Below are 72,089 nucleotides of genomic sequence, written 5' to 3' on the forward strand. Positions count from 1 at the left end.
TTTTGAGGTTGGTCTTTTTACTATGTAATGATAGAGGTATTTGGTTTATTTTAGGAGCAGAACTCAAGGATTTCAGAGAAGATGTTTCTGAAATTACAAATTTTAAGTTGAATTGTAAATCTTGAAGTTGTATTTTCTATCTGGTTATAACCCAGAAGGCCTTACAGTTGGGCATGTATGTTGATAGCTTGAGGAATCAATAAAAGTCTCTTGCTCTCTCTCTCCTTGGTGTTTCTCTCAGTGTTTTTGTTTTCATTGTGGGGTAAAAGCACAAACCTGTGTTACACTTTTGTAAAGGAAATGGCTAACAAAAGTATAATTGTTCACCTTCAATGACATAAAACTAGTATTCTCATTTATAATTTGAAATTGAAGTAAACTAACAAAACATGTATAAATGGATGAAGTTTAAAGGATTATAATTTTTAATAATTATTTGAAATAATAATTGATATATTCTCCTAATGTTTATATATAATTTTTTAGTTGTTGAAAAATGCTAAAAATTTGGAGTTTAATTCCCACCACAAAACTGAATTAAAATAAACTTATTTCTATTTGAACTTAGACTATGTTATAGATAACATATATAGCTAGAAAAAATGAAAAAAAAAAAAATTAGCCCTATATTTTTTCTTTAATAATGATTCAAATTTGAACACACCTGAAATAGACAATTTTTATCTCCACCACATTTTTCAAAACAAATCTATTTTAGCCAAAAGAAAAATTATGCATACTAGAAGAGGACTTTCTCCTCTAGAACATCATATAATTTTAAATTTTTTTATATGATTTAAAATTTTTCCGCTCAAAATTGACATCTTTTCAAGTGTTAAAATACATGCTTGTAGAATTTTTTAATTACAATATACTATATCTAATTTAAACACTTTAAACTTTATATGAGAATATTCTTGACTTTGAGCTCTATAAAATGGTGTTTGTATGTTAGTAAAATAATATCATAAAAAATAGTAAGAGTTATTGAAATGTCATTTTTTTGAAATAATTTTATTTCTCTAGCAATTGGATATAAACTAGTATAAAACATGCATTTAATAGACATTTTTAATTGGAAAAATATGAGACCATACATAAATTAGCTATAATAAATTTATCTAGATCATATGTTTGAAGAAAACTGACTTTTAGATAGGAATACTCAAATTCAGTCATTCTAATAATTTAGCTTGAAAGGTAACACAACTTTGTACTTTTACACTATGTTTACTCAATAAGGTGATTTGTTAGTTATATTTTCCTTTGGCCCTAGCTGTTCATAACCCTCCTTGTATCAAGTAGTATAAGAGCTTGAGGTTTATTCTTGTAGAGATTGGATCATGTAGAACCCTAAGTTGAATTTGGTTGTAGGGAAGTAGATTTGTAGATTTGACCTATAACTTGCAAAGGGTTACAATCTTGTAGGAACCTGTTAGTAAAGATGGTTCACGACAGAGGAATTGCTAACACTTCTATTATGGACATATTGAGATAAATTGCAACAAGATTATATACTGTAGAGATAGCCCAGAGGAGAGGAGCACATCATGATGACATGAGTGATCATGAGGTAATAACACCATACCATAATCTAGAACTTGAGGAAGATCAACATGAAAAAGATTATCGTATTCTCTAGGGCACATTCAAAGCACGGTGTAGAAGTTATAACTTATGATGGAAAATTAGACACCAATGTTGTGTTAGATTTGATCTCTGTTATGGAGATTTTTTTTAAGTATGTAAAAACTCTTGAGAATAGGAAGGTGAAAATTGTAGTCACTAGGTTGAAAGGTGAAGCCTCACTATGGTGGGAGCATTTGCAGACTGATAGACAAAGGAGAGGAAAGGAGAAGATTAGGACTTAGCTGAAAATGGTAAATAGGATGAAGAAGAAGTTCCTTCCTACTAATTACCAAGGTAGCTTATTAAGAAAGATGCAAAATTTGAGAATAAAAAACATGAATGTAAATGAGTATACTAATGAATTCTATAGATTAGACATTAGATCTAGACATGTGGATGATGAGGTTGACAAAGTTGTAAGGTACCTCAATGGATTGAGATTTGGAATTCAAAATGAAATAAGCTTTGTAAAATTAGAAAGTGTGGAAGAAGCATACCAATATGGCTTGAAAGCTAAGGGGATTTTGACAAAGAGGCATGAACAAAGACAAAGAGGTGGAGGTGGTAGATCCTGGAGAGGAAGACATAGATCTTATGAAAAAGGTGGCAAATTTGAAAATTCTATGTAAGATAAGAGAAAATCTAAGTGGAAAGGTGGTAATTCTTATAAGGAGGTAATAGCTCTTGCCAAGGAAGAGGTGATTCTTACTCTAGAGGTGGTTTTTGTGGTAATTATTTTAGATGTGGTGAAGAAGGGCATAGATCCTTTGACTATAGATACTCTAGTGAGAATGGAAAAGGTAACATATTGATGCAAGATGTAATGCCCTACCTAGAGATCCTTAGAACAAGGATTCAATACAAGTCAAGATTTTTTTTTTACAAGTATGAATGCACATGACAACATCATATAGGGATCACAAAGATTGCAATGAAAGACATCATCACAACCCCGACAACCAACGAATCTTTGAACATCACTACCAAACTAACACACAAGAAAAAGCCAACAACAACCACACACAAGATGAGGGCTCAAAAAAATGACCACACATCAACAAAACACTGAGCTGGGGTAGAGTGTAGAGTCTTGAAATTTGGCTAAGTCTAAAATCCTGAAGCCTTGAAAAGTGGCTAAGTCTATATTTTTGAAGCCTTGAAATTTATTAGAATCTTTATCTTATCTCCAAGAGGTCTAAAACCTATCTCAAAAGATTTGTTGCATATATTAAAATATATCTGAAGTATAAGGAACTTATACTTAAATGATATATTTTAAACCCCAAGAGACTGACTATAGAAACACAAACAACTAAAATAAAAGTGTGACACCATAGGGTTGAAGAACACGGAAGAGGGTATCCGAATCAACTCTCAAATAGTTTGGACCAAATCGAAAAGTGCTCGCTGCCTGCCTACACAGGTTTTTACAAAAACCAAGTGATACTTTAGTATAGCATAGAAAAGTATCACATGACATTTCTAAAGAAGGAGGGTGACACTTTCAGGGACTAGATGATATATCTTCCAAAGGCGTGCGACATTTTAAGGGTGTCGTATGACATTTCTTACAAGGAGGTGCGATACTTTCTAGTATCGTGCAATATTTCTCCAAGAGGTGTGTGATAGAATCAGGGGATGTACGATAGAGTTTCAATGGGCATGCGATACATTTTTGTGTCACACCATGCTGATAAAATGTCACCTATAGAAACACAAAAACACTTAAGGAAAACACAAAAGGGGAAAAACAAAGAAAAATTGAGTTTAGAACCTCCACATCAGGGAGTATTGGATCCACATAGATCAAGGAGCGAACACTTGAGTGCATAATCAACAATATGCCAAGGAACAAGAAAGAGGAACATCTATCCATCTAAAACATAGAAATAATAGGACATATCGTAGTGAACATAAACAACATCACAATAAAAAAATGACTAACTAAGTACGTAGTTCCTCTCAACTATCAATAGCATCATAAGACCATCATGGACCCTAGCCATCCCCTACACGTAACATCCCAAGCCACTGATTAGATCATCGGTACTATTGTAATAGGGATGCCATTACTAAAATATACTACAATATAAGTATAATGAAATCTAATATGCTAGTAGTAAAGCATAAGATAATCTTACAAGGTAGATAACATCACCTATCACATGTTAATCAGCATAATAAGGAAATCTAACATGCTAACCAATAAGCAATAGATAATCCAATACAACAATTCACATCATCTAGTCATATGCTAAACATCATAATATGGGAATGCATCAAATAAACTAGCATTAGCTAAACATGATATCCAAGCATTCCAGTGAAAGCATAAATCATAAGAAAGCATACTCTAGAACCTGAAGCATCAAGTGAAAACATCCAGCAATGGTCGCACTAGGATAAGAGACTGTCTTTGTACACCAGTTCCTAGCAGTGGTAAAGGTAGCTATGCCTCCCAACCACATGGAACCCATAGGTACACACCCACCATGCTGATGGAGATAATGATCCAACCACAAACACACATAAATCACAACATCCAAGGCTAACACTCACACCAGACAATATGATGGCTGTAACCCATAATGTAAGACAATGTAAGGAGTACAAGTCCTAGTTAGACACTCAATAGGCTACTAAGTAGGGGTTGACATCATGGAGAGTCACTTGGCATCAAAAAGCCCAAGCTTAGATCATGCAGATTCAACATCCCTCAATGGAATGGCTTAGCATAGCATTTTATTATCTTAAGTTTTATTACCACTCACACTTTTTATTTAGTTATCAATTATTTAAAAAAAAACTTCTTCAATCAAATAGAAAATGGACACTAGCATGCACGACATAAGCCCCCTCCATATGCTACCCTACCCTACTCATGCTCATCCTATGACAAGTGCCTGTGGGCATGCATACTCCTATCCCAACCTCAATGATCATAACTTCTAGAAGTACCATAGAAGATCGGGACACGCAAGTCACCCAATAAATGTATGCGCATGTACTCGTGTGTGGTGCACCACCATCATAAATATCATAACACAAGGACAAAAGGAAAGGTCCAAAAGAAACCATAACACCAAGTATAAAAATTACTCAACCAAACACAACATTAGGAGTACGAATGTGACATGCATCCCAATGCAACATAAAAGTGTAACAAAGGTCTGACTGATATCCAAATAGATAATCCAAGTCCACAACCTGACTTGTACCAAGGAAACCTGAGAAAATAGGGTAGCACATAAAACAAGGTAAAAACTCCAAATTTTTGAAAAACTTCAAAATTAAAATCCATTTGGCCTTTGGGCACAAAAACCCCAAAAATCCAAAAAAGTTGAATTTGGACATCGTATGCAAAAATGGCTAGCATAACAGCATAAAACCCCAAACCCTCATCCCAAAAATTAAGGAAATGTTCATACTCGCCCAACTAGGTAGAACTAGCATATAGAAATAGAGGGGAACACTAGTTCTCAGCCTCCAAACAAATGGCTACCAAAAATAGAAGAAGAAACAGAGTAGAAACAATAAAACAAGAAAGGCTTACCTCACAGCCAAAAGGGCAAAACAAGAATCTAAACCATAAAATAAATAGCCTGTGGAAGTAGCTAAAAATCACAGCAATCCAAGGTTTCCCTAAGCTGGATCCAATGAGTCCAACCTCATGAAGATCTCATGCTCGTAGCTCCCACAACGAACAAAATAGTAAATCCTCATGAAGAGAATTTTAGGTTTTACTCTCAAACTTTCTAATTCAAAAGTGAGAAGTGAGGAATTAAATTTCTTTTTGATTATTTATTCACTTTTTAAGTGAATAATCAACTAGGGCAATTAACTAGCCAACTTAGTGAAATCCCAAATCGATCCAAACAAAAACAAGCTATTCCTAGAAATAGGAATTCATATATGGCAAAGCTGCCAAAAATTAAAATAAATCAAATGAAAAGCCTGATAATCCAAAAACACATAAATTTCCTTAACAACTTTTGTGACAATGTAAACTTCTAAATGCACAAACACGCTTACTAGTCTAATCACATAATATAAATGAGTTCAGATTTAATAATCACTGAAAAGATTAATTAAACAATTAAAATAAGGATACATCAACCATACATGGATGACATTGGTAAAATATGAATGGCTGAATCACTAACTCCATGTGCCATTGCTAGGGATATAAATCATGCACACTAAACAACACGATCAAGTGCAATTGCATATAATAACATAGCAAAAATAAATGCATTAAATTACATAATTTAACCATTTATTTAATTATATTAAAATAATCTATTTACATCACTCACATTCGCATAAAGCATGGCAACAAAGGAATGAAGAAAATAACCATAGCATTAAATCCATTACATAACATAATCAGAGGCATGTCCAAATACCAGATAACTAGATGTCATCATAAAACACATTGTCACCTCAAAAAGGCATCATCATGAAAAATGATGAACTGAACAACATAGTAGTCTAACATCTATGATACTAAAATCAAAGTATAACATTTGACCCTCAGGTCCTATCAAATATAAAACATCACATAAGTAACAGATATCTCTCAGATCAAAATATAACAAGGTAAATGTGTGCAACACATAACCAAATAATCCAAATGGGCAATCCATTTCTAATTATTTAAGCATTTAATATTGGTTGATTAAATAACAACAAAAGGAACTTAAAACACATAAGTAAACATAGTCATAAACATGACCAACCACTGCTACAGGAACCTAGTCCAATGTAGCATGGTAAAAAGTACACAATGCAATCTCTGCACATATCTTAAGGTAATCATGAAACAACCTCATGGTATCACATTGATCCTAGTAACCATTGGCACAAACCTTAGTGAACCATAAATCACATCATAATCTCATAACTGAGCCAAGTATAATCAAAGCAACTAATAAAGAAACATACATCAAATCACCTCAATGGTGTAGACCACTCATTGTCACAATCATGATCCATCACAACAAAATATCAGCATGGTTGCATCCATCAGAATGAATTACAAAAGTCAAATGAGAGAGGCACTACATCATCCCCTCCAAAGACTAGGCTTACTCCTGGAAGTTTGCACTCCAAGAATAGAAACCAAAACACATCAAAACATAATCAAGATCAAACAAAAGCAATGACTCACTGACTTCTTCACAAGTCCAACCAAAACACTCCAATGTTCTCAAACCATCTTGTTTACCCCCAAATAGGTTAACTACAAGAGAATAGGTGTCACACAGACACAAGGTCTTCCAACAAGGAACCTTCTATGTGCTAGGAAAGTCCCATTTAGCCATAAAGTCAAAAATACAAGGTAAGGAAAAACCCTCTCTACCTCATCAACAGTTGCCCAAACTAAACATGCACCTACCACATGACAGCAAAAACTAGGTCAACACACTACACACTCCCAAAAGAGTTGGAATCATGGGGAATAACCATCCCAAATTCCCAAGAATACTATCATGTCACACATGATCATTTTGGAATCCATATAAACTCACCCTTAGAACAAAGTGGATGACAATTTACCAACAAAATTACACACTCCAAAAGACTACTCACCAACAAGCATAGGAGCACAATGCCTCTCCAAGGTACAAAAGCTCAACTACCTCTGGGAACTAGGGTCACACAACCCAAGTAGACAAGATATCACCTTTCCACAAGGTTCGAAGTCTCTTGTCAATGGACACAATTATGTAATATCTGCATACCAGCTCATAAGATGGTAACATGTGTCCAACAATACCATGTCCCTCCAACACCATGTTGGGAATACTACACCCCACTAACCACTAAACTCAATCTCCAGCCTCAAGTCAATGTTTAATGAGAAAACTTGACCAAGACAATCCACATGAATATATAAGCTTAGAGAGAAGGATATTATAGAGTATTAGGACTAAGAGGGAGTAACTCTCAACCTCTGCATAAAATCAGCCCAAGAGGCATTAGGGAACTCACAATTCAGCCAACCATCAACATACTCATCAGAAAACATTAACTGAGCTAGTGGCATAACTATGCTAGCCTACTCTCGCAAGAGAGAAAATGATACAGAGATGCACCAAAGTCAACATCCAAAAAGGAGAATCTAGTCTCATCAAGAGCTAAGTCACTCCCAAATGACAAGGTAACATCAACCTCGAGCAAGGAACGCTTACAAACCACACTTCATGCCACAAGGGTGGTTCTGAGAAAAACATGAAACACACAAATCCAAGCATGAACTCCAACAAATACCTAGTAGATTATGAAGACTAGATAACTCTTCCATTACAAATAACATGAAGAGTAAAACTTATCCAATGGCCATAAATATGAGATGTCATGATTGAATCAGCCTCTACTCGATAAAAGGGTAGTTAAAACATTGACCAACAACTCCAAAAGTGTGAATGATATGCTTGTTGTTCCTCAGAAGAAATTTCACATTAGTACATTCTAGTACAAAGTTTCTTAATAGACTAGGCAAGAAAGTGCATGACCACTAGGTTCTCATATGGAATTTCAAATCAGCACGAAAATTACCTTCACTCTAGGGACCAAAACTTCCATGTCTAGACTCAGATTGACTCCATTCAAAAAGTGTCACAAAGATATCGATGAGGACTATGACATGATGAAGTTGAAAGAGTCTAGAGACCTATGATCAAGTCACCACTTAGGAAAAAACCACAAAGGCAAAATCAACAGTCTCGGTCACCAAGACAAGCGACAAACAAAATGTCCAAAACCACTCAAGAACACACATGCCCAAAACAATCATAAGACATGGAATGAAAGGTAGTTCACACACTAAAAACCATCATTACTTATCTTTCATAATTTCCTTACTTGAACATAACATGAGCACAAATGCACAATGAAACTGAAGGGTTTTCAAAGCAAGGGTTCAAGAGTCACCATAAAACAAGTACATACCTTTAAATTTCTTTTAAGAATAACATTCCATTTACTCTTCTTTTAAACCATTCAATTACAATAACAACTTTAAATCTAACAAAGACACACTAGCATGTTCTCCATCATTTTATCTCTTGAACATACTACCAGAGGTTCGAGATGAACATGATAGAGTCACAAAACACAATTGGGCAGTAGTAAAACACATCCAGAATAGTCATCATGAAACATAATCAAAGAACCCAAATGGGGGAATTGTCAATTCCAAGAGTAAATATCAAAAAGAGCTCAATTCAAGAATAATCCAAGTGTGACAACAACCACAAAGAGAGCGATGGATAAAATTTGATGACTACTCTAAGAGAGGAAAATACTAGAAACCAATGCTATCCCAACAACATGAGGAAAGTACCTCTAGCCAAATAAAATAAGGCATCAAACAATTCACATTATAGGTGATGACTGAGTACAGTCACACAAGAGGGATAAATCACCGCACAATGGGAATACATCATCCTAGCAATGTTCAAGAACACACTCACACACATCAAGTAGTATACCATCAGTAACCTCATGCATATGTAGACAACAATAATTTCCTTAATTATTTTTCCATGCAATTCAACAATTAGATATCCATCAATTTAATACAATTTACATATGCTTAAGAAGCAATCAGATTGGGGACTTAAGTCATTAACCCAAGGATATAATGCAAACCTACTTCTTTGCAATGATTCACAATAACACTCATTTCTCAATGAAAAGAACCATATAATTAGTATAATGACATAATATAGAATCACAAATAAGATTCATCTATTCACTTACAATTAGGAGAAAAATAGGGAATCAATGCACCTTACACCACAAGGAGAAATAAGAAGAGTCACACAAGCCAACACATGGAAACCAATTAGTGGCTCCATCCAAAAAGGGTCACACACACACACAACCAACCAAGAAGACACATTGATTCCACTAAAAAAACTAAGAAAGGCTCACTACCTTCTCCTCACAATAATTTAGTTGCATCTATTGGATAAGAAGGTCCATCCCAAGTAGACACTGAAGCAACACAAGATCACGAGCTCTTCTCCAAGATACTCAAACTCAACCAATGTAGCAACAACAATATGGGAAACATATGCACAGAGATCCTAATGTTTGAACATGGGCTCTGATACTAGATGTAATGCGCTGCCCAGAGATCCTTGGAACAAGGATTCAATACAAGCCAAGATTTATTTTTTTTACAAGTATGAATGCACATGACAACATCATACACGGATCACAAACATTGCAATGGAAGACTTCACCATAATCCTAGTAACCAAAAAATCTTCGAATGCCACTACCAAAATAACACATGCAAACAAAAGCCAACAACAACCACGCACAAGATGAGGGCTCAAAGAAATGACCACATATCAAAAAAACACCAAGTTAGGGTAAAATGTAGAATCCAAAAATTTGGCTCAGTCTAAAATCCTAAAGCCCTAAAAATTGGCTAAGTCTAGATTTTTGAAGCCCTAAAATTTCCTAGAATCTTTATCTTATCTCTGAGAGGTCTAAAACCTATTTGAAAAGATTCATCGCATATATTAAAATATATCTTAAGTATAAGGAACTTATACTTAAACAATATATTTTAAACCCCAAGAGACTAACTATAGAAACACACACAACTAAAATCAAAATGTGACACCATAGGATTGAAGAACACTGAAGAGGGTATCCAAATCAACTCTCAAATAGGTCAAATTGGACCAAAAAGTGCCCACTGCTTGCCCGCACAAGTTTTTACAAAACCAGGCGATACTTTAATATAGCATAGAAAAGTATCATGTGACATTTCTAAAGAAGGAGGGTGACTTTTTCATGGATTGGGCGATACTTCTCCCAAAGGTGTGTGATATTTTAAGGGTGCCGTATGACATTTCTTACAAGGAGGTATGATACTTTCCAGTATCGTGTGATATTTCTCCAAGAGGCGTGCAATAGAATTAGGGGACACATGATAGAGTTTCAATGGGCTTGTGATACATTTTTGTGTCACACCAAGATGATAAAATGTCGCCCATAAAAACACAAAAAAACTTAAGAAAAACAAAAAAGGGGAAAAAAAAAGGAAAAACAGAGTTCAAAACCTCCACACCAGGGAGTACTAGATCCACATAGATTAAAGAGAAAATACTTGAGTGCATAATCAAAAATATACCAAGGAACAAGAAAGAGGAAAATCTATCCATCTAAAACATAGAAATAATAGAACATACTGAAAACAACATCATAGTGAACATAAACAATATTACAATGAAAATACAACTAACTAAGTATGTAGTTCCTCCCAACCATCAATGACATCATAAGACCATCATGGGCCCTAGCCATCCCCCGCGCTTAACATCCCAAGCCACTAATCAAATCGTTGGTACTATTGTAATAGGGATGTCATTACTAAAACATACTAAAATATAAGCATAAGAAAATATAACATGCTAGTAGTAAACCATAAGATAATCCTACAAGGTAGATAACATCATCTATCACATGTTAATCAACATAATAAAGAAATCTAACATGCAAACCAATAAGCAATAGATAATCCAATACAACAATTCACATCATCTAGTCATATGCTAAACATCATAATATAGGAATGCATCAAATAAACTAACATCAGCTAAACATGATATCCAAGCATTCTAATGAAAGCATAAATCATAAGAAAGCATACTCCAGAACCCAAAGCATCAAGTGAAAACATCTAACAATGGTAACACTAGGATAAGAGACTATCTCTGCACACCAATCCCTAGCAGTGGTGAAGGTAGCTACACCTCCCAACCACATGGAACCCATAGGTCCACACCTGCCATGATGATGGAGATAATGATCCAACCACAAACACACATAAAGCACAACATCCAAGGCTAACACTCACCCTAGATAGTATGATGGTTGTAACCTAGATCCTAAGACAATGTAATGAGTATAGTTCCTAATCAAACACTTAATAGGCTACTAAGTAGGGGTTGAAATCATGGAGAGTTGCTTGGCATCAAAAAGCCCAAGCTTAGATCATGTAGATTCAGCATCCCTCAATGGAATGGCTTGGCACAACATTTAATTATCTTAAATTTTATTACCACTTACACATTTTATTTAGTTATCACTTATTTTTTAAAAATTGCTTTAGTCAAATGGGAAATGGACATCAAAATGCACGACAAAAGCCCCCTCTAGGTTCTACCCTACCCTACCGATGCTCATCCTATGATAGGTGCTCGTGGGCATGCAGACTCCCATCCCAACCCCAATGATCATAACTTTTAGAAGTACCATGAAAGATCGAGACTTGCAAGTCACTGAACAAATGTATGTGCATATACTCGTGTGTGGCACACCACCATCATGAAGATCATAACACAAGGATAGGATGAGAACACAATGCAAAACAAAACACCCAATGGAAAGAAACTCAGGAGAATAGATTCTACATGAGTCCCAAAGCCAATAAAACCATACAACATGAAATCACTCTACTGGCCTCAATCTAGGAGTATGGATTCTACACAAATCCCAATGATACAACAAGACCAAACATCATGAACTAACTCAACTAGCCTCAATCCAAGAGCATGGATTCTACACAAATCCTAGTGTCCATGAAACAAAAGCAAAGGTCCAAAAGAAATCATAATACCAGGCATAAAAATTACTCAACCAAACACAACGTCAGGAGTATGAATGTGACATGCATCCCAATGCAACACAAAAGTGCAATAAAGGTCTGACTGATATCCAAACAGATAATCCAAGTCCACAACCCAACTCGTGCCAAGGAAATCTGAGAAAATAGGGCAGCACGTAAAATGAGGTAAAAACCCTAAATTTTTGGAAAACTTCAAAAATAAAACCCATTTGGCCTTTGGGCACAAACACCCTAAAAATCCAAAAATAATTGAGTTCAGACACCGTATGCAAAAATGGCTAGCATAATGGTATAAAAATCCAAACCCTCATCCCAAAAAATACGAAAATGTTCATACCAGCCCAACCGAGTAGAACTAGCATACAAAAATAGAGGGTAACACTAGTTCTCAGACTCTAAACAAATGGCTACCAAAAATAGAAGAAATAGAGAAAAAATAATAAAATAGGAAAGCCCTACCTCACAGTCAAAAAGGCAAAATGGGAATCTAAACTATAAAATAAATAGCTCGCAGAAGTAGTTGAATATCACGACAATCTAAGGTTTTTTCAAGCTGGATCCAACGAGCCCAACCTCTCAACAATCCCACACCCATAACTCCCACAATGAACAAAAAAATAAATCCTCATAAAGAGGATTTTGGGTTTTACTCTCAAACTTTCTAATTCAAAAGTGAGAAGTGAGGAATTAAATTTATTTTTGGATATTTATTCACTTTTCAAGTGAATAATCGATTAGGGCAATTAACTAGCCAACCTAGTTAAACCTTGAATCAACCCAAATGAAAATACGCTATTCCTAGAAATAAGAATTCATCTATGACAAAGTTGTTAGAAATAAAAATAAATCAATTAAAAAGACCAAAAACCCAAAAAACACATAAATTTCCTTAACAACTTTCACAACAATGCGAACTTCTAAATGCACAGCCATGCTTACAAGTCTAATCACATAATGCAAATGAGTTCAAATTTAATAATCACCAAAAGGATTATTTAAATAATTAAAATAAGATACATCAACCATACATGGATGACATTGGTAAAATATAAATGGTTGAATCACTAATTCCATGTGCCACTACCAGGGATATAAATCTTGCACACTAAACAACACGATCAAGTGCAATGGCATATAATAACATAGCCGAAGCAATAAATGCATTAAATTACCTAATTTAACCATTTATTTAATTATATTAAAATAATCTATTTACATCACTCACATTCACATAAAGCATAACAATGAAGGATGAAGAAAATAACCATATCTTTAAATCCATTACATAACATAATTAGAGGTATGTCCAAATGCCAGATAACTAGATATCATCATAAAACACACTGTCAATTCAAAAAGGCATCATCATGCAAAGTGATCAACTAAAAAACATAGTAGTCTAACATCTATGATACTAAAATCAAAGTATAAGATCTGATCCTCAAGTCCTCTCAAATATAAAACATCACATAAGTAATAGATATCTCTAAGATCAAAATATAACAAGGTAAATGTCTGCAACACATAACCAAATAATCCAAATGGGAAATCCATTTCTAATTATTTAAGAATTTAATAATGGTTGATTAAAGAACAACAAAAAGGTACTTAAAACACATAAGTAAACACAGTCATAAACATGACTAACCACTGCTACAAGAACCTAGTCTAGTGTAGCATGGTAAAAAGTACACAGTGCGATCTCTGTACACATCTAAGAACAAACTCATGATACCACATTGATCTTGGTAATCACCAGCACAAACCTCAGTGAACCATAAATCACATTATAATCTCATAACTTAGCCAAGCATAATCAAAAAAACTAAGAAAGAGACATACATCAAATCACCTCACTGTTGTAGACCACTCATAGTCACAATCATGATCCATCACAACAAAAGATCAACAAGGTTGCATCCATCAGGATGACTTACAAAAGTCAAATGAGAGAGGCACTACTCAAGAGCATCTTAGGTTGTCTTGCTATCTACGTGACTCCTTCCTTTCTTAGTTTTTTCGAGTTGCAATGCCGTGCATTGCCAGGTTTCTTAGTAGTTTTTGAGTTCACAGTAGTTGCCAAGTTCCTTGGCTCATGTTAAGTCATCTAGTGGTTGATATGTTATCTTTGGTTGTTGATTCATCTTGATGTTATCAAGATTTCTTTGGTTACCAAGCTTCATTTGGATGCCAAGTTCCTTTGGTTATTGAGCTTTATTTGGATGCCAAGTTGTCTGTGTGTAGTTTCTTATTGAGGCCAACTTTAGCATTTAATTTAGTGATAGATATCCGCTATGAGCCAACATGTGGCTTATCCTAACATTTAATATGAGAGTTTATTTTTTGGTAATTGTAACAAGCCAACTTGTGGTCATGCATGTATTTAAGGAGGTATTTGGTAGAGTCTTAGGAGATCAATTTGAGGGAAAAAAAGAAGCATAGAAGCATTCTAAGATGAAAAGTTTGAATCATTGCAACTTGAATTTGATTATATATGTCCTTAAGCTAAAAGGCTTTACAACTGGGCATGCATTTGATAATTTGATAAAAATATGAAGGTGGTATTTTCCTCTATCTCATGAGTTTATTGTAATTAGTGATTGTTTCCATTGAGTTTACTCTTGCAGGTGGTTTGAATAGTTGGGTGTGCCTTTGGTCCTAGTTATTCTCATTTCTCCCTATGTTAGGTGGTATTGGAGCTTACAGTTCATCCTCATGGATATTGGATCATGTAGAACCCTGAGTGAATTTGGGTTGTGGGGTTGTAGATTTGTGGATTCTACCTACGCCTTGCAGATGGTTACGATCTTGTAGGAACCTAATTTGTAAAGATGGTTTGAGGTAGAGAAAATGATAATAATGTAATACTAGATACTTTGAGACAAATTGAAACCTAATTAGATGCTATTGATATAGCCTAGAGGAGAGGAGTGCATCTTGATGATTTAAGTGATGATGAAGCAGCAACACCAAACCCCAATTGAGAAATTGAAGAAGATCAAGATGAGGCAAGATTGTTGAGTGTATTATCTAGGGAAAAATCAAATCCTCCTATTGAAGTTGTTCCTTATGATGGAAAATTGGATACTAATGCCATGTTGGATTGGATCTTAGAAATTGAGAAGTTATTTTATTATGAAAACACTCCTAATAATAGGATGGTGAAGATTGAAGTTATAAAGTTGAAAGGACATGCCTCACTATGGTGGGAGCATTTGTAAATTGATAGACAAAGGAGAGGAAAGGATAAAATCAAGACTTGGGCCAAGATGGAAAACAAGGTGAAGAATAAGTTTCTGTAGGTACTCATTATCAAGTTAGTTTGTTGAGAAAGATGCAAAATTTGAGACAAATAGACATGACTATGAATGAGTATACTAATAATTCTATAGATTGGACATCAGATATGGACATGTGGATGATGATGTTGAGAAAATTGCAAGGTACATAAATGGCCTAAGATCTAGAATTCAAGATGAGATAAGTTTTGTGAAATTGGAAAGTGTGGAGGAAGCATAACAATATTCCTTGAAAGCTAAGGTGATCTTGAAAAAGAAGCATGAACAAAGACAAAGAGGTAGAGGTGGTAGATTCTAGAGAGGCAAAGGTAGATATTATGGAGAAGATGGTAGGTCTAACAATTTTGAGCAAGATAAGGACAAATTTGAATGGAAGAATGACGATAAAGGCAATACCAAGTGGAAAGGTGGTGATTGCTACTGAGGAGGTACTAGTTCTTATCAAGGGAGAGGTAATTCTTATTCTAGAGGTGGTTTTCATGGTAATTGTTTTAGATGTGGTAAAGAATGACTTTTGAGTGTTGATCCTCTGAACGTGGGCAAGGTATTATAAATATTTTAGTTTAAGGAGAGACTTAGGGTTCACCCAGTGGGTCTAAGGTTGGTGAGAATCTGATGGTGAGAAGGACCTGATTTAATAAGGGAAGTGATGAAGAACCTGTCCTAAGGAGAAGTCTTTTCAATACCATATGTAAGATGGCTAGAAAATTCTGCAAGGTGATCATTGATAGTGGAAGTTTTACAAATTTGGCATCATAAGAATTGGTTACAAAGTTCTAGTTACATAGTTTGGAGCATCATAAACCTTATCATGTTTCATAGATCAAAGATGAGCATAAGATATTGGTAAGTGAACAATGCATTGTGAAATTGAAGATTGGAGATTATGTTGAAGAAGTTCTGTGCGATATTATGCCTTTGGATTATTGACATATTCTATTGGGTAGACCTTGGAATTATGAAGATATGTTGTGCATGATGGAATATTGAATCAATATACTCTTTGGGTGAATAGGAAGAAGAAAATATTATTGTCTTTCATTGAAAGTCCAAATGAGGATAAGTGTACTATTGTGAAAATTTGCATGGTTAATGGAAACCAATTTGAAAAGGAAATTAAGAAGAATCAAGTTTGTTTTTATATAATCTTTAGGAGATTAAGTTGTTCTAGTAGCAATCGAGCATTAGGAAATAGTGTTAATCAAGTGCCAGTCAGTAATAATCGAGTGAGAGAAAAACTTGGTAGTATTGACTGAGTGCTAGTAGAAATTATCAAATTGTTGAATGAATATAAGGAGATAGTTGTAGAGGATATACCTAATGGTTTACGTCTGATGAGAAGTATAAGTCACTGTATGGATCTAATTCCTAGCACCATTTTTCTGAATAATGAACCATATAGATTGTCACCAAGTGAGAATGAAGAACTTAATAAAAAAGTACATGAGTTGCTAGAGAAAGGTTTGATCAGAGAAAATTTGAGTCCATGTGCTACACCTATCATATTAGCAACTAAGAAGAATGGGGAATGGAGAATTTGTATTGATTCTAGAGCTATTAATAAGACCATAAGGAAATATAGGTTTCCTATGCTGAGGATGGATGACATAATGGATGGTCTGAGTGGAGCAAAGTATTTTATCAAGATTGATTTTAAGAGTGGCTATCATCAAATTAGAGTCAGAGAAGGTGATGAGTGGAAGACTACTTTCGAGACAAAGGATGGTTTGTATGAATGGTTGGTAATGCCTTTTGGTTAGACTAATGCACCTAGTACTTTCATGAGGTTGAGGAATGAAGTTCTGAAAAGATTCTTGGGTAAGTTTGTGATTATTTACTTGGATTATATTATGATATTCAGGAAGACTAAGGAAGAACATCTTGAACGTGTTGGACAAGTATTGAAGAGATTGAAAGAAAAAAAAATTATGATTGATCTAAAAAAGTGTTCTTTTCTACAAGAGGTGTGTATTTGGGATTTGTTATTTTAACTGATGATTTGGAGATGGATCCTAAGAAGGTAAAAGCAATTTTGGAGTGGCCTACACCTAAGAATGTGGACGAGGTGAGATCATTTCATGGTTTGGATAGTTTTTATAGAAAGTTTATAGGGAATTTTAGTTCTTTTTGTAATGCTATGACTAATACAATTTGAGGAGATAAAAATGAGTTCAAGTGGATGCATGGAGCATATAACAGTTTTAAGACTTTGAAATAAAAGGTTGTTGAGTTACCTATATTAGCTTTTCTTGATTTCAATAAGGTATTTTAAGTTGAATGTGATGCAAGTGGTAGTGCAATAGGCATTGTGTTGAGTCAAGAAGGAAAAACTATTGCTTTATTTAGTGAGAAGTTGAATGATGCTAAAAGGAATTATTTTGTATATGATCAAGAGTTTTATGCTATTGTTCAAGCTTTGAAGAAGTGGAGACATTATGTGATTCCTAAGGAGTTTGTGTTGTATACTAGTCATAAAGATTTACAATACTTGGGAAGTCAATAGAAATTGAATCAAAGACATATGAAGTGGGTTGGGTATTTGCAGAGTTACAAATTTTTGATTAAGCATAAAAGTGGAGTTACTAACCAAGTTGTTGATGCATTGAGCAGAAGACATTCCTTGTTGACAAAGATGAAGGTTGAAGTTCTTAGTTTTGATGAGATGAAGGAGTTGTATGATACTAATCTTGATTTGTTTGAGATGTGGATAGAGTGCAAAGCACTTAGTTTGATAGAACAACCAAGTAAGTTTGGTGAGTATTTTATTCAAGAAGGTATGTTGTTTAAAGGGATTTAGTTTTGTATTCCCAAGTCTTCTATGAGATTGGATTTGATTAAGGAAAAACATAATCATGGATTGGCTGGACATTTTGGAATTTATAAGACACTAAGTTTGTTGAAAGAGAAGTATTATTGGCCTCAGATGTATAAGGATTTTCAAAAGTTAGTAAAGAGTTGTAGATTTTGTCAAGTCGCAAAAGGAGTAAGTCAGAATACCAGTTTGTATACACCTATTTATGTTCTTGAGAAACCTTGGACTGACATCAGTATGGATTTTTTTTGTTGGATTTCCTAAGATGACAAAGGGGTATGATTCTATATTTGTTGTTGTGGATAGATTTTTTAAAATGACTCACTTTATACCCTATAAGAAGACATCAAATGCTGAAAACGTTGCTCAACTTTTATTTAAGGAGATTGTTAGATTGCATGGATTACCTAAAAGTATTATTTCTGATAGAGATAGTAAATTTGTTGGTTATTTTTGGAAGACTTTGTGGAAAAAGATGGGTATTGAGTTGAAGTATAGCTCTACTTTCTATCCATAGACAAATGGATAGATAGAGGTTAATTTGTTAAGATGCTTAGTTGGAAAGCAGTCACATAATTGGGAAATGATATTAGCACAAGCTGAGTTTTCATATAATAACCTTGTGAATAGATGTACATGGAAGACACCTTTTGTGATTTTCACTGGAATGAAGCCTAGAGGAGTATCTAATTTAAGGGATTTTACTAGTGAAGAGAAGAGAACTGATGTAGGAGAAAAGGTTTTTGATTTTATGCATAAGGATGTGAAGCTCAAGTTAGAACAAAGTAATTAGAAGTACAAGGATAACATTGATAAGTCTAGAAAATATTGTGTTTTTGAAGTTGGTGATGGGGTAATGGTTCATTTGAAGAAAGATGAATTTCTTGTTAGAACATACAAAAAGTTGAAGATGAAGAAATTTGGACCTTGTAAGATCTTAAAGAAGTTTCATAGTGAAAATACCTATAAAATTGAGTTACTTGATGACATGGAAATATCTCCTGTATTTAACATTGTTGATTTATACAAATATAATAAGTTAGATGAAGAATTGGATGTATCAGATGATTATCCAAAGAAGTAGATTGAATAGATTGAATAGATAATGGGTCAAAGGGTTTGTAAATGCACAAGAGGAAAAGATTACTATGAGTATTTGGTAAAGTGAAAGAATAGACCTAGTGAAGATGCTACATGGATTTCTCAATCTGAGTTGAATCTAGCTTGAGTTGTGACACATCAATGATTCATGATAATCATTCTCTCCACCCTTAGTTGTTTGATGTAAGAACATCCTAGGTTATCTTGCTATCCTACATGGTTCCTTCATTTCTTAGTTTTGTCAAGTTGCAATACCTTACATTGCCAAGTTTCTTAGTGGTTTCTAAGTTCACAATGGTTGCCGAGTGTTCTTTAGTTGTTGAGTGCTTTTTTGTTTCTAATTCATTATGTGGTTGTTGAGATTCATTTGGATGTTGAGTTCCTTTGGTTTCTAAGATTTTTTTGGATGTTGAGTGTTATTATTTTAGGGAGGTCAATTTGTTGAGTTGTCTATTTGTGATTTCTTCACGAGGTTGACCTTTGCATTTAATTTAGTGATAGATATTTGTTGTGAGATGACTTGTGGCTTATCCTAGTATTTAATATGAGAGTTTATTTTTTTGTAATTGCAATAGTCTATCTTGTGGCCATGCATATATTTTAGGAAGTCTTTGGTAGAGTCTTATGAGATAGATTTGGGGAAAAAAAAGTGTAGAAGCATTTTGAGATACAAAGTTTGATCATTGCAATTTGAATTCAATTGTATATGGATACATAACCTAGAAGGCCTTACATCTAGGCATGTAATTGATCATTTGATGAATATATGAAGGCATTTTTTCCCTCTATCTTATGTGTTAATTGTAATTGGTGATTACTTTTGTTGTGGTTACTCTTGTAGGTAGTTTGAATAGTTGGGTGCACCTTTGGCCCTGGTTATTCTCATCCCTCCCTATGTCACATAAATATTGTGATTCAAGGACACTTTGAGGGTTCACACGGTGGAGCTAAGGATGTAAAAAATTTGAAGGTGAGAAGAACTTTGTGTAATAAGGGTATTGATGAAGAACTTGTCCTAAGGGCAAAAGCACAAACCTGTGTCACCTTTTATAAAGGAGAAGTGATATCAGAATTTAAAGTCTTCAACTTTAGCGAAATAAAAGTGGCATTTGTGCTTAGAATTTGAAGATGATGTAAACTAATGAAATGTGTAAAATTGGATGAAGTTTATGTCTATAATTTGTTTTTAAAAAATTGAGTGAAAATTTAATTTATTTTTGAATTTTTAAAGTGTATTTTTTAATTTTTTAAAAATACTAAAAATATAGAGTTTTTTTCCCATCAAACAAATATATGCAAATATTCATATTTTGGTTTGATTTTGGAATATGTTAGAGTTAACATGTATACCTAGTGCACTGAAAAAGAAAAATTAAAATTCGGCTAATATTTTTGAAGTTATAACTGGTCAAAGTCAAAGTTATCAGAAATAGATAGTTTTTTTCTCCCATCAAACTTTTTCCATCAAATTTACATATTTTTTAAAACAAATTATATATTCTTGAATAAGACTCTCTCCTCTAGTGCACCATAAAAAAAATTTAATTTTTTAACATGATTTACTATTTTTTTCTTATTTTTTAATAGACATCTTCCTGAATCTTAAGATACCTACTTGTAATATTTTCAAATTATAACATATATTTCATAATCAAAACATTAAAAAAATTATACAATCATAATCGTGACTCTGAGAACTACAAAAGTATATTTTTAGTTTTAAAAAATACTTCAATTTAGTAGGTCAAATTGGCCTTCAAAGTGAGATGTTTACAAAAATTCTGATTTTTGCTTGTTTGGCTGCCACATATGCTACCACATAGACTATTCGGCCGAAACTGTTTCAGCCGTAATAGTTTCAGCCGAAACTGTTTCGGCTGAAATGCCTGTCGGCAAGAGAAACCACTAGCAGTTAATGTGACAATTTGATATTAAAAAATATTGTTTTCCCTTTTTAAAAAAATTAAATATACAGGGACAGAGAAAAATTGAAGAAGATTTGCAAAAAACAATTAACTTTGAAGCAATTTTCAACAACTGTTTTGCGAATTTAATCAATATTGCAAAGGATCGAATATTTTGAAGGTGCATTTTTTCTCTTCTAATTATTTTTATTTTTATGTATTATATATTGAACCATTAGCTGATATTTAGTGAAATCTAAATTTTTATTTTTATTTCTATAGATTGAAATATTCAGTGGGTAGTAAAAGGAAAAGATCAAGGAAATATGATAGAAAAAGAGATGACAAAATGAAAGGCCATACAAAACATGCTCAAAACCAACCTACTGAAATTCCTAAACATGATCAGATTCATGAAGAAAATGAAAGTAATGAAGAGGAAGAAATTGACAGTTCTATTGATAGAGACAAATTAGAAAGAATAAAAAATTTGATGGATTTGGATGAAGAACTACTTTTTAACCAAATTCCATCTAAAGATATGATAAATGATATGATAAATGATAACACTATCAGAAAGCATTATCAGAACATGTGGGATGAATATTTCAAGATAAAAGTATATTTGGACAAGCACAATTATTTGTCAAGTTATTTAGGAGAAAAGATATGAGACCTATTTTAGAGTTGTTGGGTGTTGATAACAGGAAAAGCCATGCCCATAATATTAATAAAACAATAGTTGAAAATTTGCAAAATGCTTATAAAAAAATTGACAACACAACTCAAGGAGGTGATTTGAGTAATGCATGTAGAGCATTGATGACTACTATATCTAGTAGAAAATTGACACATAGAAAATAGGTACGTGCAATTTCTGATGTACTACATATATCTAGAAGAATTGTCTAGAGATACATCAAGAGGAGAAATATGCTAGATGATAACATTGAGAATAACTGGGTGAATATTTGTAGAGTTCCACGAAAAGACAAGATTTCTAAAGAAGTAAAAAGACAAGTTATTGAATTTTGGACCACACATTCTCGTGTTTCTTCCAACAGGCATGATACTATACAAATTAAAGATCAAGAAACAGGGGCCAAAATTGAACATCCAAAACATTTCATAGATATAACTCAAAGTGAACTTTTTGAAGCATTCAAACAAGAATTTTCAAATGTCAAAATATGTCAGAGAATGTTTGAGAGTTTACGTCCTTCCTTTGTACACATAAATAAGATGCAAGAAACTTGTTGTTGTAGAAATCATGTTGAATTTGGTCTACACTTGCAATCTTTTTAAAAGTTATGACAATACTTGATCCTAATTTGGTCATCCCTAGCAGTACAACACAATTTGTGAGGTCCATATTATGTGATAAATTAGAAGATTCAGATGAATTCAAAGTGCAATGCATCAAAAATCAGTGTGAAGATTGTGCAGATTTACACAAATTTTCTGAAATTATGCAAGTTGAGAATATTAATGAATCCGCACCAGTTTCATGGATGAGATATGAATATGAGACATACCAAAATAATAGAGGGGATGAATCCAGAAAAAATGTATTGAAGGAGAGTGAATTGCATTGTGATGAGTTCATGGCCAAGTTCCGTCCATTGATATATCCACATATCCAACATTGTCATGGTGCACGATGGAAAGCTAGACAGTTTTGTGATTCCAAAAATTGTTTTCCACCTAGTTGTATACTTTCAGTTGTAGATTTTTCTGAGAATTATACATTTGCACCTCATACAAAGCTCCAAAGCCAATATTATCATTCTGAACACGTTGCAATACTTGTGCAAGTGACCTATAGATATGCACAATTTGAGGTGGATGAGATAGAAAGATTGGATGAAAATGAACGCATCATCATCAAAGAGGTTCATTTCTTTATTAGTGATGATAAAGTTCATGACAGGAGTTATGTGGCTCATTGTTTTGCAATGTTCTCTGAAGATCTCATAAATCATGGAATAAATGTTTCAGAGCACTAGATTTGGTCTGATGGATGTGCAGGTTAGTATACACGAAATAGTTACACATTTTTTTAACTTTATTTTAACTTATATTTATTTGGACATGTCTATTTCTATTTGATATATGTACTTGGATAATTGTAGATACTGATCATGTTTCACGTTCACAGGACAATTTAAATCTGCAAAAGTATTTAATTGGTTAGCAATGCAACATGCTAGAACCAAAGTTAAGTTTTTATGGAATTTCTTTGAAAGTGGACACGAAAAAGGGGAGCATGATGGAGCAGGAGCATGTATAAAATGTGCACTTCGACAACATGAACTTGCAGGTAAATATATGCATTTTTTAAATGTACATGTTTAATACTCTAATAGCATATATTTTAAATTTTATATATACATGCATATTGTATGTATATACAGGGAATAGGATAGAGAGTGCAAATCAAATTGTTGAATGGTGCAAAGTTCATTTTGCTACTCGAGATACTAAATACAATAAGCGTTACTTTTGGGAGGTGAAAGGTGAACTAAGTTATATTTATTTTTAATGTCTTTTTCAAATCAAGTTGAGTTTTTAATTAAATATTTATTTTGAAATATGACAATTAGTTTTTGTATTTGTAACAGATATAGATCGATCTAATCCTTACAATTGTCAAACGATTCCTGGAATTAGAAGTTTACATCAAGTGATGACTGCAGGAAACCATAAACCTCCAGTACTTAAAGTAAGAGAGAAAACATGTTTTTGTGATGACTGCATTAAGGACAATGTAGTGAGTGCATGTGAAAATATTGGGAATGGATATGTTTCACATTGGGATTTGAAGGAGATAGTTAGAGAGCCTCCTTTTGAAGATGTTGACATTGACATTGACATTCATGATCCTGTATATTCAGCTGATTATGAGCGCATTTTTGATTTAGTTGTGGCAGGTTTGTGTGCATATATACATATATATAAATTAATATACATGTATATTTGTTTTAAAATTAATTTATATTTATCTTTTTATATACATGCAGGAGATATTTTTGCAGTTCAAGCCTTACCAGATAATGCGGAAAATGTGGACTATTATCTTTTAAGATGCACAACAGCAAAACACAAGTTGCTAGAAGGAAATATAGATGCTGATGAACAGTCATATCCAATTGGATCATTTGTTATTGAAGGAACATATTATCAGAAAACAAGGGTAATTGGTAGTGGTATTGAATTTATTGAATACAAGCTTGGAGAAAAGGTTTTACACTACAGTAACCATGTTATAGCAACCAAATTACAATTTGAAGCAGTACAAAGAAAAGGACGTCGTGGAAATCAAAAGTGAAAATTGCCTATTGAAGAACATGAAAAACTTTTAGAGATAATAAAAAGTAGAGAGGATCCTAACAATACATTGTTTGTGGAGCTCTAGTTTACCTATGTACTTATTGTGGAGCTCTAGTTGAGTTATGCTTGTATAGCTCTTATACTTTCATATTTAATATTGATAGGATATTTGTTTTATAAATTTTTGTACATTGGATCATTTATCTTGCATATGCAAAATTAGACATGTATTGTTATTTTTATTTAAATTTGACATGGATATCTCATTTAAGACTAGGTCTCTTAGGACCTCCCCTTAAGACAACCCTTTTAGTATTTGTATGTACATATAATCTTTATATGTTCTTATATGATACATTCTTTATGTTTGTATATAATTGTTATGTTCTTACATGTATATGTTATATGAACTATGTTACATATTACATGTACATTATATTTTATTAATTAAATGCTATTAATTATAGTTAATTAAGAATGTATGTCATTAAATACAGTTAATTAAGTCATTAAATAGAGTTAATTATTAAGACATTAAATATAATTAGATTAAATATAGTTAATTTAAAGGTTAAATATAGTTAATTATAGTTAATTAAGGCATGTCATTAAATAGAGTTAATTAAGTCATTAAATAGAGTTAATTATTAAGACATTAAATATAATTCAATTAAATATAGTTAATTAGATTAAATATAGCTAGTTATAGTTAATTAGGTTAAATATAGTTAATTATAGTTAGTTAAGGCATGTCATTAAATAGAGTTAATTAAGTCATTAAATAGAGTTAATTAGTAAGACATTAAATATAATTAGATTAAAGATAGTTAATAGGATTAAATATAGTTAGTTATAGTTAATTAGGTTAAATATAGTTAATTATAGTTAATTAAGGCATGTCATTAAATATAGTTAATACATGATCTACATTAAATATAATTAGACTAAATATAGTTAATTATACAGTTAATTAAGACATGCCATTAAATATATGTTATATTGTTATGTACATCGACCATTAAAATTATATAGTTAATTACACTTAGATTAAGGCATTAAGATGAATAACTATACATATACATGTAAACTTGAATATTGAAAATATGAATAACATATAGAAACGTGTGCATAACACATACATAAGTTACATAAAAGATGAATACATCAAAAGATCAATAAAATAGGCGTCTACATTAAAAGATCAATAACATACATGTGCATATATCTGGAGAATATAATGTACCCATATCAAATGTATACAAATAGATCATGTAGATCAAATGTCTAGAAATAACATATATAAAACATCAAAGTCTCGATATAAACATGTATCTAAAAATAACATATAAAACATCATTTATTGTCCATGATATAAACACGTATCTAGAAATAACATATAAAACATCAAAGTGTCCATATAAACCATGTATCTGAAAATAACATATAAGACATCAAAGTGTCTGGATATAAAATGTATGCATATGGAAATAACATATAAAACATCAAACTATCCATATAAATATGTATCTAGACATAACATGTGTGTAATAAAATAAAAGGCCACATATGATCTAATCAGCTACATCCCCCCTCCTGATCTTGGGCCTTGTCCCCAAAAGGGTCTATCAGTTGCATCTGAACCCTGTGTCAAATGATAACAAGTGAACCATTTAATTATGTGTACAGAAAAATTATATCAAGATCTAAATGTATATAAATCAAATATATATATATATATATATATATATATATATATATAAACTGTAACATACCTGGGACTCACGATGTGTAGGATCTGTTGGTGTCTGCAGATCAGCAAAACGTAACATACTATCATTCAAACCCTATAACACATACACAAACACACACATATACATTAATTTAAACATATAGACATATTATTTACTATAATAAAAATAAATCTAAACATATAGAGATATTTACCGTAGCATTATGTAATGCTCTACCGATCTGACTGATATCTTAATCATGTAATGAAAAAATAGTATTAGCATCCAAGTCAATAGTGCGGCCCTGGTCTAAAAGCATGGAAGTAAATAGACTAGGCTATATGGTGCCACTGAGATCCTAAGTAGGGGGGGGGGGAGGGGGTGCTGTAGGGTCCTGAGTAGCTGGGGCTGGTGCTGTAGCCTAGGCCTGTGTAGTAGTAGGAGTAGTAGAAGGTGCAGGAATGTCCTCCTGCCTCTATGAATCCTCTGGGACTTCTGTACATGACAAAATATGTCTACTCTGAGAGCTCATGTCACGAAGTGGAATCCCTGAGAGTGTAGATAATGGTCGATACGCATCTAAAAGATCATATACTAAATATGATGCCAAACGATGCAATGCATCCACCTCTAAGACTGCAGAAATGTCTACAGGAGAAGGTATGTCTACAACTCCATAATCATCATCAACAGGTGTGCTAGATAATGCAGCTATGGGAACGATACCTCGAGACCATAGCATATATCGACTACATCGATTAGAAGAAATCTCATGTAACTTTGTTAATGGGCGCAGGAGTGTCCGCGGGTCTAAATCTGTCAGAAAGTCTCCCCTAACCCTGCCCAACATGCCTTGGATAATTTGTATAGTCAACATCATAGTGTAAATGAAATTCTACAAACAATCATTTGCAAAAATATAGGGGGAACTCATCCTTCTGTGGCCATCTATGATGAGTAGCCAACCAACGAGGATACATCAATGGTGCGACGAGTGGATCAGTACACTTCGTCGCATAGTAGCCTCTGACTCTGCGACAATCTGCATAAGATGGAAACATGGTTTTCACCATGCCGGTGGAAACCTCAGTGTCAATCTGTGTGTACTTCACAGTGCCAGTGACACTATGAGATAAAGAAGAATAAAATGTCTGAATGCTCATATCATCAAAAGGGTTGTATGATTCAACTGTCTGAATCATACGAAATAACTCCTCTCACATCGCTATGACCTTCTCCCTATTGGGGAGGGTGGTAGAAGAGGAAAGTGAGGTATCCAAAACCTGCATAGCACGAGATAATCTTGCAACTGTATCTCTAAATAACTATTGTCTATCATGGGTGGAGGAGGTTGATTTACGTGCTGTACCAGACTCAACACTCTAACCCCCACCATGAACATTGGCATCCCCTGAGGATGCAGGAGCACGATCCCCAAAACCAGATGCCATAATGTATATATGAAAATAAATATGAGGATATGAATGTGAAGCTACAATCTGAGTGATAAATATCTAGAGATCTGCACATGCATATATATACAAATATAAACATACAAGTCTATTTAAATTAAAAGAATTAAAAGTTAAATTTAATTTGAAACACATGTACATATAAATACACAATGTTAAATGTATGGTGCTAAATTCAATCATGTAACATACATATGTATTTTAAAACAAATTATCTTGGAGACCATATCTAATGTACATTGTAACGTGCTCATGCAAATGTGAAAAATAAATATTCGTACATGTACATGTATATGCAATAAAAATAAAATAAAATTTCTTGATTAAATTGTAACTAAGTGTACACATGTACATACATGCAATAAAAAAATATAATTCTTGACTAAAATCTAAATTTTGATGTAAATGCTTTGATGATTATGGGGAGTGTAGATGAGAGTTAGGACCTAGGGATAGAAAAATTTGTTACTAGATAAGTAAATGAGTTTAGTTAGCAAATGTTAGTTTACAATTTAGAACTCATGACTTAATTTAGTAGTTTGAATTAGAGTTAAGAATGTTAATAAAGTAAATGGGATATAGTTTTATTAAGGTTGATAGTAAGGTTAGTCTATTATGTGCTAGTAAACATATGAATACCTATTACAACCTATAACAGATGTAATGACCTAGTAGGAGTCCCTAGGTCCACTTAACATATATATGGATAAAAATACCTAGAAATGTATCATGAGGTCATTATGTGTCACTTGGTAAAGTAAGAATCATCATCACCTAATAAGACCTATTATATCCTAATAATACATATTAAGACTTATTAGAACCTATAAAAAATAGTATGACCTATTATGACTCCTATGTCCCCTTAAGACACACATGTATGGATAACATATTGAAAAACGCAGTTGACATAAGTGATCTTAATGTGTTGTTTGGTAATGTAAGACTCACTATTACCTGACAATACCTATTATGTGCTAGTAAACATATGAATACCTATTACAACCTATAATAGACGTAATGACCTAGTAGGAGTCCCTAGGTCCCAATAACATATATATGGATAAAAATACCTAGAAATGTATCATGAGGTCGTTATGTGTCATTTGGTAATGTAAGAATCATCATTACCTAATAAGACCTATTATATCCTAATAATACATATTAAGACTTATTAGAACCTATAAAAAATAGTATGACCTATTACGACTCCTATGTCCCCTTAAGACACACATGTATGGATAACGTATTGAAAAATGCAGTTGACATAAGTGATCTTAATGTGTTGTTTGGTAATGTAAGAATCATTATTACCTAACAATACCTATTATGTGCTAATAATATATGAATACCTATTACAACTTATAACAGACGTAATGACCTAGTAGGAGTCCCTAGGTCCCCTTAACATATATATGGATAACAATACCTAGAAATGTATCATGAGGTCGTTATGTGTCATTTGGTAATGTAAGAATCATCATTACCTAATAAGACCTATTATATCCTAATAATACATATTAAGACTTATTAGAACCTATAAAAAATCGTATGACCTATTACGACTCCTATGTCCCCTTAAGACACACATGTATGGATAACGTATTGAAAAATGCAGTTGACATAAGTGATCTTAATGTGTTGTTTGGTAATGTAAGACTCATTATTACCTAACAATACCTATTATGTGCTAATAATATATGAATACCTATTACAACCTATAACAGATGTAATGACCTAGTAGGAGTCCCTAGGTCCCCTTAACATATATATGGATAAAAATACCTAGAAATGTATCATGAGGTCGTTATGTGTCATTTGGTAATGTAAGAATCATCATTACCTAATAAGACCTATTATATCCTAATAATACATATTAAGACTTATTAGAACCTATAAAAAATAGTATGACCTATTACGACTCCTATGTCCCCTTAAGACACACATGTATGGATAACGTATTGAAAAATGTAGTTGACACAAGTGATCTTAATGTGTTGTTTGGTAATGTAAGACTCATTATTACCTAACAATAACTAGTTGTTAAAATGAACATCATCAATAACTAAGTGTGGTTCATTCGGTTAGTAGAGGGCCTATGTTATGGTTAGAATGTGGTATGGGTTATGATTGTAGTTAATATAGGGTTATGTTAGAAGGTGTATGTAATGTCAAAATTAATTTCACCATAAGATATTATTGTTTCACTTCTAGATCCATTAGGTTATGTTAGAAACTGAATAATGTCCCCTAAAGGTTTGCTACATTTTTTACTAATATTTTTCTACATGTTTACCTCATAACCTAATATTTTTCTATATTTTAACCTAATGCTTTTTCTAATGTTTTTCTAAATTTTAACCTAATGTTTTTCTATATTTTAACCTAATATTTTTCCTAATGTTTTCCTATATTTTAACCTAATATTTTTCTAGACTTTTAACTAATGTTTTTCTATATTTTAACCTAATGTTTTTCCTAATATTTTTCTATATTTTAACTTAATATTTTTTTACACTTTTAATTAATGTTTTTCTACGTTTTTATCTCATGTTTAACTATATTTTTGCTAACAAATTAATTTAAATACCATTATAAAATAATCAAAAATAATTTAAATAATTTAAACATATTAAAAAATAAACAATTTTAAGCATTTCACTCACAAAATAGGTCAAAAACAACTATTTTAAGTACGATTAACGTCTATTAATCAAAAAATACGTTTAAAAACTGTTAAAAAGTGGGGAGGAAAAAACCATTAACCAGTTATGGCCGAAACCCTTAACCTACTCTCCAAACATCCAGGAACCGCAACAGTAACAATGATAGCCGCTAGAGGATTGCGGCGGTTTTTATACCAGGTCGGGGTTTCGGCTGGAACCCTTTCGGCCGAACAGGTTTTGGCTGAAATGGTACGTGCCACGTAGGCGCGCGAAACTGCCACGTGTGTACGGCCGGAGCCGTTACGACCGAAACTGTTACCATTGTGGAAACACTTGGTATTCTTGTCCCTTGATTTTAACCAAGTTTCCTTGGATTTTTGCTTCCAAAAGCTCTTTAGCTAGCAAATCAACATGTTTATTCATTAACAATTTTTTTTGTAGAAATAGTCATCATTTTCCATTCCATAAACTTAAATATTCCCATTGAGGTCTTTAATGTCTAACTCCACCTTAGCCAGTTCTTAAAAGGTATTGTGGAAATAAGATTTGTCCAAGCCTCTGATTCTAATTTTCGGATGTTTAATCTTGGAAACGAAGATATACATATTAGATCCCTGAAAGTACTCTTCTTTCCACCATGATTCTAATAGCGAGAGAAACTCTTGATATAATGATATTGATAACTATTTGAATGATTACAAATAATTATAATAATTAAATATTCTTTTTCTAATATAATAACTAAATTTGAACTATACTAAGACAGTTGTCACCCATGTTTGTATTATTGCGACATCTATGAAGACCTCCAAAAAATGATTGCACATATACTAATAGCCAATCACACACGTAGTAATACTTGATTGGTTCATTTGTATAAAGGGTTCTTAGTGGCAGATTTGGGACGAAGGTTTTAAATGACACCTTTAGACAACCTCACACTCGATAAATTCTATAGAGAGCTCGTAAATGAGGGAAAGCAAAAAGGTTAACTTTAAGCTCTTCACTCACCTATAAGGGCTCGCCAAAAAAAATGGCAAATCTTGACATACAGATTAGAAACTATAGATACATGAAGCTAACATAAGCAACTAGTAGATCATTTCTCTTATAGATATATCCATAACTTTTAAATATTTCAATTTTCCGTCATGTTTCTGTGACAAACTTGTTTCTCATTGCTCTTTTCTGATAATATAGGCTGTAAGCTCTCATTTTCGACAGGAATGACTTTAACCCTAGTGAAAAATCATACTATGGAAGTCGAAATCTGTGTAATTATCTTAACTTTTTGTCTGCCAAAAAAAAGTATACGTGGAAAATTATTTGAGAAATCGTCGGAGAATAATGTTTGGGGAGGCTTTGAAAGAAGATCAATACGTGGACATCTAGAAGATCGAATATCTTTAAGATCCATTCTATATATTCTTCATGTTTATAATTTATAATTCACTCGGAAACTAAATTAATATTAATGACATGATCGGAATATTGATTGTCCTCAAGGTTTATACACGTGGCTTCAGGAAGTCGCTATGGTCGGAAGCAAGTCTTGTGTTACCTCAAGTCAAGTCTTCTTAATGAATATAACTTTGAATTCTGGTAACCTCTATCTCGTGCGATACACGGCATACGTCGTGAATGGCGGGGTGATCTTTGCTATATAAATGACGGATCCCTCCTCATCTACACAATCCATCCTTTATACAAACCACAAGGTATAAAAAATGGCAACAGTTTCAGTGTTTGCGCTTCTTCTCGTCGCTGGACTGGCCACCTCTCTTTATATGCAAGGTAAGCTTTAGTGCTCACATAACATCTATTGCCGGTGGTTAAATAATATAACATCACCAAGGCTAACGATAATATGTATATGTGTTTGTGTTATATTACAGAGGCGGCAGCGGTTAATTTTAATATAAAGAACCAGTGCGGATACACAGTCTGGCCGGCGGGATTACCCGGAGGAGGGAAGCAGCTGGACCAGGGGCAGACGTGGAGCGTGGATGTGGCGGCGGGGACAAAGGGGGCGAGATTCTGGGGCCGAACCGGCTGCTCCTTCGATGGGAGCGGGAAAGGAAGCTGTCAAACCGGTGACTGCGCCGGCCAACTGAGCTGCACCGTCTCCGGAGCTGTTCCTGCCACGCTGGCGGAGTATTCGCTGAATGGAGACGGTAACAAGGATTTCTACGACGTGTCTCTCGTGGACGGCTTCAACATTCCTCTTTCTATCAACCCCACAAACGCACAGTGCACAACCACTGCTTGCAAAGCCGACGTCAATACTGCGTGCCCTTCTGAGTTGAAGGTCAATGGCGGCTGCAACAGTGCCTGCAACGTCTTTCAAACTGATCAGTATTGTTGCAGAAATGCGTACAAGGACAACTGCCCTGCCACGAACTACTCCATGATATTCAAGCAGCAGTGCCCTCAGGCTTACAGCTATGCCAAGGATGATACTACGAGCACTTTCACATGCCCTTCTGGCACCACCGACTACAGTATTATATTCTGTCCCTAGATGTGTATACATATATAGGATTATATTAATGCTCCTTAGAACCTACGAATAATCAGCTCATGTGAGCTTCTGATCACCCCCGTATTTAGTTTCAGATATATGGTAGCACAAACTATCGTTTGGTAGTGATATATCATATAAACAAGCCATCGTTTGGTGTAAGGCATGCTTGTTTCAAGTATGACTGCTTGTTTTGAAGTATCTGATACATGGTACCATAAACTATCATTTTGTAAGCGTCATATAGCCTTCATTTGGTAAGGCACTACATCTGACTTTCAAGTATCAGTCTGTTATAGATAATAAATAAACAGATATCATAAGATTTTTAATACCGTGGGATAGGTAATTCAGTTACAATATCCGAGTCTTACTAAATGTTCCAGTTCGAATATCTTAAATGGAGTTATACAAAGGAAATGGATATTTAAGTCTATAGAATATAATGAATATATCTTAAATGGAGTTATACAAAGGAAAGGGATATTTAAGTCTATAGAATATAATGAATATATCTTTTCCAGTTAATATACATTGTAGAATCTTTAGTTTATTATTTTTCTTTCATACAAACAATTCTTTATGTTTTTTATAATGAAGAAATTTCTCTTCAATAGATAAATTAATTGACTTTTTTTTTCAGTCGTTGTGGTTTCACTAGATGATACATAGACACACAATTTAATTAAGAAGAAAACTAAAACATTTCTTTTGTTACTTAATTTTTTTTAATCACTTTTAAGTTTCAAAAATAAATTTTATTTTATTGTTTCACTTTCGAATATTTAGTTGGATGTTTTAAAAAATCTTTTGAAGGTAACCTATTTGAATATGTCAAGAAATTGAAAAAATGAGGATTCTCAATTTATGTTAAATTTATAATTATTTTCTCATTTTCTATTAATCAACTTAATAAATACATAATAGAGTGCTAGCTCATTTCAATATATTCTAATATTGCTTATTCGTGAAACTCAAAACAAATATTCCTACAATTAGAAAATAAAAATAAATTCTATTAATATTTTTATAATTCATTCTTAACAATTTGTTTTCCTCCTAAATTATAAAACAAACCAATATGGCTAACCAAAAATAATACTAAATTAATCTATCATTTTAATAAAAAGGTCCTTTAAAATGACCTTTATATTGTTCACCAATTTTGTCAACCTTCCACATGTTGATGAAATAACATCTCAAAATGACCATATGAAATTTATAATAGATTATCTCACCACACTATTGTATATGTGTATATACATGTAGATGTACATTTACATACATCCATTGAAGTTTCTAAAAATCTTAGGGAAATAACATAATCATATTTATAAAAAAATTCATTGATGTATTATAAATCATATCCTTCAAGCATTTCATTGGAATCATCTTAATTTTGACTAATGGTGGAAGCACTTAGGGTTATAAAATAAAGTTAATAAAAATTATAGTTGTATAAGATCAAGATTAACACCTTAAATCCCCGTCTCAATCTTAAAAGTACAATATGAATGTTCATTTTATTTTTTCTCAAAAAAAAAGACATATTCTTGACAACATTTTATTTTTCTTGTGTGCACCGTAAATTATCAAATTTAAATGAAGAGGTAATATTTTAAGTTAAGTTGAATATATATATATATATATATATATATATATATATATATATATATATATATATATATATATATATATATATATATATATTAGGAATAAAAAATATAAAAAATAGTTAGATTCTTTGAATATATTTTACTAAATCTTCATATCAAGTTCTTTAGATTCTTTGAATATATTATACCAACTCTACATATCAATTTAATTTTAAAATTGACTCAAACCCTTAGATCTCATGAAGTCTGCATGAAAAAAACTTCCGTGGGACCATATTACACACTAGTGTCAATGTATGGTTCCTGTTCCTACCTCTAATGTTTATAATTTTGTTTATAATTTTGTAAAATTCATCATATTCTATATAAATGAATTTATGATTATAGTACATATGATATTTAAATTTTACAATAGAATCAGAATAAATAACAAAAGTATGCAAAAAATTAAATTGTGTAGAGTAAGGACAATGAAAAGACTATTGAGGAGCAACAACTACACTAGTAATTCATATCTTTTTTTTTGGATGGGTAATGGGAAGAGGGTAAGATTTAAATTAATATTTTTTTAACATTAGTTAATAATTTTTATACTCAGATAGACTCAAACCCAAAACTACCTAGATGAGAGGTTGATAACTTACCATTGTGTTGTAGGTTATTGTCTAGTGATGGGAGGCCAATTATAGAGCTATGATAGAAAAATAAATAAAAAATTATAAAACCTTTCTCATTAGAGATATAATAATTTAAAAATACTTATCTATAAAAGAAATGAGAATCCATGAGGGATGGTTTGGGTTGAAACAAACAAACTAAAATTGAACATAGTATTTTTTATCAGATGTAGATACCACTTACATTTCTCCATTACTTTTATTTTCCCATTTTCATTAGATTGTAATTTGTGCCTATAATTGTGAATTTGGGAAGTTCTCCTTTCTTAGAATAAAGATGTTCTAAAGAGGCCTTAAAACCCTTTTATAAAAAGATATTTTCACTAAATTAAAAGAAAAATAGATATCAACAACTAAAGAAGAAAAAATAAATACAATACATGGCCCATAAGAAAAAAAAAAGGAGAAACAAGGAAAAATACCCTCAAGATTACTTGATATTTTTTTGAACTTCAATAATCTCCATTTTTTAACAAATGAATCCTCATTAATGTTGAAAAAATCATGATTAATGTCAGGCTACTCCTCCTTTCTTTGACATGGCTATGTGTTCTCATAGAGGATCATTATATTGGAACCGAGCCTTTACTTTACTCCTACTTTTTTATTTTTTAAGTAGAGAGCACCAATATGTTCATCTTCATTGCATTGGAATTTAGAGCATGAGGTCCCCAAATCAATTTCCTACATGGACCATCGAAAAAAATTCTACTTTTGTTCTTATAATCACCACTATAATCACCACTTTTGTTCTTATACTTTCATGTTGATTAATGTTTGTTACAGACATAGTTTGCATACATGGACTAAAATTTTAATGTTTCCATTGATTTTGATAGAGATTTTCTATTAGAATCTAATGGTATTCTTTCATTCCCAAATTTTAAATGTGAGTGTGGTATGTGTCAAAATCATATTTTCTATTAAAGATTGCTTTTATATTTTATTCCTTGACAAAATTCCTTTTAGCACACATTAATTTATACTTTCATGTTGATTAAGTTTTGATGTAGACATGGTTTGTATACATGACAATTTTTTTGGTGAACATAAGTTTTATCTAGATTTAGTTATAAAACAAATCAAATGAATATTTCAAATGTTGGAAACTATATTCTGTTAAATATGAATACACAAAGTATGAAATTGCATCATAAATTGTATATGATAGCTAATTGATAACTATTTAATTTATAATGATTCTTTTTTAAAATCATTATAATTATCTTTTTTGATAAGAGAATGTACTTTGAGCTCCATGTTGTACCTGCATTTCCTAATGTTTGTTGCTTCAAATAAGAAAATTCCATCCTCCACAAAGAAGAAGAGCTCCTATCTTGCTTGGTCCAATTAATATAGAGATTAATCAGCAAATAAATAAGTTCTCATTGTTTGTTCTTGAATTTTTATGTCTACAACTAAAGGCTTAATTGCATAAAACCTAAATGATTGAGATATTGTTGATTTAATGTATTTTTTTATATAGTATATGAGCATGAGAAAGTATCCACAAGCTTAGGTATTTTTATTTTATTTTTGATTCACTAAATATTAATTGCCTATTTTGCTCATTAAGCTTATAGTTACATATATTGTTTATTAACATATGTCTTGCTTTTCTATTCTTAACTACATTTAGAATTCTTTGTTTGATCGAAGTGTTTCAAATTTACAGCTATATATGATCATATGTGCTTCTACAACCACCCTCTTGACAAATTGTTTTGTTGATAAATTTGCAATGACCTGATGACTTTAGAACTATTCATATTTCCAGATATTTCAAACATAGTACAATTTTTATATTAGATATAAGTATTCATTAATGCAAAAGAACACATTCATTGATTGCCTATAGAAAAAAAAACTATAAGTTCAAAGCTTTCAACTTGCCCTTGCACCTTCAAATAAAGTGTGCTTTAAGAACTCAGGTTTTGCCTATCTTGTTCCTATAGTCAGAATGTGGATGACCCTTAAAATTACGAAGAGACGTGGTGTTTCGAAGTCGCTGAAGTCGTTGCGGTCGGAAGTTAACCGTGGTTTACCTCAAGTCATGCAATAAATGCTTTTTGAATTCAAAGAGCCGTACCTCTCTCGACGATAACAGGAGTGCCACTGTTGATGACGATTCGAATTTGAAAAGGACTGGGACTCTCACAAGATAGGCGGCTTTGATGTTGCGTCTTGACTTCTTCCATCACTTCTTTGCAACGCGTAACATACCTGGGACTCATGATGTGTAGGATCTGTCGGTGTCTGCAGATCAGCAAAATGTAACATACTATCATTCAAACCCTATAACACATATGTGAAAACACACACATATACATTAATTTAAACATATAGACATATTATTTACTATAATAAAAATAAATCTAAACATATAGAGATATTTACCGTAGCATTATGTAATGCTCTACCGATCTGACTGATATCTTAATCATGTAATGAAAAAATAGTATTAGCATCCAAGTCAATTGTGCGGCCCTGGTCTGAAAGCATGGAAGTAAATAGACTAGGCTGTATGGTGCCACTGAGATCCTAAGTAGGGGGGGGGGGTGTTGTAGGGTCCTGAGTAGCTGGGGCTGGTGCTGTAGCCTGGGCCTGTGTAGCAGTAGGAGTAGTAGAAGGTGCAGGAATGTCCTCCTGCCTCTGTGAATCCTCTGGGACTATTGTACATGACAAAATATGTCTACTCTAAGAGCTCATGTCACGAAGTGGAATCCCTGAGAGTGTAGATAATGGTCGATATGCATCTAAAAGATCATGATGCTAAATATGATGCCAAACGATGCAATGCATCCACCTCTAAGACTGCCGAAATGTCTATAGGAGAAGGTATGTCTGCAACTCCGTAATAATCATCAACAGGTGTGCTAGATAATGTAGCTATGGGAGCGGTACCTCGAGACCGTAGCACATATCGACTACATCAATCAGAAGAAATCTCATGTAACTTTGTGGCGATAGTGGCGATGCTCAAAAAAATTTGTGTCCTAATTGTGTCATTAGGAACATTCTCACCTGTAGTAGCCATCTGTGGACCTCTCGGCATAACCAAAAGGTTTGGACCCACCATTGCCTGTTTGTTAACGGGTGCAGGAGTGTCCATGGGTCTAAATCTATCAGAAAGTCTCCCCTGACCCTGCCCAACATGCCTTGGATAATTTGTATAGTCAACATCATAGTGTAAATGAAATTCTGCAAACAATCGTTTGCAGAAATATAGGGGGAACTCATCCTTCTGTGGCCATCTATGATGAGTAGCCAACCAACGAGGATACATCAATGATGCGATGAGTGGATCAGTACACTTCGTTGCAGAGTAGCCTCTGACTCTGCGACGATCTACATAAGATGGAAACATGGTTTTCACCATGCTGGTGGAAACCTCAGTGTCAATCTGCGTGTACTTCACAGTGCCGGTGACACTATGAGATAAAGAAGAATAAAATGTCTCAATGCTCATATCATCAAAAGGGTTGTATGATTCAACTATCTGAATCATACGAAATAACTCCTCTCGCATCGCTATGACCTTCTCCCTATTGGGGATGGTGGTAGAAGAGGAAAGTGAGGTATCCAAAACCTGCATAGCACGAGATAATCTCGCAACTATATCTCTAAATAACTATTTTCTATCATGGGTGGAGGAGGTCGATTTACGTGTTGTACCAGACTCAGCACTCTAACCCCCACCATGAACACTAGCATCCCCTGAGGATGCAGGAGCATGATCCCCAAAACCAGATGCCATAATGTATATATGAAAATAAATATGAGGATATGAATGTGAAGCTACAATCTGAGTGATAAATATCTAGAGATCTGCACATGCATATATATACAAATATAAACATACAAGTCTATTTAAATTAAAATAATTAAAAGTTAAATTTAATTTGAAACACATGTACATATAAATACACAACATTAAATGTATGGTGCTAAATTCAATCATGTAACATACATATGTATTTTAAAACAAAGTATCTCAGAGTCCATATCTAATGTACATTGTAATGTGCTCATGCAAATGTGAAAAATAAATATTCATACATGTACATGTATATGCAATAAAAATAAAATAAAATTTCTTGATTAAATGATAACTAAGTGTACACATGTACATACATGCAATAAAAAAATATAATTCTTGACTAAAATCTAAATTTTGATGTAAATGCTTTGATGATTATGGGGAGTGTAGATGAGAGTTAGGACATAGGGATAGAAAAATTTGTTACTAGATAAGTAAATGAGTTTAGTTAGCAAATGTTAGTTTACAATTTAGAACTCATGACTTAATTTAGTAGTTTGAATTAGAGTTAAGAATGTTAATAAAGTAAATGGGATATAGTTTTATTAAGGTTGATAGTAAGGTCAGTCTATTATGTGCTAGTAAACATATGAATACCTATTACAACCTCTAACAGATGTAATGACCTAGTAGGAGTCCCTAGGTCCCCTTAACATATATATGGATAAAAATACCTAGAAATGTATCATGAGGTTGTTATGTGTCATTTGGTAAAGTAAGAATCATCATTACCTAATAAGACCTATTATATCCTAATAATACATATTAAGACTTATTAGAACCTATAAAAAATAGTATTACCTATTATGACTCCTATGTCCCCTTAAGACACACATGTATGGATAACATATTGAAAAACGCAGTTGACATAAGTGATCTTAATGTGTTGTTTGGTAATGTAAGACTCACTATTACCTGACAATACCTATTATGTGCTAGTAAACATATGAATACCTATTACAACCTATAACAGACGTAATGACCTAGTAGGAGTCCCTAGGTCCCCTTAACATAGATATGGATAAAAATACCTAGAAATGTATCATGAGGTTGTTATGTGTCATTTGGTAATGTAAGAATCATCATTACCTAATAAGACCTATTATATCCTAATAATACATATTAAGACTTATTAGAACCTATAAAAAATAGTATGACCTATTACGACTCCTATGTCGCCTTAAGACACACATGTATGGATAACGTATTGAAAAATGCAGTTGACATAAGTGATCTTAATGTGTTGTTTGGTAATGTAAGACTCATTATTACCTGGCAATACCTATTATGTGCTAGTAAATATATGAATACCTATTACAACCTATAACAGACGTAATGTCCTAGTAGGAGTCCCTAGGTCCCCTTAACATATATATGGATAAAAATACCTAGAAATGTATCATGAGGTCGTTATGTGTCATTTGGTAATGTAAGAATCATCATTACCTAATAAGACCTATTATATCCTAATAATACATATTAAGACTTATTAGAACCTATAAAAAATAGTATGACCTATTACGACTCCTATGTCCCCTTAAGACACACATGTATGGATAACGTATTGAAAATTGCAGTTGACACAAGTGATCTTAATGTGTTGTTTGGTAATGTAAGACTCATTATTACCTAACAATAACTAGTTGTTAAAATGAACATCATCAATATCTAAGTGTGGTTCATTCGGTTAGTAGAGGTCCTATGTTATGGTTAGAATGTGGTATGGGTTATGATTGTAGTTAATATAGGGTTATGTTAGAAGGTGTATGTAATGTCAAAATTAATTTCACCATAAGATATTATTGTTTCACCTCTAGATCCATTAGGTTATGTTAAAAACTGAATAATGTCCCCTAAAGGTTTGCTACATTTTTTACTAATATTTTTCTACATGTTTACCTCATAACCTAATATTTTCCTATATTTTAACCTAATGCTTTTCCTAATGTTTTTCTAAATTTTAACCTAATTTTTTTCTATATTTTAACCTAATATTTTTCCTAATGTTTTTCTATATTTTAACCTAATGTTTTTCTACACTTTTAACTAATGCTTTTCTATATTTTAACCTAATGTTTTTCCTAATATTTTTCTATATTTTAACTTAATGTTTTTTTACACTTTTAATTAATGTTTTTCTACATTTTTATCTCATGTTTAACTATATTTTTGCTAACAAATTAATTTAAATACCATTCTAAAATAATCTAAAATAATTTAAATAATTTAAACATATTAAAAAATAAACAATTTTAAGCATTTCACTCACAAAATAGGTCAAAAACAACTATTTTAAGTACGATTAACATCTATTAATCAAAAAATATGTTTTAAAACTATTAAAAAATGGGGAGGAAAAAACCATTAACCAATTACGGCCGAAACCCTTGACCCGCTCTCCAAACATCCAGGAACCACAACAGTAACAATGATAGCCGCTAGAGGATTGCAGCGGTTTTTATACAAGCTCGGGGTTTCGGCTGGAACCCTTTCGGCCGAATGGGTTTCGGCCGAAATGGTATGTGCCATGTAGGCGAGCAAAACTGCCACGTGTGTACGGCCGGAGCCATTACGGCCAAAACTGTTACCATTGTGGAAACACTTGGTATTCTTGTCCCTTGATTTTAACCAAGTTTCCTTGGATTTTTTCTTACAAAAGCTCTTTAGCTAGCAAATCAACATGTTTATTCATTAACAATTTTTTTTTAGAAATAGTCATCATTTTCCATTCCATAAGCTTAAATATTCCCATTGAGGTCTTTAATGTCTAACTCCACCTTAGCCAGTTCTTAAAAGGTATTGTGGAAATAAGATTTGTCCCAGTCTCTGATTCTAATTTTCGGATGTTTAAGCTTGGAAACGAAGATATACATATTAGATCCCTGAAAGTACTCCTCTTTCCACCATGATTCTAATAGCGAGAGAAACTCTTGATATAATGATATTGATAACTATTTGAATGATTATAAATAATTATAATAATTAAATATTCTTTTTCTAATATAATAACTAAATTTGAACTATACTAAGACAGTTGTCACCCATGTTTGTATTATTGCGACATCTATGAAGACCTCCAAAAAATGATTGCATATATACTAATACCCAATCACACATGTAGTAATACTTGATTGGTTCATTTGTATAAAAGGTTCTTAGTTGCAGATTTGGGACGAAGGTTTTAAATGACACCTTTAGACAACCTCACACTCGATAAATTCTATAGAGAGCTCGTAAATGAGGGAAAGTGAAAAGGTTAACTTTAAGCTCTTCACTCACCTATAAGAGCTCGCCAAAAAAAATGGCAAATCTTGACATATAGATTAGAAACTATAGATACATGAAATTAACATAAGCAACTAGTAGATCATTTCCCTTATAGATATATCCATAACTTTTAAATATTTCAATTTTCCGTCATGTTTCTGTGACAAACTTGTTTCTCATTGCTCTTTTCTGATAATATAGGCTGTAAGCTCTCATTTTCGACAGGAATGACTTTAACCCTAGTGAAAAATCATACTATGGAAGTCGAAATCTGTGTAATTTTCTTAACTTTGTGTCTGCCAAAAAAAAGTATACGTGGAAAATTATTTGAGAAATCGTCGGAGAATAATGTTTGGGGAGGCTTTGAAAGAAGATCAATACGTGGACATCTAGAAGATCGAATATCTTTAAGATCCATTCTATATATTCTTCATGTTTATAATTTATAATTCACTCGGAAACTAAATTAATATTAATGACATGATCGGAATATTGATTGTCCTCAAGGTTTATACACGTGGCTTCAGGAAGTCGCTATGGTCGGAAGCAAGTCTTGTGTTACCTCAAGTCAAGTCTTCTTAATGAATATAACTTTGAATTCTGGTAACCTCTATCTCGTGCGATACACGGCATACGTCGTGAATGGCGGGGTGATCTTTGCTATATAAATGACGGATCCCTCCTCATCTACACAATCCATCCTTTATACAAACCACAAGGTATAAAAAATGGCAACAGTTTCAGTGTTTGTGCTTCTTCTCGTGGCTGGACTGGCCACCTCTCTTTATATGCAAGGTAAGCTTTATTGCTCACATAACCTCTATTGCCGGTGGTTAAATAATATAACATCACCAAGGCTAACGATAATATGTATATGTGTTTGTGTTATATTACAGAGGCGGCAGCGGTTAATTTTAATATAAAGAACCAGTGCGGATACACAGTCTGGCCGGCGGGATTACCCGGAGGAGGGAAGCAGCTGGACCAGGGGCAGACGTGGAGCGTGGATGTGGCGGCGGGGACAAAGGGGGCGAGATTCTGGGGCCGAACCGGCTGCTCCTTCGATGGGAGCGGGAAAGGAAGCTGTCAAACCGGTGACTGCGCCGGCCAACTGAGCTGCACCGTCTCCGGAGCTGTTCCTGCCACGCTGGCGGAGTATTCGCTGAATGGAGACGGTAACAAAGATTTCTACGACGTGTCTCTAGTGGACGGCTTCAACGTCCCTCTTTCTATCAACCCCACAAACGCACAGTGCACAACCACTGCTTGCAAAGCCGACGTCAATGCTGCGTGCCCTTCTGAGTTGAAGGTCAATGGCGGCTGCAACAGTGCCTGCAACGTCTTTCAAACTGATCAGTATTGTTGCAGAAATGCGTACAAGGACAACTGCCCTGCCACGAACTACTCCATGATATTCAAGCAGCAGTGCCCTCAGGCTTACAGCTATGCCAAGGATGATACTACGAGCACTTTCACATGCCCTTCTGGCACCACCGACTACAGTATTATATTCTGTCCCTAGATGTGTATACATATATAGGATTATATTAATGCTCCTTAGAACCTACGAATAATCAGCTCATGTGAGCTTCTGATCACCCCCGTATTTAGTTTCAGATATATGGTAGCACAAACTATCGTTTGGTAGTGATATATCATATAAACAAGCCATCGTTTGGTGTAAGGCATGCTTGTTTCAAGTATGACTGCTTGTTTTGAAGTATCTGATACATGGTACCATAAACTATCATTTTGTAAGCGTCATATAGCCTTCATTTGGTAAGGCACTACATCTGACTTTCAAGTATCAGTCTGTTATAGATAATAAATAAACAGATATCATAAGATTTTTAATACCGTGGGATAGGTAATTCAGTTACAATATCCGAGTCTTACTAAATGTTCCAGTTCGAATATCTTAAATGGAGTTATACAAAGGAAATGGATATTTAAGTCTATAGAATATAATGAATATATCTTAAATGGAGTTATACAAAGGAAAGGGATATTTAAGTCTATAGAATATAATGAATATATCTTTTCCAGTTAATATACATTGTAGAATCTTTAGTTTATTATTTTTCTTTCATACAAACAATTCTTATTGTTTTTTATAATGAAGAAATTTCTCTTCAATAGATAAATTAATTGACTTTTTTTTTCAGTCGTTGTGGTTTCACTAGATGATACATAGACACACAATTTAATTAAGAAGAAAACTAAAACATTTCTTTTGTTACTTAATTTTTTTTAATCACTTTTAAGTTTCAAAAATAAATTTTATTTTATTGTTTCACTTTCGAATATTTAGTTGGATGTTTTAAAAAATCTTTTGAAGGTAACCTATTTGAATATGTCAAGAAATTGAAAAAATGAGGATTCTCAATTTATGTTAAATTTATAATTATTTTCTCATTTTCTATTAATCAACTTAATAAATACATAATAGAGTGCTAGCTCATTTCAATATATTCTAATACTGCTTATTCGTGAAACTCAAAACAAATATTCCTACAATTAGAAAATAAGAATAAATTCTATTAATATTTTTATAATTCATTCTTAACAATTTGTTTTCGTCCTAAATGATAAAACAAACCAATATGCCTAACCAAAAATAATAATAAATTAATCTATCATTTTAATAAAAAGGTCCTTTAAAATGACCTTTATATTGTTCACCAATTTTGTCAACCTTCCACATGTTGATGAAATAACATCTCAAAATGACCATATGAAATTTAGAATAGATTATCTCACCACACTATTGTATATGTGTATATACATGTAGATGTACATTTACATACACCCATTGAAGTTTCTAAAAATCTTAGGGAAATAACATAATCATATTAAAAAAAAAATTCATTGATGTATTATAAATCATATCCTTCAAGCATTTCATTGGAATCATCTTAATTTTGACTAATGGTGGAAGCACTTAGGGTTATAAAATAAACTTAATAAAAATTATAGTTGTATAAGATCAAGATTAACACCTTAAATCCCCATCTCAATCTTAAAAGTACAATATGAATGTTAATTTTATTTTTTCTCAAAAAAAAAGACATATTCTTGACAACATTTTATTTTTCTTATGTGCACCGTAAATTATCAAATTTAAATGAAGAGGTAATATTTTAAGTTAAGTTGAATATATATATATATATATATATATATATATATATATATATATATTAGGAATAAAAAATATAAAAAATAGTTAGATTCTTTGAATATATTTTACTAAATCTACATATCAAGTTCTTTAGATTCTTTGAATATATTATACCAACTCTACATATCAATTTAATTTTAAAATTGACTCAAACCCTTAGATCTCATGAAGTTTGCATGAAAAAAACTTCCGTGGGACCATATTACACACTAGTGTCAATGTATGATTCCTGTTCCTACCTCTAATGTTTATAATTTTGTAAAATTCATCATATTCTATATAAATGAATTGATGATTATAGTACATATGATATTTAAATTTTACAATAGAATCAGAATAAATAACAAAAGTATGCAAAAAATTAAATTGTGTAGAGTAATGACAATGAAAAGACTATTGAGGAGCAACAACTACACTAGTAATTCATATCTTTTTTTTTGGATGGGTAATGGGAAGAGGGTAAGATTTAAATTAATATTTTTTTAACATTAGTTAATAATTTTTATACTCAGATAGACTCAAACCCAAAACTACCTAGATGAGAGGTTGACAACTTACCATTGTGTTGTAGGTTATTGTCTAGTGGTGGGAGGCCAATTATAGAGCTATGATAGAAAAATAAATAAAAATTATAAAACCTTTCTCATTAGAGATATAATAATTTAAAAATACTTATCTATAAAAGAAATGAGAATCCATGAGGGATGGTTTGGGTTGAAAAAAACAAACTAAAATTGAACATAGTATTTTTTATCAGATGTAGATACCACTTACATTTCTCCATTACTTTTATTTTCCCATTTTCATTAGATTGTAATTTTTGCCTATAATTGTGAATTTGGGAAGTTCTCCTTTCTTAGAATAAAGATGTTCTAAAGAGGCCTTAAAACCCTTTTATAAAAATATATTTTCACTAAATTAAAAGAAAAATAGATATTAACAACTAAAGAAAAACTAAATACAATACACGGCCCATAAGAAAAAAAAAAAGAGAAACAAGGAAAAATACCCTCAAGATTACTTGATATTTTTTTGAACTTCAATAATCTCCATTTTTTAACAAATGAATCCTCATTAATGTTCAAAAAATCATGATTAATGTCAGGCTACTCCTCCTTTCTTTGACATGGCTATGTGTTCTCATAGAGGATCATTATATTGGAACCGAGCCTTTACTTTACTCCTACTTTTTTATTTTTTAAGAAGAGAGCACCAATATGTTCATCTTCATTGCATTGGAATTTAGAGCATGAGCTCCCCAAATCAATTTCCTACATGGACCATCCAAAAAAATTCTACTTTTGTTCTAATAATCACCACTATGATTCTAAGTTTCTTATGAATCTATACCATAGTTTCTTCCAAGAATATAATCTTTTCTTTAGGATCTTGACATCATCCACCACATCTTGAATGGGGGAAATCATATTATTTGATTTTTCTTACGTCAAAACCTTGGTTCATGTTCTTATATTGATAGTCAACATTAGAGTTGATAGAGTCAACAAAGTGTCTCAAATTATTTACTCTAGTTCAACTAGATAATTTAGGATTTTTCAATGACCATCAATAACAATTTTTTGTAATTAATAACATATCCTCTATTCTTGTACAAGAGGACCATTTTGCAAGGTTAACTAGGTTATCATTCTCCATCTCCACACATATTTTGATATGAAATTTACTTCATAGGGCCCCACAACCTAATAAAAAATAAAAATAAAAATGATACCTCATATTGTGCTCTTTACTCATATCATCTTCAAAGATAGGATTGTCATGATTGTCCAAAATATTGGGATTAGCATCATCACATTTATTGTCAATTTCTACCTAGGATAACTAATTCCACATTTTTTTATTAATTGACCTTTTCTCTCTTTTGGGGGTTGATGAATTTCCCTCTATTAGGTATATGCTTCTTGGAGGTTATTAATGGGGTGTGGGTAAATGAAATCATAATATAGTCCATTAGAGGAACATAATATAGACCATCCAAATTTATCTTTTCCTCTATCTATGAGGGTTTTGATGGATTGGTCTCATTTTTGGGGTGTTTTCTTTATCCACATGATAGAAAGCCTCTTCAAATAAAAATTTATCCTCTAGGACTATGGATTTGTATAAATAATGTACATATTTATTCTATGAAAATTAAATCTTCCACTTAGACTAAGAGAACCTCAAATTTAGGCTCATATCAACGATATATTCTATAATAAGAAAAGTAACTCCTTCATGAAGGATATTGAAGTTGGTGAAAGCTTAACCCCATGGCTCCTAAGAATCACCTGCATGCAAATACCTACCATAGAAAGAGAGAAGCAGAAGCTATGGAGGCTAGAATTCCCAGATCCATAGATTAGACATTCTTAATGAGCAAAAGTAGAAATTTCTAAATTATCAAAATTGAATCAATGTAATAATTACAAAGAGAGATCATCCTTATAAATGAGTTCAAAATCCTAATAGGTAACTAACCTAAGTCTCATGATAATAATTAATAAAAGAATTAATTATCATATACTTTAAGTTTAGCTTTAAGTATACTAGAGATAATAAGTAAATACTTTATTACTCTAAAACCCCTTGTAAGATAAACTTAGGAAGTAGCTAAAAACTTACAAACTATTACTAAAAGTAAAATTGGGTCCTGAAAATAAAGTCTAATGAGGTACCCAAGCACAACCAAATCTCTTAAAAGTGGAGAAATAGAGAAAACCACATGGGAAAAACTTTACTCCAAAAAGAGGCTGAGATAATGTTAAAAATAACTAGTGAAGGACTAAAGAAGCCTCCAAACTAGGAAATGTCCCACAAAATAGGAACAAAAGATGATCATGAAGAATGTCACTAATGCATGTAGAAGCTACAAAGCTCTGTCAAAAGTAATTTTTGATTTGAAGAACCTCCATTGAAATAGAACCTGGCTAGGTAGAGAAGACTATAATATGCATAAGTGCTCTTAGAAGACACTACTCAAATTAAGAGGTACACAAAGGAAAACAAATGAACTCAAAGATACAAATGGTATTAAACACTAAAACTCAAAGAGCTGATCAATCAAACATGGAAGGCTGCAACCAAAGTAGGAACAAAAAAGAATAGTGTCTATATGGTAAATGATCCATGTCACTAAAATGCAGAGGTACCTAGCCACTACATCCACCTAGTACGTAGGAACAAATATTGGATACATAGCTCACTCTATTGAACCAAGGAAGCATGAGAAATAAAAGAAGAACGCTTTTAATGAAGACAAGGGTGAGGCGATAGGCAACTAGAAAAGTGGGCCAATAGAACTACATGTCAATGAACCACAATCTAGATGCACAAAAGAGTACATATATGTGTACTGAGGTGATTAATCTTAGACATGTCATGTGGCTAATGTCACATAAGGGAAACTTACTCTACAAAGGGAGATGGCAACAAAAGGAAAAAATTCAACCCCCCATGACACTTTAGTTAGAGTAATGCATGTATAATAAGGCACAAGATATGGTGAATCCTAAGAATATAATAATCTATACGAGTGTCCTCAAATGAAAATTCTCAAATTAGAAGGAAAAAGAAAAAATAACCGAGACACAAATATAGATGGAATATGACACTTTGTCTCAGTGCGTTTGCAAGAATGCATGCAAATAATGTCTAATTAGACTAGAAGAGACATAAGGTTGATATAATAGATATCCACTAGAATGCAAAAATGCAACAAAATGAATAGAATGTGTCTAGAGTAGAATTTAGAAAACCAACTAGCATCACTAGAAAGATCTCTAAATGAACTTTCCAACAATATAAAGAATTCCCAAATCAGAGATCAGATGCTCAAGATATGTTTCTCGTAGTGAAAAATTGTACCCCTCACTTTGACAGTAGAAAAAGCCATAAAAAAAAAAAATCAAAATTGAAAATTACCTACACCACTCTAATGGGCTGAGAACCAACTTTCTAGTGAGATCTTGTTTTCAAAAAATAGAGTCTGTATACTCAAGATATGAGAAAAAATGCTAAGGTAGGCCTAAACAAAGCCTAAAAGGGTGACAAGAGTGCTGATGCAATACTAGTGTTAGTAAGTGGCAAGCATAAATTTGATGGTCAAATGACCATCAAAGCAAAGAAATGCCATAAAAATGATCCCTATTAAAAACATATCCGAGAACAAAGAGTTGGTGCTAGATGAAAACCTGGTGGCCAAATTTCACATATGCTAAAAAATAAACTTTTATAAAAAAAAACCTTGATATTATATCCCACCAATAGACTTGGAGAAAAAAAGTGCATTTTTCTCCAAAATGCTGCTAATAAAAAAAAAACTTGAAGTCATAAGAAGTGAATAGTGGCCAATACAAATGCCCAAATGAACACAAGAAGCTCGTGAGAGCAGGTGGCTTAGTTTATGCCACATGGAGGTATGGTTAGTGGAGATCAAGAAACATGCTTAAAGGCACCCTAAAAAATTACTCTCAAACCACGTGGGTCTTATACGTGATGCAAGAAATTGATCTGGCATTGTGTGATTAGGAAAACCACACCCTCCAAGTCAAAGGTAGCCTAGGACATAAAAAATTGCACAATACAGAACCTCCTAATAAAATTCATGTGCTTGAAGAAAGGCACCAAAATACCAAGTGTGGTCTGCAAAATCAAAGTAGATAAACTCCACCAAACAAAGGTGCACATGTGTATTATTGACTAGGATTTTTCAAGCATGTAACATGGCAAAATGTGAAATTATGGGGGTGAAGGATGCCCTTGGGTCTGTGACCTTTGAGGAGAACTACTATGCATGGAACAAAAACATCCTTCTTCTTAAAATAAGTTGGCATGGATACATGCAGGACTAGCCAATAAAATTTGTAGGTTTTGAAGATTGGGCCCTTCCAAAAAATGTTATTGGATCCCAAAGTTGGAGGAAAAACTTGATATAGGAGGAATCTTCATACATGTACCAGGGCATAGGACAAGTGGCAAGGGCCAAACCACTGTGATTGGAGGCAAAACAAAAAAATGGGAGTCTCAGCAAATACAGCCCAAAATGACCAAAACCATTGGGTAAAGCCCAAGGTGGATTAAAATACCCCAAACAACTAGTGAAGAGGAAATACCACCAATGCATGTGGAGGTCTCATATGTCTGGTGGAGCACAATCAGAAAAAATAATCTACATCCTTCAATAGGTGACATGGTAGAGTCACAAGAAATGGAGAAAGGAGTGACACATTCACATATAGGTGTGTGGATGTATTTTCAAGGCTAGGATGGAAACTTTGCTTGGGTGAAATGGTCTTCAAAGAGGATACCTTGAACTTGGCATCATCAAAAATACAATCTACCTCTGCCAAATAATAAGATGATTGAATGATAGAGGTGGTCGGTGAGACCAAGGCATGGGTACCATTAAGGGCACGTTTGGCAACAAGAATACAAGTGGAATAGGCATATGAAAATTCTTAAAATTTTAAATTCTTTGTTTGGATGTACCAAATCAGAATTATAATACAAAATAAAATAGGAATACGTATTCTAATTTTGGCCCAAAAATGGAGTTTTGCAATTCCACCCAAATAGGTGGAATTGGAATACATATTCCTATTGTAGTTTTATTTATTTTAGAAATCATAAATTTTTGGGTTCATAAATTCCCCATCAAATTTTGGCCGAACCAAACAGAGAATAGGAATACATACCCCCATTTTCTATTCCCAAATAAGTATTCCAAAATAGCTATTCCTATTCCCCTATTCCTATTCCCACAGTAAAATGGGCCCTAAATGCATAGGGACCAATGAGGAATGTGTGGGGCTCCAAAAGCTAAGAAAGGTCAATGGAGTACTTTCATGCATAGGTACTTGCAAGGTACCATGAAAAAAGTGCTTCACTTTATAAAAAATATTGCCACTTCCTATTTTAAAATATTGGTAGACCCAAAATTTTTTTTGTAAATGACTCTTTGTAAAAAAATTGCAAAGATTTTTTTTGATAAATAAAATAAAAAAAGTCTTCTTTGTATCTAGAAGCATGCCTAGGTCAAAACAGTCTAGGAGAAAAATATTTTGCCTCAAATTTTAACAACATCCAAACTAGATGTATTTAATATGGAAATGAGGGTTTTTGAGTGCTTTGAGCTCAACAATAAAGTCTATTTGTGCTCAAAGTACTCCAAAAATAGGTCCTTTCCAGATCTAATACACAATCTTCTAAAATCCATAGATCTAAAAATCGATGCCAAATCTCTCATAAATAGAACATGGGCATGAAGATCTAGTGCTCTATTGCCATGTCAAATTTGATGAAAGATCAAACCCATAGCTCCCAAGAATCACCTCCATGCAATCACCTACCATAGAAAGAGAGAAGCAAAACATATAGAGGTTGGAATTTCCAAATCCATAGATGAGACAGTTTTGATGAGAACAAAGAGAGATGGTCAAATGACCATCAAAGCAAAGAAATGCCATAAAAATGATCCCGATTAGAAAACATATCCAAGAACAAAGAGTTGGTGCTAGATGAAAACCTAGTGGCCAAATTTCACATGTGCTAAAAAATAAAGTTTTATAAAAAATAACCTTGATATTATATCCCACCAATAGACTCGGAGAAAAAAAGTGCATTTTTCTCCAAAATGCTGCTAATAAAAAAAAAACTTGAAGTCATAAGAAGTGAATAGTGGCCAATACAAAAGCCCAAATGAACACAAGAAGCTCGTGAGAGCAGGTGGCTTAGTTTATGCCACATGGAGGTATGGTTAGTGGAGATCAAGAAACATGCTTAAAGGCACCCTAAAAAATTACTCTCAAACCACGTGGGTCTTAGACGTGATGCAAGAAATTGATCTGGCACTGTGTGATTAGGAAAACCACACCCTCCAAGTCAAAGGTAGCCTAGGACATAAAAAATTGCACAATACAGAACCTCCTAATAAAATTCATGTGCTTCAAGAACGGCACCGAAATACCAAGTGTGGTCTGCAAAATCAAAGTAGATAAACTCCACCAAACAAAGGTGCACATGTGTATTATTGACTAGGATTTTTCAAGCATGTAACATGGCAAAATGTGCAAGTATGGGGGTGAAGGATGCCCTTGGGTCTGTGACCTTTGAGGAGAACTACTATGCATGGAACAAAAACATCCTTCTTCTTAAAATAAGTTGGCATGGATACATGCAGGACTAGCCAATAAAATTTGTAGGTTTTGAAGATTGGGCCCTTCCAAAAAATGTTATTGGATCCAAAAGTTGGAGGAACAACTTGATATAGGAGGAATCTTCATACATGTACCAGGGCATAGGACAAGTGGCAAGGGCCAAACCACTGTGATTGGAGGCAAAACAAAAAAATGGGAGTCTCAGCAAATACCGCCCAAAATGACCAAAACCATTGGGTGAAGCCCAAGGTCGATTAAAATACCCCAAACAACTAGTGAAGAGGAAATACCACCAATGCATGTGGAGGTCTCATATGTCTGGTGGAGCACAATCAGAAAAAATAATCTACATCCTTCAATAGGTGACATGGTAGACTCACAAGAAATGGAGAAAGGAGTGACACATTCACATATAGGTGTGTGGATGTATTTTCAAGGCTAGGATGGAAACTTTGCTTGGGTGAAATGGTCTTCAAAGAGGAGACCTTGAACTTGGGATCATCAAAAATACAATCTACCTCTGCCAAATAATAAGATGACTGAATGATAGAGGTGGTCGGTGAGACCAAGGCATGGGTACCATTAAGGGCACGTTTGGCAACAAGAATACAAGTGGAATAGGCATATGAAAATTCTTAAAATTTTGAATTCTTTGTTTGGATGTACCAAATCAGAATTATAATACAAAATAAAATAGGAATACGTATTCTAATTTTGGCCCAAAAATGGAGTTTTGCAATTCCACCCAAATAGGTGGAATTGGAATACATATTCCTATTGTAGTTTTATTTATTTTAGAAATCATAAATTTTTGGGTTCATAAATTCCCCATCAAATTTTGGCCGAACCAAACAGAGAATAGGAATACATACCCCCATTTTCTATTCCCAAATAAGTATTCCAAAATAGCTATTCCTATTCTCCTATTCCTATTCCCATAGTAAAATGGGCCCTAAATGCATAGGGACCAATGAGGAACGTGTGGGGCTCCAAAAGCTAAGAAAGGTCAATGGAGTACTTTCATGCATAGGTACTTGCAAGGTACCATGAAAAAAGTGCTTCACTTTATAAAAAATATTGCCGCTTCCTATTTTAAAATATTGGTAGACCCAAAAAAATTTTTGTAAATGACTCTTTGTAAAAAAATTGCAAAGATTTTTTTTGATAAATAAAATAAAAAAAGTCTTCTTTGTATCTAGAAGCATGCCTAGGTCAAAACAGTCTAGGAGAAAAATATTTTGCCTCAAATTTTAACAACATCCAAACTGGATGTATTTAATATGGAAATGAGGGTTGTCGAGTGCTTTGAGCTCAACAATAAAGTCTATTTGTGCTCAAAGTACTCCAAAAATAGGTCCTTTCCAGATCTAATACAAAATCTTCTAAAAGCCACATATCTAAAAATCAATGCCAAATCTCTCATAAATAGAACATGGGCATGAAGATCTAGTGCTCTATTGCCATGTCAAATTTGATGAAAGATCAAACCCATAGCTCCCAAGAATCACTTCCATGCAATCACCTACCATAGAAAGAGAGAACCAAAACATATAGAGGTTGGAATTTCCAAATCCATAGATGAGACATTCTTGATGAGAACAAAGAGAGATTTTTACCGTCAAAAGTGAATTAATGTAATAATTATAAAGAGGGATCTTCCTTATAAATCAGGTCAAAACCTTAATAGGTAACTAACCCAAGTTGCATGATAATAATTAATAAAATAATTAATTATTATATGCAAAATTTTTAGCTTGAGTAAACTAGAGATAATAAGTGACTTAAAAATTAAATCAATATGATTTAGTTAATAAGTAAATACTTTATTGCTCTAACAAAGGATTACTATGTCCTATTTTGCCAATGTTCATCGATGCAATGTTAAATGGAGGCATTAAAATAGTTCAATAACATGAAATGATATCCTAAATAGGCTAGTAAAAACTCCATCCAATGTACTCTTTCTCATAATAACTTTATCCAGCTTTACCCAAATGATAATGATGGTGGTCATATATCCCTACAATTGATTGTTGAACCTTCTCCAAAAACATTTCTTGGAGAATAGAGAGAAAAATTCATCAAACACCTTGTGAGCTATGAATTAGTTTTCCCTTTAATCAACATTCCCATGACTTCAGAGATTATTTCTTTCCTTAGAAAAATGTCAATTTTCTATAGACACAAGATAACATTATTTCATCAATCCTTAAATGCTTATGTGATCAATGAGTCATAATCATATAGTTTGTGTTAGTATAGGGTATTATCTCCCATATAAATCTACCTCCATATCAAGGGATTATTTCTCCATTTCTTGGAGGGATTGAGATAGGCTCTATTTTGTCTCCACTCATTGAAAAATTACAAAGGCCAATAGAAAGTCCATAACTAGTAATAATAAGGGAAAATTAAGTGATGAAAAGAGTAGAAACTACGTGGTCAAAATAATAGATTGAATGAAAACCCAATAAATATTCACTTGGATTTCATGCATTTACATATTATAATGTCTCATGAATAAGTAAATCCTCAAATTCCAATGATGAAACTAAAAATCATCATCATTAGAAAAAAATTCTTCCCTCCAGCATGTTCAGATGTCATCATTGATAAGAATTTTAACTTTCATATGTGCATAATGATTAATCAAACAATAATAAATGTTGAGTTGATAAACACCAAAGTTTGGAACAAATTAGTTAGCCTAATATGTTCTCAATAAATACAAGAGACAATAAAATCATCACAAACCTTAAGCATTTTAAGGCCATTGAATATAAGATTATTTATAATCTAGATAGACTTCTATACCCCCTTATGAAATTTCACAATTTTTTAGAGAGTCTTTTCGATCCAAATCTTCCAATAATTATTTAAAATACTAATTGTGACTTCAATTTAGATTATGATCACCTCAACAGAGTAGTTTATTTAGGTTCGCAAAGTGAAAACCATAATAGAGATGAAACTACCATTGCAATCACATGTTAGCCCCCATAATAAGGATGCCATAGATTCACTTAATCTTCTCCATGCATATTGATTTTCATATATCAAATAGGAGGAACCTTCCAATCAAATAATTACATAGAATATCTATACTTTTGAATGGGAGATGAAATGTCCCATTAGAGGTGTCAATTTAGATAAATTTTAAGATGGTCATGTAAAACAGAATTCTTAGGTATCTAAACTAGCTCCTTGGATATAGCCACAATTTAAATAGTTTATTAAAGAAATAGATTTTATTTAATTTTTTTTGTTCTTCTAAAAAGGAATGTATAATTTTATTTCCTTGTGGTTGGTTGTTAGTTCCAAGGTATTAGATTACTAAGAGGGGAGTGAATCAGTAATGTACTAGTTAAGCACCTTTTGAACATCTAAATCTTATTACAAGATTAACTTAACAAAAGAAAATGAAAAATTGAAACACATAAGAACATCCAAAAGGTAATAAAATACTTGACATAGAGATTCCATCTCGCGGAAACCCAATTTGGATGAAAGCCACTATGGGAATCAATACTCAGAAAATTATGCACTCTTCAAAAGTATGTCTTATAAGGAAGTTAACCCTGGCAAGAGTTTACAAAGACACTATTAGGTGGCATCCAATTAAGGGATTTACTTCTAGCCCTATTAGGAGTGTTACCCTAATAGTGTATCCTTATTAGGGGACTTATAACACTAGCTATAGTTCTACCCTATTAAAGGATTTATAGTAAAGGACTTGTTAGGATCCACTATTAAAGTGATTTTAACTACTGCAACTATTAGGAAATAATAGGTAGAATGATATAGAAAATAGAAACTCCTTTGCCAAAGTAGGTCCACTATAATGCATAAAATGACTTCACTTCATACTTAGCTACTCCCTTGCTTGATAACACCTTCAAATTTATTACCTATTCATGATTAACATACAATTCTTGCAACATCACCAAATAAATATTGTTCATCAAGCCTCTAAGCCTTTCACTGCCTTAATCTTTCACTTACATGTTTCAATTTCATTTTCAAACATCATGCTCCCATATGATGTACCCCAACACACATATCAATGTACAAGACAAATTTCTTATACCACATCATCCCACACTTCTATTTACATTTGAATTAATGAAGAATAGTCAAATACATTTTGACCAAACAAACCCTTCTTCTAGATTCTTCAAGACATGCATGCATCAAACAATAAAATATCATAATCAACACTAATCAAGTAATTTCAAAAATTTATGCCTCACTTTTGGGGAAAAAGTAGATAGTGTTGAAATAATTCATTTTTTGTAATGACGAGATTAAATGGATAGGTAGAGTGATCTCATAATACAGAGCTCTAGTACTTGTTAATGGAAGGCTCAAGGTTTCTTTGAAACATCTTATGAGATTTGTTAAGGGGATCCATTATCCACCCTTTTATTCATCTTGTTGGCATAAGTTTTAGGTAGAACCATCTCAAGGAAAAGGGTCAATGTCCAGTGGATTTAGTAAAAATGCATAGTGAGGTCGATTAAAGCTACATCCCATTCATAGTTCTCTGATGAAACTTTCATCTTTGGTGTCACCTCATTGGCCAAAGCTAGAATAATTAAACATTCATGGAAGCCTATAGTTTGGCCTCAAGGTAGTGGGTGAACTACAATAAATCAAAGGTCTACTTCTTTAACACAAAATTAGGGTCACTAAAAGCAATAGAAAGGTTTTTTTGGTGTGTATATTGGAAAATTTATGAGAAAGTTTCTAGAAATATTATTGTTTGAAGGTACTAGTGGGGCTAGAGATTAGAATTATTTAATTGAGTATTTATATTCATGGCTACCAAGATGGAATGGAAAATGGATAACATTGGTGTTGGACACAATTATTTCACTAATGCCTAAATTATCAGGTCATGTTTTAGGATTCCTCATAAGGAAATTGGGGTGATTTAGTAAAGGATGTGAATTTTTTTTTGGAATAGATAACATGAGTAGGAAAAATTTCCCCTCTTAGCCTAGTATAGGATATGTCATGGGGTGATAAGGTGGGTAACTCTATGGATCCTACTTCTCTAGTACCAAGAAAGGTTTTGAAGTGGAAAGATCCCACTCTCCTTGATCTCTCTTTATGAGATCAAATTGAGCTAAGAGAAATTCTAAATACAAGGGATGTCATTGGCTTGAAAGAGCTAGATGTTTTGAAATGGTGTAGCTCATAGAGTGAGAACTACTAAGTTGTGAAGGTGGAATATTCCTAGTTAGAGACTCATCATAGGAAGGAAAAATGAGGATGTAGCTTATGCTGGCATAGTTCTTGCCATCCTAAGACATGAGCTCTCACTTGGTTTGTTGGAAATATTCAGTGATAGGTTTATGCAGCTAGGCTTTGTAGGTCCATTTAGGTGTTCTCTAAGTAACCAGGCTAAAGGGACTCTGGACCATCATTTTCTAAAGTGTGAAGTTGCATAGAAGGCATTCCATTTCATCTTTTAAAGGTTAAAATAGCAAGGGTCCATGCCAACCAAGCTGAAGGATTGGCTAGAATATTGGTTGATTCCAAATTAGTCCTTTAGTTTTGTGCCATTTTGGAATATTATACATTCTACAACTCTATGAATTTTTTTGAAAGAACAAAATACGAGGGTGTTCTGAGGTAACGTGGAGGTGATATCGAGATTCATAATCTGACTAGATTTGGTTGTCTCAGAATTAGTTTCAAATATAGCATCAAATATTAATCTAGATAAGGCACCTTGAAATTTAGACTCATTGATGGGCCTAAGAGGGATAATCTGCTTTAGGTTATGGATATGGCTGCTAGGGCCTTCTAGGTGCCCCAAATCCTTGATGGATCAAAATAAAATTTGACAAAGCTTCAAAGGGGAATGTAGGGCCACCATGATTTTGTATTGTAGCAAAAAATATAGATGGTAATATTTTAGACATTGGTACAAAGTGTGTTTGAGATTAAACCAATAATTATAGTGGTAGTTGAGTTTTGTTCGGCATTAGGTTCTGAGCTCAATGAATTCATCTTGAAGGTGATTTGTATATCATGATGAATATGATTGTTAAAGGGGAATTGGACACATGGCATTTGAATAGATATATTTGGAAAATCATTCTCTTTTGGAAGAAGTGGATGAATTTCCAAATAATAATACATGCCTAGAGATCCCAATTCATTGGCTGATGAAATTTATAAGGTGGTTGTATTGGGGTCAGTAAATGAAAACTTTGAACTATTTTAAGAATTTAGCTCAATTTATCTAGAGGATATATTTTTTATTTAAAAAAATAAAGGTGTTTATATTTATCATGTGTTAGGTGGTACATGAAATGGTAGTGGCATTATTCATTATAAGGCATGTGTATAGTTTTACTTGTATGTGTGTGGCAGACATGTATGAGATGGATGTAATTAAAATGATGGTGCATTCATTTCAACACACTCTAATTTAGAGGCTTTAGTAGTACTTCATAATGGTCTCTCCATCTTTGTTTCTTCCAAATGCTTTTGATTTTTTAGAATAGTGTTCGGGAACTAGTCATTCTATAGTGTGATCAATGGAATTTTTTATTTTTTTTGGCAAACTTTGCACTAGATTCCATCATGTACAAGGTTGATCACATTAAAAAGATTGGACACTATGTTCAAAATTGATGATGATTAATTTTGGGAGGCTATTTTTGTATTACTTTTTGATGATTATCTTGTCCATGATTGGCACCTTGGGTCTAATCTAGACATTTTGTTCCTCTTTCGTGCATTAGCATTAATGGTTGGAGGGGGGAAATGGGTGGTCCTACATGTGGCATGGAACTATCTAAAACCCAAATGAGTTGAGGGTTTGGACGATGTGGTGTATATAGATGAAATTAGAGTTAGGTTGCACATGGGTCAAGAACCATAGAGGTTGATTATTGGTGATGGTGATGAACTACAAGCTTTGTTAGGAAGGGGTAGATTTTTCTTTTGGAATATTTGTAGATATGAGAGCATGTGAGAATGGGAGGAATAAAATCCAAACAATGAAAGAAAGTTGCTCCAATTAGGTCATATGCTCTAATTTCCGAAGATGGATCTTATTAGTCTATCAAAATCTAACTTACAAATAGTTTCATGAATAGAGTGGTTCAGGTCCTCAATTAGGTGAAATTGATGGTGTGCTTGAGGGGATTGATGTTTCATTGATATATGGTAGTAGTGATGTTTCCAAGGAGAGAAGTAGGGCTTCGGTGTTTCATTGAACTACAAGCTTTGCTAGGAAGGGGTAGTTTTTTCTTTTGGAATATTTGTAGAGATGAGAGTGTGTGAGAATAGAAGGATTGAAATCCAAACAATGAAGGAAGATTTCTTGAATTAACTTGCAAATGGGGTTATGAATAGAATGGTACATGTCCTCAATTAGGTGACATGGATGGTGTGGTTGAGGGGATTGATGTTTCCTTGATATATGGTAGTAGTGGTGATTCCAAGGAGAGAAGTAGGGCTTCAGTGGTAGATCTACATGGTGGGGAGAGAATTCCTAATTTCACCTAGGAATAGGTCGTGGGCTTGTTCCATTGAAGGAAGGGGTATATGGTCATGGGCCTGATTGTTGCATGGAGTTTGGGTGCCTAGCTTTTTGTGGTCAATGCAATCTATGAAAAAGATGTATCTAATATTTAGATAGTTTGGAGATAGGATTGTATGGGGAGTCTCTTTTTGGTCACTATATGACAATTTCAAATATATGTATCTTTTATATTTTCAATATAATACAATAGTTACCAAAAAAAAGGACTATAACCCAAATTTGTTCAATTACAGATCCAATGCAACTTTTGGCTTTGCTAGGATAAATTATTAATATATTATCCATATTGTGAAATAAGTAAAGTGCAAAATTTCAATGTTTCCATTGATTTTGATATAGATTTTCTATTAGAATTTAGTGGAATTCTTTCATTCCCAAATTTTAAATGTGAGTGTAGTATGTGCCAAAATCATATTTTTCATTCAGTTTCTTCTATATTTTGATCCTTGACAAAATTACTTTTAGTGGACATTATTATATACTTTCATGTTGATTAATGTTTGTTACAGACATAGTTTGCATACATGGACTAAAATTTTAATGTTTCCATTGATTTTGATAGAGATTTTCTATTAGAATCTAATGGTATTCTTTCATTCCCAAATTTTAAATGTGAGTGTGGTATGTGTCAAAATCATATTTTATATTAAAGATTGCTTTTATATTTTATTCCTTGACAAAATTCCTTTTAGCACACATTAATTTATACTTTCATGTTGATTAAGTTTTGATGCAGACATGGTTTGTATACATGACAATTTTTTTGGTGAACATAAGTTTTATCTAGATTTAGTTATAAAACAAATCAAATGAATATTTCAAATGTTGGAAACTATATTCTATTAAATATGAATACACAAAGTATGAAATTGCATCGTAAATTGTATATGATAGCTAATTGATAACTATTTAATTTATAATGATTCTTTTTAAAAATCATTATAATTATCTTTTTTGATAAGAGAATGTACTTTGAGCTCCATGTTGTACCTGCATTTCCTAATGTTTGTTGCTTCAAATAAGAAAATTCCATCCTCCACAAAGAAGAAGAGCTCCTATCTTGCTTGGTCCAATTAATATAGAGATTAATCACCAAATAAATAAGTTCTCATTGTTTGTTCTTGAATTTTTATGTCTACAACTAAAGGCTTAATTGCATAAAACCTAAATGATTGAGATATTGTTGATTTAATGTATTTTGTTATATAGTATATGAGCATGAGAAAGTATCCACAAGCTTAGGTATTTTTATTTTATTTTTGATTCACTAAATATTAATTGCCTATTTCGCTCATTAAGCTTATAGTTACATATATTGTTTATTAACATATGTCGTGCTTTTCTATTCTTAACTACATTTAGAATTTTTTGTTTGATCAAAGTGTTTCAAATTTACAGCTATATATGATCATATGTGCTTCTACAACCACCCTCTTGAACAATTTTTTTGTTGACAAATTTGCAATGACCTGATGACTTTAGAACTATTCATGTTTCCAGCTATTTCAAACATAGTACAATTTTTATATTAGATATAAGTATTCATTAATGCAAAAGAACACATTCATTGATTGACTATAGAAAAAAAAACTATATGTTCAAAGCTTTCAACTTGCCCTTGCACCTTCAAATAAAGTGTGCTTTAAGAACTCAGGTTTTGCGTATCTTGTTCCTATAGTCAGAATGTGGATGACCCTTAAAATTACGAAGAGACGTGGAGTTTCGAAGTCGCTGAAGTCGTTGCGGTCGGAAGTTAACCGTGGTTTACCTCAAGTCATGCAATAAATGCTTTTTGAATTCAAAGAGCCGTACGTCTCTCGACGATAACAGGAGTGCCAAGTATCAGTCTATTATAAATAATAAATAAAAACAGATCATAAGTTTTTTAGTCATTTGGAAAAGGTAATTCAGTTACAATATCCTATTGTCAATAGGTGTTACAGTTCGATCCTAAAATGGAGTTATACAAAGGAAAGGAAAGGGATATTTAAGTTAATAGAATATAATGAATATATTTTTGAAGTTATTATAGATTGTAGAATTTTTAGTTATTTTTCTTTCATACAATTAAACATTCTATTTAAACAATTCTTGTATGCTTTTTTAATAATAAAGGAATTTTTATTCAATAAATAAAATGATTGATACTTATTTTAATCCGTGTATTTACATTAGAAAAAGATGGGCACACAATTTAATTAAGAAGAAAAATAACACATTTCTTTTGTTAGTTATGTATTTTTTTAATAACTTTCAAGTTTCAAGATAAATTTAATTCATGCATTTAGTTGGATGCATTTAAAATATTTTGAAAGCATCTTATTTGAATATGTCAATAAATAGAAAATTTCAGGGTGCTTAAATTATATAAAAATATTAATTGTTTTTTAAATTTTCAACTAATCTACATGATAAATACATATTAGAATGCTAGCTCATTTCAATATATACAAATATTTCTTATTCACGAAACTAACACAATTATTTCTATAATTAGAAAATATTAAAAAATTCTATTGATTTTAATTCATTAATAACATTATTTTTTCCTCCTAGATGATAGAAAAAATAAATAGATCTATCCAAAAATAATAATCAAATAACCTATCATTTTGTAAAAGTACTTTAAAATGACCTTTATATTGTTCACCAATTCTATCAAACTACCACATGTTGATCAAATACCATCTCAAAATGACCCGATGACATGAAAGTACATTACCTAACCACACTATTATATATGTATATATGTTTCTAAAAATGTTAGGAAAAGAATATAATGATATCAAAAAATGATTAAAAGAGTTCATTGATGTATTATAAAGTAAGTATGGTTCAAGAATTTCATTTGAATTATCTTAATTTTGACTAATAGTGGAAGCACTAAGGGTTCTAAAATAATCAATTAAAATCATAATTGCATAAGATCAAGATGACACCTCAAATCTCAAAAGTAATAAATGGAGTCTTATTCTTGACTAGATGTTATTTTTCCGATGTGCACCCTAAATTACCAAATATAAAGGATGATGTAATATTTTAAGTAAAGTTGAAAATATATTAAGTATAGGAATTGAAAAGATATAAAATAGTTAGATTCTTTGAAAGAATGTGTGTGTGTGTGTGCGCGCGCGCATGTGTAATTTTAAATAATGCATACTAGTAAATATAATTAAATTTTTTATTGTATTAAGTTGCATATGTATTTAATTAATTAATATTTAAAAATACCTAACATATTATATACTAAATATTTAATTTACTATTATATGTAGATTGTGATAGTATTATGAAGATTGAATTGTCTAGTTTTTTAGTCAAACTTCTTAACCTTGTTTTACAAATGATGGTGCACACTCATGAAAATGATTGAAATACTTAGTCCTCATTACATGAAGGTGATGTGCATAGAGCTAAAAGACTAACTCTTTTGGGAAGGTCACCCCACTCCCCTTGGGATTCATGACAAGGGATTAATTGCCTCCTATGTACTATAAGTTGACTAGTTTTATCAGGCATTGATAGACTGATATTTTGGTGCAATGAAAACCCCAATCTAATGAGTGGTATCAAAGCTTGGTCATGGGTTCAAATTCTCAGACCCTTGGGAAAAGCTAAGGGGGAGATTGTTAGGAAAATGGTCAGCAGTTATCTTAGGATTTGTAACAAGGGCTTAACACACCCATTCTACTATTACTCCATCTCAAGTGCACTTAACCACAATGTTTTCTCTAATATTAAGCTAACTTTGTACTATATTAATTATAGGTAAATTTTATTATAGATATTAATTATATAATTTGTTTTATTTTATTTTGTAGTGCATATTTTGAAACATGCTATGTATAACTGTAAATTGAACATCTAAAAATTACAAATTTAATAATAAACATGACATTTTAACATGAATGACATATAACATTAAAGAAGACATGATATTAAATACTATATGATCCTAAATAAAATATTTATTTATTAGTTAATATGATAGAGAAATAGCATATATATATATAACAATCCTTATTATATCTTCTCATTAAAAAAATAATCATTATCGCTTCATATTTATCGATCCCCATTTTCCTCCATATATCTCTATCTCTTCCTCTTTATCTCTCTATCTCCCTCTCTACCCTTTGTCTTTAAACATTTCTCGCTCCTCTCTCCTTTCTTGGGCCCATATATACATCACTTTTCCTTTTTATATGATACATCTCTCTATCGCACTATCTCACTATCAATATCTCTATCATGTCCTTTACCTCCCTTTATTTTTCTCCATATCTTCTTCTCTATCTCCCTAATTCTTTATCTATAACTCTCTTTCTACCTCTCTGTGTCTCTCTATATATTTCACTTTTTGACTATTGCTTCTTTATAGATACAAGCTATAACGTCTTCACTCTCAAATTCATTGTTAAAACTATATAAGCTATATCTCTCATTCTACGACTGTTGTATCTACGCATTGCACACTAAGGTTGCTAGATATCTATTAATTAAAATGCTATGTTTGAGTCCTTTCTCCATGAATTTCATATTAGAAAATCTCACTAAAATTAACTTAATTCAACATGCGTTGTCACTTAATTCAACATGCGTTGTCACTGCTGCAGAGGTTTACGCAACGTTAGGATGTTGGACATGTACAGATTGGTGGGTTGAATACAACAAAAAAGGCTTTTGAGAATGCAGAAAATGTTGAACCGGCCATAACAGAAGTCTGATTGTGAATGACCCTTCGAATTTCAAAAGACTTGGGCTCTCATGAGATAGGCGGCTTTGAAGTCGGGTCTTGCCTTCCGTCGTAACGTGCGGAAGTAATAAAAGTCATACTTGTATTCATCTGCCGATAAGATTCTAGTGAAGTCGAACTTCTCGGAGTCTATATTAATTATAGCAATAATTTTTATTTTAAGATATTGTTTAGCTTTTTGGATTTGATTGTCCAAAAGGTTTTATCTATATTTGAACTATAATATTCTATTTCGTCATCAGAATGCACCAAAGTCAGAATTCTTATGCATGATTCATTGTTAGAATGAAGAAAGTCGATATTCAATAGAAAATATATTTGCACATTAAAATCTGAAAGCTTCCAGAGAAATGTTTGAATGCTGACCCAATGTTGTGTAAGCATATACGGCTTCTCATTCAATCCAGACTGTACGATGGCAAACATCGTGCGCTTCTTGTAGCTCGAGTGGTCATACGTGCCTGTAACTATAGATAGAGAAATTTAAAAATGACACAGCTACTTTCGCTTGCGCCTCTGGCACAGACTACAGCACTGTGTTCTGTCCCTGGATATATACATAGGATTATATTTGTGTATCGAATAATATACTACTAAGTAGTGTCATCTGCATGTTGACGCCGGTGGTTGTTGCCAGCTGCAAATCTCACCACTTATTACCAAAACATTCCTTCATCTCCCCAGTAGTGAGGGAAGCATAAGTCACGTACATTATAGTATTACGAGGAAATATTAATGAATACTTCAAATGTCTATCTATTCTCTATATTTTAAATTTCAATGTGCTATTTCGTAATTTGATTTTTAAGTCTATATTATAATTATATAAATATTTATTAAAAAAAATATATTTAAACTTATAAAGATATTGTTAGGACCATCCTATTGAAATGAAGTTATTTTTTTCCTTACAGAAATATATGCATCATGTATTTATAAAAAAAAAACCTTACATAGATTTCAATCATGATAATTTTTGTGAAAGATGGTGTACATGCACCCAAATATTTTTAGAATCACCCTTCACCCTATACTCTATGTTTACAAGGATACCATAACAATATGAATTTTATAAGTGTTTATATTTTTCACATTTAGAATTGTTGTCTGTATTAAAAATAAATTTCTTTGAACAAAAATGTTGTTTTGAGATGGAAGAGCTTTAAGGAAGTATCCCTCCTAATTAGACCATTAAACCCCTCATTAAAGATTTCCTCAATTTACTAAGAAACTTTGATGATTTTATGGTCTCACATATGTATCGTGAAGGCAACTATATTTTGGATGGATTAAACAATTTTTTGCATTGGATAGATAAGAATGAGCGGTGGGTTAATGACTAGATCTGAGTTGATATTAATATGTTACTTCATAATAATTATAATGTGTTTGATGTGGAATATGGCTCTAGAAATGATGGAGGATGATGTAGCAATTGATGTCCTTGGGAAGATATCATTTATGTGAAAAAACATGAGCCTTATGGTACCTCTTCTTTTCATTGTGATTTCTTTACTTAGAAGCTCTTCTCTATTTGTACCTCATCCAGTTAGGGATTAGGATACCTCGAGAATGAGAGCTGACTAAACCCATCTTGAGCCCATTATTAATGATAAATAGAAAAATATGGAAGCACTTATGATTTATCTCTTTGTGGGCAAATTGACAAGGTATATTGAGTAGCTTCATGGTATTGACGTCCTTGTAGTCAGGGCTTTTTTTCATTAGTGAAATAATAGAGTGCTTTGTGTTTATAAACTTGAGCTACATGTAAAAGTAGAGTTTGGAGCCAAGGACTTCAATACCTTTATTAAGAGAACTAACTTCTATAGGGATAAAAAATATGCTATGAAAGTGGTGGAGATGTTCATCTTATCAAAATATAGGGAAAAAGTGTGAAAGAATATAGGTGGTGGCTAGGATAGAACTTCACTTCCAAATCCATGACAAGTGTTACTAAGGTTATTATATGAAACCACACCCTGGGTGGTAAATACTATAGCATCTTATCCATCATTTTATTGTTATATTGAATTAGTTTTAGCATAGAAATTATATCTCTTTTCCTTTATATTTGGCATCAGTTTAGAAGAATATTATTATAGCGCATGATAAAAGTGTGTCATTTCTTGAACTCTATGAGGGCTCAATCCTCTTAGTTATGTATTATGCTAAGGCTCTAAATATTAAGCCAAAAAGAATGGCCAAAATTGGCATCAAATTTAACAAAAATGTCAAGGACTACTATGTAGATACCTCTTTTGATGAAGAGGTGGAATTTGATCCTTGAATCCATCCGTGAGGTCCATTTTGGCCCAAGGTACTTCGAAAAAGGGTGCACCTCCAGATCCAATAAAAAAACCTCTAAAACATTCAAACCCTTAAAGCTACAAAATTATTCAATAAATAAGAACATGAAGCAACATATCCATGCTCTAATACCTTGTAGAAGTTGTCAAAAATAGCTACATAGAGCCCAAGAATGATGTGTCTAAAAAATAGCTTGTGACAAGAAAGAATGGAGCAAAGACCAAGAAGATGGCTCTAAAAATAGGAAATGTTTATTTGCTAGATAATGTATTTGAATTACTAAATAGAAAGGATCAATCCTTATAAAAGTAGATCAAAGCACAAAATGAGAAACCCTAAAAGGTAAACATTTAATAATTAAAATAATTATTAACTATGACAATGTATAAAGTGAAATCTTAAGAATGAATAAAAGGTAACTTAATTGAACATTTAAGTTTTAAAAAAAATTACTCTAACAATAACACCATACTCACCCATAATAGAGAATAAAATTCCACATGCACTTATATGATACATGTAAAAGATTTATAGTCACTCAATCATTGCCCTTAGAGGTTAAGGAAAATGCATCATTGTGTCATCTTTTACTCATAGAGAAATTACTCAATGCAACAGTTACATCTTGCTTGAGCTTATTTGGAAAAAACTAGGACCTCTATCTCCCCAATAAGGTCATCCTATAATAACTAATTCTAAAAAGGCAATGAAAGTCTACAAGGAGATGCAAACAATATTGAATTTCATTCCTATCCAGTTAAAATTTTAATAATTTGATCCTAGTGTTGAGATATACAAATATACATGTTACCATATATGTATCAAAGAATACATGGATGTCAAGAAGAGTTTGAGGACGAAGCCTTGTTTTGTAGACATGGAAATATTAAGTTTATATTCTGAAAGGGAAACTATATCTTCTATAGTTATTAATTTTTTCAATGTATTCTCTAAATTTCTCTCTTGTTGTACATGTATGATGAGTTAATTTAGTTAACACTACTTTCTTTGAAACAAAATATTTGACCTATTTTGAATAAGGATCTTCAACTTGTCAAATTTAGACTCATTCCATTAATAAATAGTAGGACCAACAAAATTTATCCCCCTTTTATAATCAAGTCAATCCAAAGGTTATTTTTAGATAATAACTTCTCCATTTTGACTTCTTTCACCTTTTATATTTTTAAAAATATATGTTATTTCTTCAAAGTGTTATATAGTTTTTATTTATAAAGATACAAGTAGCAACAAATAGTGTCTAATTGTAATATCAATTCATGCAAAACTAGTGTTCTCTTAATTCCTACCATCAATGTATCTACACTAGATAGACCTCCACTATTATGACTAATTATAAGTGAAGAAATTCTATAAAATGAAAACTAAGGCGGTTCAAGAATAAAGTATGTTTAGATGCAATATACTACAATCCAATTTGTTTAGTGATCCAAACATCTTTTGAGAAAGGAATTGAAAAGATATTGCAAGTAAAATAATTCGATAAATGAGACAACGCGTCTATTTATAAATGGATTTTCTAAGAGGAAAACATGTTCATATTTAAAAAGCATTACCAGACCACCATATGTAGCTATAGTTAGAAGGTAATAATGGAGGGTCCAGTGACACAACACTATGTTGATATTTTTTCAACTATAATTCTAACAATATCAGATGAAGCATATTTGTCATAACTAGGCTATGAAGTTCAGAGAAAAGAGACAATAAAGTTTAACTATATTAATAAGAGTTCATGTACTATGTTGAAGGTATGGGGTGTACAAAATTTGCATGATGATATATTCAATAGTTGAGAATTGTAGACAACAATCACAAATGACATATAACAATTGTAGAAATTATGGAATATATGCTAGATATGTGAATCAAACATTACTTGTATAAGGTCCAGAGAGAACACCCAGTCCACACATATCACTTTGTATACTAGTATATAATTACCTTCAGTTTTGTATGTTAGAAAGTAGATTCCACCAAGATAACTAAGAGAGGGTGGGTGAATTAGTTATCCAGTTATTAGAATTTTTATCAACCTTATTAATCCTTGACCATGTGAATAGTATTACTAGCAAACATAAAACGATACGCATACACAATAACACAAGATATGTTAACTAGGGAAACCCTTCATTAGAGGGAAACCCATGGTGGGGATGGTACACACAAAATGATGTACTAATATAAAAGTTCCTTGTAAGAGGATGGAATTTTTTAGGGGACAATTAAATACATTTAGTATATATTAGTTCCTATTAGGAGACTTTCAATCCTTATTAGGAGTTGTAGAAGGTAGAAGGACCCACTATCCAGATAGCTTCAGGGAAAGACCACCAAACACACTGTCTAGTTGATCTTTGAATAATTTCTTGCAAAATATTAGAAATGAAATAACTTTTACTTATTTTCTATCCTCTTGATTGGAAGAAACCTCTTTAGGTCTCAAACTAGATCTTTGTCCTCACATTACACTGATCTCTTTGATCACTTACTCACATTTACCAACTTCACATATCACTTTAACAATTCACACTTACTCATTCATTTGCATGGCTTGTACAGTTTACCACAAGGAAAATAACCTTCATTTATACTATATTCTAAAAATAATTCACTAATAACAATCGAAACATCATAAACTACTTCTCAGGTACTATGTCTACATAGTGTCCTATGTAATTCTTGAAAACCTCTCACATGTCTTGAACTCTTTACACACACTTGTCCACTTCATTAGGATTCAATGTAGAACATATCCTTAACTATACTGGAACTCATCATTAATGCATAGTCTGTACAACCTCATTCTTTGTTTGTTACTTTGCCAGTCTTTACAAAAAAAATATTATGTTGTCATCAATGATAGGCACAATAATGAATGAAACATATTAATCATGCTAAAAATATCCCAATCTATTCTAGAAATTCTTAGGATACTCTCCCAAAGTAATACCATCATCATTCATGCTAAAAATCTCCCCTTTGGCATTAATGGATACATAGATGAAAAGTATCTAAGTTCCAAGAATACTAAATCAATCATTTTTATTGTAGCTACTCTTTTCTATTCAACTATCCATTTCTATTCAACTATCCATCAATTAAATCTTAAACTCATAGAAACAAATCTCCATTTGTGCTTCCTCATTCTTGCATAGATGGGAATCAACTGTTCACACTTGTCCTCCATTGATATAACTCATTAGGCTTCTCATCTTTCTTTTGTACATCTCTCCCTATTTATTACACATCTCCTTATAGTATCAAAAGATGTTTATCATGCGATCATCTCACCCATTGACACCAATGAAGAGGGATTCATTATTTCAATCATCTTCACAAATTCTTCAACCAGCTCAAGTGTCCAAAGACACTATTCTATACCAACTACCAAGATTCCTTGATGACTCTATTCATCACAGATAATCCTCCATTTATGAAGTCTCAACATTTAGTCCAAATAAAAAATAGTGCTCTATTCCACTAGATTGATACACTCTCCAGATCATTTAGTCAAAAGTAGGCAAGGGTATAACCCCAAGCATACCACACAAAGACTAAAATATATCCTTAGGAAAATGCTTCATACAAATATCTGCAATATGCTCTTTTTTATTCATATCCTCAATTATGGTTTCTTTCTTTGCAAATTTCTCTCCCAAAAAACATGATACTTGATGGATATATGTTTAGTCTGAGAATGAAAGATAGGATTCAAGTAGACATACTTAGTGTACTCGTGTTATCACAAAGTGTGATGATAGGTTTTGAAAACTCTTGTTGAATATCCTTCAACATCTATTTCATCCACATGATCTAATTACAATTATTTGTTTCTACTACATACTCCAATTTTTTTGTACTCTGTGAGATATAGTCTTGTTTCTTTCTTAGCAAAGAAATGATTCTTCCTTAGCCAAGAAATGATTCTTTCTTGAAGCAAAAATTCTCCACCACTTGTATTCTTTCTATCATTCATACTACCTTCCTAATCCATGTTAGTATATGCACACAAAGTAAAGTCACTTGATCTATCATACCATGCAATCTAAAGTCAGATGCACACTTGAAACATCAGAATATTCTCTTTACTACTACATAATGTGCTTCCTTAGGGCCTTTTTGAAATATTTCTACTATACAATTTGCATTTTCTATATTTGGCCTTGTGTGAGTTAGATATTGCAAACCTCCAATCATGAATTTGTACTTCTTATGCTCAACTATAGGTGTCTCATCTTTTCTAGATAACTTGTGACCAACTATCATAGGTGTTCCATCAAGATTACAAATTCCTAAGTAAAATCTTTTCACTGAGCCTTTCAAGTTCTTAGTCTATGATAAGAAAATACCATCACTGTTCTACAAAATCTATAGACCTAAGAAATATTTCATCTCATCAATCATATTCATCTCAAATTCATTCTTTATTTTATCAACAAGTTTTTCACTTGCTTCATCATTACCTCCAAATATTATGTCATCCACAAATATCACAATGATCAACATCCATTCTTAATTTCTTTCAAATAAAAATTACTATTTGTCATACCTTTAGCAAATCCCAACTTTGCCAAATATTTGTCCAACCTCACATACCATGTT

The 72,089-nt window shown here is 32.5% G+C and overlaps 2 protein-coding genes and 1 pseudogene across 2 annotated transcripts; 2 read left to right on the plus strand and 1 right to left on the minus strand.

Moving 5' to 3' along the window:
* Positions 1-32,289: 32,289 nt before the first annotated feature.
* On the plus strand, positions 32,290-33,450 carry LOC149544070 (pathogenesis-related thaumatin-like protein 3.7). Its single transcript, XM_089798670.1, has 2 exons — positions 32,290-32,391; positions 32,493-33,450. Exons 1-2 carry the CDS (start codon positions 32,325-32,327, stop codon positions 33,116-33,118), a joined length of 693 nt encoding a protein of 230 aa, XP_089654796.1. The 5' UTR covers positions 32,290-32,324; the 3' UTR covers positions 33,119-33,450.
* A 9,741-nt stretch (positions 33,451-43,191) lies between these two features.
* LOC149544071 (pathogenesis-related thaumatin-like protein 3.7) lies at positions 43,192-44,352 on the plus strand. The gene is made up of 2 exons (XM_089798671.1): positions 43,192-43,293; positions 43,395-44,352. The coding sequence occupies exons 1-2, from the start codon at positions 43,227-43,229 to the stop codon at positions 44,018-44,020; spliced, it is 693 nt and encodes a 230-aa protein (XP_089654797.1). The 5' UTR covers positions 43,192-43,226; the 3' UTR covers positions 44,021-44,352.
* A 21,299-nt stretch (positions 44,353-65,651) lies between these two features.
* LOC149544072 (pathogenesis-related protein pseudogene) overlaps positions 65,652-72,089 on the minus strand; it is a 16,861-nt pseudogene continuing 10,423 nt past the window's right edge.

The sequence above is a fragment of the Cupressus sempervirens genome, chromosome 8 (genome assembly GCF_028749045.1).
Source record: "Cupressus sempervirens isolate cs-2001-9-10 chromosome 8, ASM2874904v1, whole genome shotgun sequence".
In the NCBI taxonomy this organism is placed as follows: Eukaryota; Viridiplantae; Streptophyta; class Pinopsida; order Cupressales; family Cupressaceae; genus Cupressus; species Cupressus sempervirens.

What these genes read in the sequence shown, in the direction of transcription:
- LOC149544070 (XM_089798670.1), top strand. Translation starts at nt 32,325, where the DNA reads ATGGCAACAGTTTCAGTGTTTGCGCTTCTTCTCGTCGCTGGACTGGCC. An exon ending in CACCTCTCTTTATATGCAAG is followed by an intron (nt 32,392 to 32,492) that starts GTAAGCTTTAGT and finishes GTTATATTACAG; the next exon opens with AGGCGGCAGCGGTTAATTTT.
- LOC149544071 (XM_089798671.1), top strand. Translation starts at nt 43,227, where the DNA reads ATGGCAACAGTTTCAGTGTTTGTGCTTCTTCTCGTGGCTGGACTGGCC. An exon ending in CACCTCTCTTTATATGCAAG is followed by an intron (nt 43,294 to 43,394) that starts GTAAGCTTTATT and finishes GTTATATTACAG; the next exon opens with AGGCGGCAGCGGTTAATTTT.